This window comes from Benincasa hispida, unplaced genomic scaffold, assembly GCF_009727055.1.
Source record: "Benincasa hispida cultivar B227 unplaced genomic scaffold, ASM972705v1 Contig887, whole genome shotgun sequence".
Taxonomy (NCBI): Eukaryota; Viridiplantae; Streptophyta; class Magnoliopsida; order Cucurbitales; family Cucurbitaceae; genus Benincasa; species Benincasa hispida.
Window position 1 is genome coordinate 227,398 of NW_024065221.1, and position 67,239 is coordinate 294,636.

At 36.4% G+C, this 67,239-nt stretch overlaps 3 protein-coding genes and 1 pseudogene across 7 annotated transcripts; 3 read left to right on the forward strand and 1 right to left on the reverse strand.

Moving 5' to 3' along the window:
• Positions 1-6,481: 6,481 nt before the first annotated feature.
• On the forward strand, positions 6,482-44,642 carry LOC120070074 (phospholipase ABHD3). 4 transcript variants are annotated; one of them, XM_039021917.1, is made up of 14 exons: positions 6,494-6,852; positions 6,932-7,021; positions 7,618-7,679; positions 11,643-11,743; positions 12,490-12,579; positions 13,439-13,561; positions 19,073-19,150; positions 19,929-20,014; positions 20,178-20,226; positions 40,450-40,506; positions 41,431-41,561; positions 42,503-42,586; positions 42,853-42,922; positions 44,006-44,642. In XM_039021917.1, exons 1-14 carry the CDS (start codon positions 6,596-6,598, stop codon positions 44,435-44,437), a joined length of 1,710 nt encoding a protein of 569 aa, XP_038877845.1. In that variant the 5' UTR covers positions 6,494-6,595; the 3' UTR covers positions 44,438-44,642. The 4 variants fall into 4 exon arrangements, with proteins under 4 accessions (XP_038877849.1, XP_038877846.1, XP_038877848.1 ...); XM_039021918.1 differs by lacking the exons at positions 19,929-20,014; positions 20,178-20,226 and having other exon boundaries at positions 6,493-6,852; XM_039021920.1 differs by lacking the exons at positions 19,073-19,150; positions 19,929-20,014; positions 20,178-20,226 and having other exon boundaries at positions 6,493-6,852.
• On the forward strand, positions 22,863-23,957 carry LOC120070075. Of its 2 annotated transcripts, none has more exons than XM_039021922.1 (2): positions 22,863-23,221; positions 23,347-23,957. In XM_039021922.1, the coding sequence occupies exons 1-2, from the start codon at positions 22,915-22,917 to the stop codon at positions 23,439-23,441; spliced, it is 402 nt and encodes a 133-aa protein (XP_038877850.1). In that variant the 5' UTR covers positions 22,863-22,914; the 3' UTR covers positions 23,442-23,957. The 2 variants fall into 2 exon arrangements, with proteins under 2 accessions (XP_038877850.1, XP_038877851.1); XM_039021923.1 differs by having other exon boundaries at positions 22,871-23,240.
• On the reverse strand, positions 30,116-33,509 carry LOC120070076 (annotated as a pseudogene).
• Positions 44,643-47,903: 3,261 nt separating the features above from the next.
• LOC120070085 (WEB family protein At1g75720) lies at positions 47,904-48,806 on the forward strand. Its single transcript, XM_039021936.1, has one exon. It carries the CDS (start codon positions 48,015-48,017, stop codon positions 48,693-48,695), a length of 681 nt encoding a protein of 226 aa, XP_038877864.1. The 5' UTR covers positions 47,904-48,014; the 3' UTR covers positions 48,696-48,806.
• Positions 48,807-67,239: the final 18,433 nt, after the last annotated feature.

The window sequence follows — 67,239 nt, forward strand, 5'->3', positions numbered from 1 at the left end:
GTGATAGGAGAGTCTTGGACTCAATCCCTTTTTCCTGCATTTTAAAAACAGAGCAAAGATTAGAGGCCTTATTTTTGTTTTTGTTATTAGAAAAAAATTTTAAATTAGAATTTTGAGTTGAAGGTTTTTTTTTTAAACAAACTTTTTTCTTTTTTTGAAAATTTGAATTTATTTCTAAAGTATCAACATTTTGGTAAAAATTGTTGGAGGAATTCAAATCATTATCTTTTGAAGAAGATTGATCATTTTTATAAATTTCCAGAGAAGAATTAGAAACATGCTTTTTGTTTGAATTATCATGATTGCAAAAATTAAGCGATGCATTGAAAATTATCATTTTTGGGAAATCAATCACATGCTAACACTAGCATTATAACTCATTCACAGTCAAAGATATAATCAGGCAACCAGTAATCATTATCCCAAAAGCTACACGTAGCATACATATTATATCATCAATCAATACAATCATCTATGGAAACCTTCCTATGACCCCAATTCCCACCAATGTGCACATCGACCATTTTATTATCCCTCTAATCATGCTTAGGTACTTGACTATATTTCCCGCCGGTCGTCACCGACTATTATTTCCCGTCGACCGAAGCCAACCATATTTTCCCACAGACTGAAGCCGACCATATTTTCCCGCCAAGCCCCTTTTTGTTAAGCATGCTAACTATATCCCGGGCATAATCTCAGTTCCCATAGTCATGCACAAACAATATCATGGCAATCATCATATCACCAAAAGCATATATTTTGCATTTACTTACGCCTATATTTCTATATCAAAGTATAGAGTTAAATAAATATTCATAATATGTCACACTGTATATATACTCAGAATCTTCTTTTTATATCAAGGCTATATAATATAATGTTCACAATATGCTTCACACATACCAAAGTTATAAATATTAAAACTATATCACATAGGCAGTACCTATTATGCATGTCTTTAATTAAACTTCACAGCACGTAGCAAAGTCACAATAACACCCTAATATGCATTCAATTACTAAGACCTCACAGTATGTCAAAGCCATAATAACATTCCTATCATGCATTTATATATATAAACATTCACAGTATGCCAAAACTGTAATAACAATCATGATACTTCAACGTTGTAACACTCACGATATATCAAAACTATAAAGCTATAACACTCACGATATATCGAAACTATAAAGCTATAACACTCACTGTTTTGCCAGTTTCCCCTTTCGTATTTTGTTCCCTGCCATTATCGTTGTTTGTAAGGAAAATTCCCAATTAATATTACTTCTTAAATATAATTAAAAATACTTCCTAAAGAACTACCAACTTACCCTACTCAGACCAAATTGGAATTTGAGCAGCACCTCCTTCGAATTTCCTTCCTTCTAGACCAACGACAGCCTATTCACTAAAAACTCACTCTCTCTATAGGATTTTTACTACTGGAATTTGTTTTGGAATGAGTTTAACTTTCAGACGGGGCCTCCTATTTATAGTTGTTCCCAGCTTTTTTCTGTGTGACAATTCACCATACAAATGGCTTCTTCTTAAGCTACCCACACTAACTTGGGCTAACCAAGCTTTGAGTTGTCTAATTCTGAGTTTGCCAACCAAAATTACCTTAATTTGCATGTAATCTTAGCCGTACACTACTTTCTTTAGTCTTCTTGCATGAAATCTCCCTTTGCCACATCAACCGCTTAATTTTCGAATTAATTATCCAAATTATTAATGAACGCGTCTAGCCCCTTTAAAATGTGTTTGTCTGTTCAATCTCGCTCTCTCCGACTTTCTCGCTGGTTCTGCTCTCGTGGCTCTCGCTCTCTCCCACTTTCTTGCTGGCAGATTTCGCTCTCTCCACTCTTGTTCTCTCATACTTTCTCACTCAAACTCTCGCTCTCTCCCATTTTCTTGCTCAAACCAATCTCGCTCTCTCCTATTCTCTCGCTCAAACCAATCTCACTCTCTCCCATTCTCTCGCTCAAACCAATCTTGCTCTCTCTCATTCTCTCGCTCAAACCAATCTCACTCTCTCCCATTCTCTCGCTGCCTCCACTCTCGCTGGTGTCGCTCTCTCCCATTTTCTCTTCACTCTCGCTTGGCATCATGCGTAGGACAATTGTTTAGTCCAACGTTTCCATCACTGCATGCCTTTCGCAGCACGTAAACAATACTTAAACCATTACGTTATTTCATAATTCATTTATTTTGGTTTTCCCGCGTCTAAATTCCTCATAATTTAATTATATTTCTTGTTTTTAATATCCTATTTCCTCATGCTTTCCAAATTAGGGTTAGGATATTACATGTATCATCTTCATCTCATCTTCATTACGCTTGTTAATCCTGCTTGGAATCAACGCATATCACCTACACTTAAAACCATTAATTCATAAACCTTTTTTCCTTCTGAATTTCTAACTCTTCTTGCATGCATGTCATTAGCTTAGTGCAAATAACCAACATTTCTCCAGTTAATTAGAAAACATCTATACTAGATCCAAAAACAAGGTTTGCGTTAGAAGCATTCTAGAGTCTCTGCTTTCGACCCTGGACTTACCAGGAAACTTGAGTTAGATTTATACTTGGGTCTGACTTGAGAGAATTTGTATGCATCCACAAGGTGTACACGCATTCACTACCAACACATCCTCTGATTCTTTTACCTAGAGAGAAATCACTATTTCATCCATCTTCATTCATCACTATTCTTCTCCATCATTTTAAGCATGTTTAGAATCAAAATCACGAGGCAAACAATTTAGTTTTAATTTTATTGGAAAATTTTTAATTTTATGAAGCAACCATATTCACCCTCCTCTGGTGTTGTCATACGATCCTACAATGCAAAGTATGATTTCCTGGTAGTTAGTTTATTTGATTAATTTTTTTTAACCTTCAATTGCACACATATTTTCCTAGAATTTTAAGACTCGGTTTAGATGTCAATTAAAACCTTCACATATATTTTACAAGTTTTTATATATAAATATTGTGTTTGAGGTAGACGTAATACTATCATTTCATACATACAACAAAATTACAATATACTTTTACGATAGTAAAATTATGAGTGTAATCGGCACAAAATAAAATTAAAAAAAAATTATTAAGGGGTTTAGGGCTTTTGTTATGACATCTTATGCCAATTTGTATGTTATGGTTTATCATGCATGTATGTTGGTATTAGAAATGCGATCAAAATCCCACATTAGCTAGATAATGGGATGATCATGATATATAAGAGAAGACAACTAAAATCCAATTGGATTTCCCAGGAAAATTTGTTTTCCAAAAAAACCATTTGCATTTAAACAATTTTTTTTTATATAAATTGGTCTTTTGAAGTTCCTGGTTTGAGAACCTGATTGAAGAAGACCTGCATTTTGGAATACACGTAGATCTGCGGATCCAGTGTTTGAAGTTAACTATTTAAAATAAAAATACAAACGTGTTTGATTACATTTTCTCAAGACTGTTTTTATACACAAGTTTATTTGGTTTGGCTATAACTCAGAATATTTTTGTTAATATTAATCTCTTTTATAAGATGACAATTAAACACAACGAATTGATATTTTCAATTTTATATTTAAAAACACTTTTTCACCGACCAAGTGTTTTTTTAGTATATAATGTTGGGTTTTATGTCATAAAACTCGCAGTTTGTAAAAGTTAAACATATTCTATAGTCAATAAACTTATTATTATATAAATTACATACGTAAAAGTCTAAATCCAATAAACTAAGATCCATGGCTATTACATAAATACTTGAACTTTATGTAGAGACATAGAGATGGATCAAGTTCGAGTAAATAGTCAAAACGGTCTATAGTACATGATTAAGGTTGGGTACCTTGTTCTGGTAATACTATTGGATATGGCCTACTCTACAGCTGTTACAAGTTGTTGTAAGGATACTAAAAACGAAGTGATCTAGATTCGTTCATGTATTGACATGATGAGTAGGGGCATCCTATGCAATGAGTTTGCATAAGATCAGACTAAGAAATTAGTCACTCTTACTTTATAACGCTGCTTACTATTTAAGACTGACTATTTCACTTAGATGACCTAGGTAACCCGATCTTAATCCTAAAGCTAACTATTAACTCCTGTTTATTCGAGATTATCCTTAGATTTGCATAGGTGAGGGTTGGCTCAATAGCATCGGCTTAATAAGCTTCCCATTTCAAGGGTAAGACTAGGTAGATAGTTAGGGACATAGGGTGCAAGACGAAATTCATGCCTACCCGATTTAGGGATAGGAGAAAGATTATTCTCTTAAGTACTGAATCCAGGTCTTGAACAAGGGGCCCCACCCTCTCACTGGCTCAAGAGGGATCCAGTTTAGTGATTGAATTATAAACCAATTGTTCATTAGAGGATCAGTTGGAACTTAAGGAACAAGACATAATATCGAGGGTAAAATAACACATTGACCTAGTCGGTATTACAAACAACTTGTGAAGGGTCGACTTACTAAATCACGTGGACACAAATATATGTACAGTGATGAGAGTGAAACTATTAAGCTATAGTGGTATGACTCAATAGTTAATGAATACTGATTAATTCGGTCTAAAGAGTTTAGTCAGTTAATCTCAGTCGTTGGAGCTCATGACTTGTAGGTCCTTAAGGTCCCTCTACTAACTCGTAAAACATGAACACCTCGAATTATTAAATTGAGTGAATTTGGAATGATATCAATTTGAACCGTTCAAAATGAATTTCAATTTGAAAATGTTTAAATTGAAATCAGGGTTTTGAGTTTGAATTAGTTCAAAATTAAATTAGGGGTTGCTTAATTATATTCGATATAATTAACGTTTAATTTGTTGAAATTAAACGAAATTGGAGAGTTAATATTTAAATGTTGATTTAAATACCAATTACATGAATAAGATTCATGTTTAAAATTAAGTGTGTGATTAATTTAATATTTGATATTAAATTAAATCAATTAATTAAATATGTTTAATTAGTTATAAAATCCAAATTAATTCCAATTTTGATTTGATTAAAGTATGAATTTATGAAATTAAATCAAGTCTTTAATTAATTTGGAATTAATTGAAATTGAAATTTGGAATTGGGTTTTTAAAACTAGTGATTTTTTCCCACATTCGGGAAGAATGAGGTGTAACCTCCATATAATCACATAAATCCCACCTTCAATTGTTGAGCAACTGCTGGCTTTGGAGTGTCCTGAGATAGTTTGCACGTTTGAGAGTGATAAAACACTATGAAATTGAAGAAGAAAGTAGTTAATAAGCTGGAAAAAAGTCTCTGCTTCATTGTTCTCATTCCTTACATAAAAACCCACAAAATTCACTTACCAAATTCACTCAAATCTGAATTCCACCACTCAAATCCAAGGTTGAGAATAGTAAAAAAGATTTCTTGGTGGTTCAGGATTGATTTGGAGCTGAATTGGAGTGAAGAACAACTTGGAATTTGAAGAATTCATCAAAAGGTATGTAACATGAAACCCATTTGTGATTTTTTGAAAATGCATGCTTTAAAACTCAAATTAAATGTAATCAAGGTGTTTATTGATTCTGTTTGCTTCCGGTGCAGAATGTATATCCTTTCGTATAATTGGTTGGGTTAGTCGTTAGAGTTAGTCACTGGAGATGATTGATGGAGTTGGTTACCAAAGGTGATCATTGAAGTTGCCTACCGGAGGTGGTAGTCATGCAGCGTTGGATGTTAGACATTAGAGATGGTCGCCATAGATGATTGCCAAAAGCATAATTCATCGGAAGGAGGTTGTCGTCGAGTTTGGTCCCCAGAGGTGGTTATATAAGCACGTCGTCAAAGTTAGACGACAGTAGTTGAGAGACGATCGTTGTTGCTCAAGTTGGGTGTTAGAAGTGATCGTTGGAGCATGTCACTTGAGTTAGTCATTGGTAGTGACTGGTGGGTGTAGTCATTTGAAACATTGGAGGAAGAGAGAACAAAAGATTGGAAGATGAGTTTTTTGATAAATGTGTTAATTTAATATTAAACCGTGTTGAATTAAGTTGGTGGAATTAGTTATTTAACATTGACTTGTGAAGTTGGTGGGACAAATACTAGTTTGTTCAATTTTAGTCATTGCATTTTCAAATGTCAAATTTTATCTATTGTACTCTCAATAAATCTTAAATTTAGTTATTGAAAGTTAATTTCTTTTTATCGAAATTAGTTAAATACTAATAATAGTTTTTATAAAAAAATTATATACAAATACATTTTCAAAAGTTATGGTGAAAATGCTAATAAAAAATAAAAAATAATAAAAATTCACAACAAACTAATAATAAAAAGTAAATTTAAGATTTATTAAAAGTATAAAACTTAAAATGAGAGATCTAAAACTATATAGACCAACATCGAACCAACTCCAGAATCGACAGAAAGTGATACGGCAAATTACATTTCTTCAAATTGGGACCATTTCAACGAATTAATTAATCAATTCCCCTTTTTCTTATCTACCTCGGGCCTCCCTCTCTTTATAGTTTATTTAACACCACCGATGAGCGTTGGGTAAAGTCAGATTTGGCAATTTCCCCTTGTGTTCCACGTCTCCACTTCTCCTCTCATGGATTCCTCCGGCTCCGACACCTCCGATCCAGTTTCTCCCTATCAACTTCTCTCCACAGCACTTTCTCTCATTCCTTTCTCTCACTTTTTCTCTGCGTTCCTCACCATCTTCCTCGTCTTCCTCTACAATTTCTTCGAGATTCATCTTCTTCACGACTTCATCCGTGCATTCAGAGGCGACCGCGTTTCCATCTCTGCATCGGACCCCGACTTCTACCAATCTGTTGTTTCCAAGTGTCGGATTCTTCATGGCAGGTTTCTTCCTGTTTCCTTACTTAATGCCATTGATTTGCTCAATTCCTTTACTTAATGCCATTGATTTGCTTCCGAGCAGGTACTCCTCAACTCCATGGCTTTGCAGTCCTCATTTGCAGACTATTTTCCTCAGCATTTTTGGGAGGTCTCCGCCTGTCTCCTATAAAAGGTCTGCCATTACTCTCCCCCTTTCATAATCCGTTCGCACTTATGATTTTGTTTCTGGATGCTATTCGGCGTTAACAGAAATTAAAAGTTAAAGAAAATGAACGAGAGAAGAATAACTGAAAACAAAAAGAAAAAGAGAACATATTGGTTTAGGCACAAGGGTGCTTTCAGGGATTACACTGTAGCTATATGTCATAATTATTTTGTAGGACATCTAACGTTCAACTGCTTAAACGTGACTATGAATGACATCAAGATAATGAGATGAATTCTATTTCCCTTTAGCACGTGTGCCGATTTTCCAGAAGATTGAATATAAATGGAAAAGAGTTCTCCTAGGGGAAACAGAAAAAACGCTCTCCTGCAAGAGGTTTTTAAATTATTTTGAACACTAGCATTAAATTTTCTGTTTTGTCTATTCCATGTATTAAATCTCGTCCACAAGGGATTAACAATCATATTGGATCATCTTGGCCTGATCTTGCAGTATTCATTATGGTATAATTGGAACCACCGTTATGTCTGCAAATTATTTTTCATTTTCTATTAATACTTCTCTTACATTTTTATAAAACGAGTCCTATGATTTTATCTCAGGCAGTTATTTCGTGTACCTGACGGTGGAACAATTGCTTTGGATTGGTTAAGGAGTTCTGATGGTAGGTTTCATTTATTCCCTCATCATTAAGAATGTTCTTACTTCCTCGACTATTTTGTCTCTGATCTTAGTAATGCCTTGTATCTTGATATTCGTCCATGAACAGATTCCCAAAAGTGTGTTAAAAGAGGTTTGCTTATCGTGACAATCTTGATATGCCAATCATTTTCTTAATTGGGAAGGGTCCATTTTATTTACCGTTAAATTCCAGTTTCTCTAGAACTCACAACTTTCTTTTCCTTCTAATTCTAATTCTAATTCTAATTCTAATTCTTTATTTGAAGAGATTCATTGATGAAAGAAATAACAGGACCTTAAAGGGCTCCCAACACCGAAAGGTGAATAACATAAAAGACTCAAATTGGAAATCAAAGAAGATAGACTATAATCATCACATGGATGTAAAGGTTTACAACAATACAAAGTATGAAAGAAAGTTAAATCCAGAAAGCTAACATGAATTGCGAAATTGTCCCTGAAAATCCTTGCATTCATTTCACCCAGAGATACCAAAAGAATACAGGGTTTATAGTGAATCAAAAAGTCTTTTTTCGCACCATGGGAGGGATGACCCACAAAAATTGAAGCTAGAATACCAGATATGTTGTTTGGAAAAATGATTGACCAACTAAAAGCTTCTAGCATTCTTTCTCAATATTGAGAAGCAAAGGTACGATGGACAAAAAGTTGACAAGGATGCTATAAGTGAGAAAATTCATTACACACCAAGATGGAGTGAGGGTGAGATGAGGCATTCTTCTCTGTAAGGAAACAACTATATTAATTCAAGGTCTTGGAAAGGTTGTAGCAATACCCCACAATTGTAATAGGAATCATACCCAAAAGATGTATTAGCCCCATTGATGAGACATCATCAAACATGGTTAGTCACAAATTCTATGATTGAACAAATAAAATGCTAAGGGCGTTTAAAAGATCCTCCCAAAATATGTTTTGGCCATAAACAATTGTTCACCGATTGATAGTATCTACTAACAATAATATTGCAACAAAGAGCACCGTGTTTGTGCAAAAGTCTCCAAATCCACTTAGCAAGAAAAGCCATATTTTGAAATTAAGAATGGTGAACACCCAGACTTCCCAAGAGTTTTGGAAACTGAGTTTTCTCCTGCTAGTGGAATAAATCTTATGGTTTCGCTCCCAAAAGATCTCCAATCAAATGATATTTATAATTCTCCGAACAAGCAACTTATACTAACTAGTAGTACAAGTGGAAAATCTGGGGTTGAACTACAGAGAACTGATTTAGATTTCTTAATTTCGAAACTTATAGGATGTAACCGGGTGGGTTGTGAAAATGATTAACGTAAATTGTGCAAAAATTAAAATGGTGGGGCAGTAAATTAAATGCATGGAGTGAATTGAGTGAATTTTTGTGTGGAAGTTATCAATCGAAACAAAACACCTAGGTTGGGTCGGCCTAGTTCATTCTATTCCCTTTCAATTCTATCATGGACTTAATCATAAGATCAATGTGAGATTTTCAAATTAAAACTTAGCCTATTTGTTTAGAATCCTAACCAGTAGTCCTTAAGATCGAATTAATTTAAAGAAATAGTGAGAATCCTCCATTGATCAATAAAACAACAAGCATTAAGATTAAGGGCAACTCTAAGCTGAATAATTGTTCGTCTAACCAATTATTCGAGAGAGATTTATCTAGATTAGAAAGTAATGCTTATCAAATGGAATCCCAATTTGACTTCACAAACTTAACCCTTGTTTCTAGGTGATTAACTACCTAACCATTACAAATTAGGGGTAATCAAAGCAATCAATCACACTAACATAGTTAATTTGTTAGATTATCCCATGCAAGATAGATTGAAGAACAATTCGAGATGAAATCTCATAAAATTCATAACAATCTCAGCAGAATTACAACCCCTCAAGCTAAGTACTTATCTCTTAGCCACAAATCATGCTTTAAAACCAACAATCAAGCTCTAAGATGAAGCTCTAAGATGCTAAAAATGGGAAGAGTTTACTGGAGAAGGAAAACGAGCCCAAAAATGGCAAAATGACATGATAACCTACCTTTTGGACAGAAAATGCGATATATAGCAGGTGTTGCAGCATTGCAACGCTGCGCAAACCAACGCGTGCCTCCGTCTGGCATTTGTAACGTTGCAACGCCATTCTGTTTCTACGCAAAATAAGTAGCTTCTGGCCCCAGCGTTGCGCAACGCTCCGACTGAGGGCAAACTTGTAATTCTTTGGCAATCTTTCCCATTTTGTGCAATTTAGCTCCCAACTTGGCCGATTTATCATCTTTTCGCCCCAAATGCTTCATTCGACCTCTTATACACTCAAGGCTTACAAAATCATCAATTAAACACATTAAATATCCTAACGATCACGAATTAAGGAGAGGGAACACATTTTTGGTGCTATTAAACACCCCCAACTTAGCTCTTGATCGTCCTCGAGCAAGGTAGAACAAGCAATCATACAAAAATAATCAGTTCACCAAGCTACAATGTTCCTCACTCAAGCTTCAACAGTCAACTCGAATCATACATACAATTGATTAGGCAATCAAAAAGCATTCAACCATTTTAAGACAAATTTGGAAATTCGTTTCAAGTTTTGTCATGCATGCATAAGCACAAAGTTATCTATTTTGAACATGAGCAGACCCGGAATAGCCTTATGAACCCTCAGTTTGTTTTCCCCCTACCTTGGCTCGAAAGACACGAAATTAGGTTTCCTAAGTTCAAAGTGGCAATGTCATTCAATCGGAGTGGTCAAAATCGATCTACTCATCATCCTTATTACATATTTCTTTTCTCTTCCTTCTTACTTTCTCTCTCTCTCTTTTTTCAAATGGAGAGGAAACTTCAGCAAGGAAGGTGGCTTTCGTCTTGGCTTGCCCACGCTAGTTACGTGAAAGACATCCAACTACGGGCCAACTTCCCCTCAAAAGTGTCTAAGCTTATTCATTCCTTTGAGGCACTTTAACTCAGAGGGAAACTACGGGTGTCATAATCGCCCCAGGTTAATCATACCCTTGAGGAAGAGGAGTAAACCCCTCCTTGTTCCTACTCCTTTCATTTTTTTTTTAGGGTGAATGGTGATGTCAGTTGACTACATCTCAAAACATGCATTACTAAATTGAACCTTGGAAGAACTAATATCCGTCACTAAGGCCTTTCGAAGTGACAACAAACCGATGGCCTCATAATTCAATTATAAGAAAGCAAGAGTCAAGATAGATATGCAAAAAGCTTGAAGATGCATGAAAAAAAATTGAGCAAAATTTTCAAAAGTGCCTAGAAAATCATGGATCCTTTCTTCCGACCTATTCTCATGCAAACACAATTCATACGAGTGCGTCATAGGTTGGTCATAGCAAGGAACAAAATAGCAAGACAAACTTAATCAAGCAAGCATGCCTGAGCCTGTCTCTTATACACATCTAGATGTGTATAAGAGACAGTTTATATATAATAAGGAACTCACTTATTATATATATATATATATATATAAATACTCCAAACCATAATTTTTCTTTAAAAAGTGTATATATATATATATATATATTTATTTATTTATTTCCTTTTTCCTCCTTAGGTTCTTCAACTTTCTCATATTAAATCTAAACATCTCCAACTTCCAAGTCCAACTAAAATGAATCTGAATTTCCCAAATATTTAAATCAGTTATGAATTAAACTGAATTGACTCAATCCAATACTTCTTTCTTTAAAATTCAAAATGTAACCCAGATAATTCAAGATAATTAAAATCAAATTACCTTAAAATTCGAGATGTTACAATTTTAGACCTTAGTTGTAATATCCTTAAAATTCAAGATGTTACCTTTAAAACCAACGTAATCCCTGCTGAATTCATGTATTGGATACTAAAAGCTGTCCACTATTTTTCAGTAATCAAGTGATACGTGTTATTGGATACTTCCCTAATTTTAACCTCCTGGGCAGTTGAATGTTATGGCTTTGGCGTGAATGTTACCACTCCTGACTATGAGAAAACACCAACTGTTATAGTCATTCCTGGATTAACCAGTGACTCATCTGCAGCTGTAAGTTATATTCATTTTTCCAACTTGTATGCTAATTTTATAATCTTATTTCCTGAATTTCCCAATCGATTTTCTAATTTTCTTCTGTTTGCACAGAGATGCCATATTATTATTGCCATTCATGGTTATTTTCTACAGTTCGTGCCAATTTATTATAGCCTTGACAGATAGCATATACTCCAATACGAAATATAAAAGGATATCAAACTATTACGTTTTTTTTTTTCGTTTGAAATGTCATGTTAATCTACATACCAGATTCTAGGAGTCAGGAAAATATATCATCATGTCAAAGGCTAGTGCTAGTAGTTGTATGTAGAAGGGGAGTTTCAATAACATCCTGATATGTTTGAACACGTTAATGATTGGACGACACATTCTTCTTCATAAAAAAAATCATTTAACAGATGAAAGTTACACGAATACGTGAGTATAAAAAGCCAAAATGAAACAAAGACATCTATTTTAACTATTAAATGTCTTGATGTAGAATTTTATATTTAGGAGAATGTGAAAAGAATTATTGAAACTATTACAATAATGCATAACAATTCCATTTTATTTTTTCATTTTACATTAACAATACTGACTCAATTTTGGAATGAGAAAATAAATGATGAATTCAGATATAAGTGCAAAACAGGGCGTACATGAAAATTTTTCACCGTTAACATTTGGCCAAAGCTTTTATATACATTCTTTAATGGTTGTTTTGTTGACCTCAAGGTGGTGTACTTTTTTTACAGTACATTAAGCATTTGGCATTCAGGATTGCAAAACGTGGATGGAATGTCGTTGTGAGCAATCATCGCGGTCTTGGCGGCATATCACTAACTGTAAGATTGTTATTAACTTTACACTGTAGGCATGGCTTTAACCTTAAAAGCTGGACATTATGCGAAATTCTACAACACACCTTCCTCTCAATCTTGATTTACTTATTTAAGAGATAATTGCAAAATATACCTCTGTGATTTTTGTTTTAAAAATGATTTTGAATACTTGTGTAGTTTGCAAATTTGCACATTATATCCTTTTATCATTTAGTTTTAACAGATTCCATACACATGAGTTGGAATTTCTTGGATAAGATCTTAAGGAAGAAAGACTTCAGTCTTCAGGTTTAAATGGAGATCTTGGATTTAATTGCATCTGGTCTTCGTAATGTACAATTTGTTTAATTTAGTTGTGTAGAAATTAGAGGAATAGAAATATTAATCTCCTCTTTTTCTTATTCAATATGTGTAGATTAGGTCTTCTTATATAGGAGAAAGACCTTTTACAAATATGGAAAGAATAAAGATAATAAAGGAAAAAATATTCATATACAAATATAGAAATTCCAACAAGTTGCATATTAATGACTAAATGTACATTACTGCTTTGACCTAAGGACATCTTCAGGGAATGGGTTGCATGAAGTTTCAATCAACTATTGATGATTTTTCATTAGTGCTTGGGGGGGTTCTCAACTATAGCCTTTCAATGATTTTTCATTAGCCCTTGGGTTGTTTTTGTTCTTTTTTGAACAAGTCTCTGTTTTTTAATAAAAAAAGATGAGGTTTCAATCAACTGTCTGGATGTACTATTTTTCGCACTGATTTTATTTTCCGGATGATTATATATATATATATATATTATGATTGTTTTCTTTATATGTGTGATTTATCTTGGTTCTCCTTGGTCTTTGGTCAGTCTGAACGTGTCTATAATGCTGCATGGACAGAGGATATAAGGAGAGTTGTTGGCCATATTCATAGTCAACATCCAGAAGCCCCTCTGTTTGTTGTTGGAACTAGTATTGGCGCAAATGTTCTGGTATAAGTATTTACCTTTGTAAACACATTATAAATTCATGTTTTCTCGACTGAATTGAATTTTATCATAAAACCAGCCAGCCGACGTAAAAAAGTAGGATAGCTCAAATTTGCCCTTAAATTCTTCTGGATTGGTAGGCTTATGAAGCTTATAACAGTTTAAGAAGGTGGAAAATGGTTATGGGATCAATGGGGAAAATTTTACTGTGGACTGTGTGTAAAAAATAAAAGAGTAGGGAAGAGAATAACAACACAGTTACGTGGAAACCCTAGTGTAGGGAGAAAAACCACGATAGACACTAATTTTTATTATTAATTCTGATACACAAAGTACAAGAGAATAGGCCAAATAAATAGACTAGTGGGAAGCCCTAGGGTACACATACTTACTAAAATGCCCCTAGGGTTACAAGCTGCTTTTTCGACACTTCCCCTCAAGTTGGGAGTAAATATCAATAAGACCCAACTTGCTGACACAGTAGTCAAAGCTTTGTCTCAGTAATCCTTTTGTGAGCACATTTGCAATTTGCTGATTTGAGGGAACATAAGGAATGCATATACTTCCGTTGTCAAGTCTTTCCTTGATGAAGTGCCGGTCGATCTCAACGTGTTTTGTTCTGTCATGCTGAACAGGATTATTTGCAATACTTATTGCTGCCTTATTGTCACAAAACAGTTTCAAGCTCATTGTCTTGATGAAGATCTGACAACACTTTCATCAACCTGATCTCTTCACTTATCCCTAAACTCATGGCCCGATACTCAGCTTCTGCACTACTCTTGGCCACAACTCCCTGTTTCTTGCTCCTCCAAGTCACAAGATTACCCCAAACAAATGTGCAACACCCTGATGTTGATTTTCTATCAACAACAGACCCTGCCCAATCAGAATCAGTGTAGGCTTCAATGCAGCGTTTATCAGACTTCTTGAACATTAACCCCTTACCTGGTGTACCTTTTAGATATCGAAGGATGCATTCAATTGCTATCATGTGTTCTTCACAAGGAGCCTGCATAAACTGACTAACGACACTCACTGCATATGAAATATCAAGTCTCGTATGAGATAAGTATATCAATTTCCCAACTAACTGCTGATACCTTTCTTTATTGACCGGAACACTGTTACTAGTATTGTTGAGCTTTGAATTATATTCAACTGGGGTGTCAGCAGGTTTGTACCCAGTCATTCCTGTTTCTGTTAGAAGATCAATCGTGTATTTCCATTGGGACACTGAGATTCCGTCCCTAGACCGGGCTACTTCCATTCCGAGAAAGTATCTTAACTTCCCAAGGTCTTTAATTTCAAACTCTTTGGCCATCTTTGCTTTGAGTTTCACAATTTCAACATCATCATCACCGGAGAGCACAATATCGTCAACGTACACAATGAGAACTGCTACCTTCCCTGAAGTTAACTTCTTTGTAAAATGTGTATGATCTGAATGCCCTTGGGTATACCCTTGTCCTTTGACAAATGTGGCAAATCTGTCAAACCAGGCTCTCGGAGACTGTTTCAACCCATATAGCGACTTTCTCAGTCGGTAGACTCGCTGTTTGAACCAATCTTCAAATCCGGGAGGAGGATTCATGTAGACTTCCTCCTCAAGTTCTCCATTGAGAAAGGCATTCTTTATATCCAATTGATGCAAGGGCCAATCTTTGTTAATTGCAACTGATAGCAATACTCGGATAGTATTGAGTTTAGCTACGGGAGAAAATGTCTCGGAGTAATCTACCCCAAAGGTTTGAGTAAACCCTTTGGCAACTAACCTGGCTTTGTATCGATCAACAATCCCATCTGACTTGTACTTTATAGTGAAAACCCATTTGCACCCAACCATCTTGTGCCCTTTAGGTAGATACCTGGTCCCACGTTCCATTTTTTCTCCAGAGCTCTCATCTCCTCTATAACAGCAGCTTTCCAAACTTCAGTTCCTATTGCTTCCTGTATGTTACTCGGTATCACCCTGCATCTAAACTAGTGGTAAGGCCCTAAATTCTGATGACAGGTTTACTATATGTCATGTAACTTATGCATGAGGTACCTTGTACATGACCGAATACCTTTCTTCAGAGCTATTGGAAGATCAAGAGAAGCATCATATTCCTTCAAACTGTCAAATTTCCATTGTGATCACTAGTCTCCTCTTCCTGTTTCTCATTTTCAGAAATCACACCTTTTTCACCATTATCTTTAGTATCACTCACATTTTCCTAGAGCTGTGTCTGAATCGTCATTCACTGTCGTCTTCCCATCTGCTATAGTGGTGCTATTACACCTTCCCTCCTTTTTCCTCTCTGCACTCGTTAGTACAAGTATAATCTCATTAATTTCAAGAATACATGTACCTGATGTCGGGTTTGACTCAGGACAGAGCCGGAGATGCAACAGGTGACGTTGTTTCCTTCTTGAGATTTTTCTATAGTATGTTATCCATTGGGACTTGATTGGTAGGAAGGATAGGACCAACATGTTCGGGAATAGGGGCAGGCTCCAAGGGAATTGTATATGTGGACCAGTTAGTCTCTTCACTAAAGGTCTCCCTTGAAGATGGCTAACAGGGAAGAAGGGTTGATCCTCAAGGAAGGTGATATCCATGGAAACAAAATATTTGCGAGAGATGGGTGGTAACATTTATACCCGCGCTGATGGAGTGGATACTCAACAAAGACGCACTTTTGAGCACGGGGGGTTAAATTTCGTGCGGTTTGGACCATGGGAGTGAACAAAGGTAACACAGCCAAAAACTCGAAGTGGTACATCGGAGACTAAACGAGTCGTAGGGTATGACTCTTTTAAACAGTCTAAGGGGTTTTGAAAATTGAGGACTCGGGAAGGCATTCGGTTGATTAAGTGAGTAGCATTAAGAATGACGTCACCCAATAGGTAAGACGGGAGTGATGTGGATAGCATTAAGGACCTAGCAACTTCTACCAAATGATGATTTTTCCTCTTTGCTACCCCATTTTGTTGGGGAGTGTAGGCGCACGAACTCTGGTGGATAATCCCTTTGGAAGTAAGAAACTCCTAGAAGGAAGCTTTAAAGAATTCCTGCCCATTGTCACTTCTCAAAATACCAATCCTGGCATTAAACTAGGTTTCCACAGTGGCATAAAATTGCTGGAATACAGATAACACCTCGGACTTATCAGTGAGAAGAAAGACCCAAGTAAGCCGAGTGTGGTCGTCTATAAAAGTGACAAACCAGCGTTTTCCTGTGGAGGTTGTGGTTGGTGAGGGACCCCAAAAATCACTGTGAACTAAGTTGAAGGGTTTGGATGGTTTATAGGGCTGGGAGTGAAAGGAGACACGACTCTGTTTGGCACGAATACACACTTCACACTTTAAAGAAGACACATTAATATTGCGAAATAAATGCGAAAATAAATGTTTCATGTACTGAAAGTTCGGATGCCCTAAGCGATAATGCCATAACAGATAATCATTCTCAGAGGTAGAAAATTTTAAGGAGACAAGGCTAGTCCTATAATCATTCCTAGAGAAAACATCATCAGTTAGAAAGTAGAGTCCCCCATCGTGCCGGGCAGTGCCAATCGTTGTCCTCGAGCTTAGATCCTGAAATAAAACAGAGTCAGGTGAAAAAACTGCATGACAATTCAAATCTCTTGTAATCTTACTGATGGATAACAAATTATATGAAATTTTAGGAACATGCAAAACGTCCCGCAAAACCAAACTCTCAAACGGAGATAAATCCCCTTTTCCGGCAACAGGTGCGAACAACCCATCTGCAATCCTAATTCGTTCGTTACTAGCACTTGGATAATATGAGAGAAACTGATCAGAGGTACCAGTAAGATGATCCGTCGCCCTTGAGTCAACAATCCAAGGTTTTTTACCGTTCACACTAATAAGACCAAAAGACTGTATATTGCCTGACTGGGCGATGGTACTGATTCCAACCGTACTCAGGCTGGTCGTATTGTCAACTGAGGGAAACACAGGTAGGATATTTGTAGTAGGTAAAATAAGGAAAGAATTTACCGGGCTTTCATCTGGGTATTGGGTCAAGCCACAACCGGTTGGAAATGGGGCAGCCACTAACAGTTGGAAGGAAATCGACGACTGGAAGGTAGTTGTCGGCTGGAGGCGGTTGTCGGTCTGTTGTTGGTCGAATGCGCCTAGGGCAGAATCGGAGAGGTCCTGTTCTCTTTGCCAGACGAGTGGGTTCGCCGGATCTGACGCAAAAACCCTAGGGTACGCCGGCGCAGTTGAGTTTTTGCAGGTCGAAGCCGAAGCCCTAGGCTCGATCGGAAGCTGTCGAAGGTCTGAAGCCCTAGGCGCGATCGGAAGCCCCACCCTGTTCGTCGATCGGAAGCTGCAGGTCAAAGGCGCGATCGGAAGAGACACTGTCTACCGAAGGGTTGCTGTGGATGCGGACGTCCCCGATCGGAGCCAGCTTTGGTCCGTCTTGCGATGGGTCTGAGGGGTTGTTGCGGCCGTACCTGATCGGAGCCGTACCTGAGGGATCAGTTGATGGCGGTGCGAGACAAGGCATATCGGCTCTGTTTGTGTATTCTTCAGATCTGTCCATGTGCGGCTCCCATTGATGGCGGCTTTCTGTTGACTGCAACTGGATGGCAGAAATTAATTCCGGTAAGGCAGCTTGAAAACACTCCTTTATCGTGGCTCAAATAGCAGTTTTCATATCAAAACTCGAAGATCCACCAGCTGAAGGCGACTGTGGATTGTTCTCTTCCATAATGGCTAGGGTTTCGTCCCCTTGCTCTGATACCATGTTAAAAATAAAAGAGTAGGAAAGAGAATAACAACACAGTTACGTGGAAACCCTAGTACAGGGAGAAAAACCACGATAGACACTGATTTTTATTATTTATTCTGATACACAAAGTACAAAAGAATAGGCCAAATAAATAGACTAGTGGGAAGTCCTAGGGTACATAATTACTAAAATGCTTCTAGGGTTATAAGCTGCTTTTTCGACACTGTGGAAGTTTTGTTGTTTTTCCTCTTATATTCTAACTTCGATTATTTTGTAATCTTGGTTATTAAGGAGTTATTTGGTGGCATCTATTTCCTGTTCGTTGTTTCTTGTTCTCAATGTTTATGAAACATAAACATCTGTGGTTATTGTTTCTATTTCTTGTTTCTCATATTTAAGAAACATTCCCAAATTTTATATATGAACTTGGAAATAACAAAATCCAATTTCTTGATCTTTTCATGGTTCAGGTTCTTTAAATTAGAAACAAAGCATTATTTTAGCATTTTGGACGTATAAAATACATGATATTTAAAAGTAAATATAACATAAGAACTTTGGATAAGTTTTTTCAAGAAATATTTAACTTTCATGTAAAATTTTGATTTTCTTAATTAAAATTCTCAGAGAACAAGAAATGGTTACCAAAATTTTTATTTTCAGCAAAAAAGAAAAAGAGAGAGAACTAGAAACAACAAATACGAAACATGAAATGAGAAATAATTTTGCTGTATTTCTTTACCAACATGTATTGCTTCCTCCAGGTAAAATACCTTGGAGAGGATGGTGCCAATGTCCCTGTTTCCGGCGCTGCTGCTATTTGCTCGCCTTGGGATCTTTTGGTTAGTATACAAATCGTGTTCTGAACAATCATTTTATGATCTAGTTGATGCATTATATTTCTATACGGAATGAAGATTTTTCAACTTAACACCATGCGGCAAGGGTCATTTGTTTTCCCAATATTCTTAAGGTAATCTAGTTATTTTGGTGGTTTATTTGAACCTATCTTATTTATTTTACTAGTCCGTTTTTTGGGCTTTCATTTTTTTCCCCTCTTAATTTCCTGAAAGCCCTGATTATCCTGAATTGTTTACTTTCGTACCATAGGAACTTCAAATTAGGTCAATGTTCTCTTCCCCTCGCTGTGATGCTTGTTCACATACCACGTGTGAATTGATCTCGAAGATCTTTTAATGTTCACACCATAAATTTATTCATAAATACTAGTAGTCCCCACATTAATATCAATGAACCTCACTTTATTTCTAAAAACATCATGATATGACACACAACAAATGGAGGGAGTATGGGAAAATTTCCATACTCGTGAAAGTTGTTCTTAGGTTTGTAGTAAAAGTGAGATCATTACCGTTTGGAAACCTGAGGGGCTGCTATCAATTTACTTTTTCTTTTCCTCGACATGTGAGACAGATGAAATATTAAAATCGTTCTATTCTTTTATAGCTACGAGTGTTTGTTGCTCAATACAAACGAAGTTCACTCATTTCTCTCAAGATTTGACGTGTGTGGAACTCGTCACAATGTCAGTGTCATTATAAGAACCAATCTTCTGTTTTTAATAGTCTAACACAAGTCATATGCCGTTCCCTTCTGTAGATATGTGACAGGTTCATTAATCGCAGGCTTGTTCAGAGTTTTTATAATAAAGCTTTGGCTAACGGCTTACAAGGTTTTGCATTATTGTACGTCTAAACGTTTTTGTATGACCTTAATATGATTTTTTTTCGTACCCATTGACATGAAAACTTAGAGTGCTTTATTGCTTTAACTATTAAACATAAGATAACATTGACATCTTTGCAACTTTGGTTTTCTTACGTGATGACCAAATTATATTTCCTGCAGGCATCAATCCAACTTGTCTCGACTTACAGAGTGGGAATCTATTAAAAAGGTCCTTAATTCCGTTTCATCGTACTTTGCATGATAATTTTTTAAGCTACGCATCTGAAACTTTGTGAGTTTTGATATGATTATGTCGAAAAAGCAGCTTGTAACCTTAGGAGCATTTTAGTAATTATGTGTACCCTAGGGCTTCCCATTAGTCTATTTATTTGGCCTATTCTCTTGTACTTTGGGTATCAGAATTAATAATAAAAATCAGTGTCTATCGTGGTTTTTCTCCCTGTACTAGGATTTCCATGTAACTGTGTTGTTATTCTCTCCCCAATTCTTTTATTTTTAAAGAGCAAGGGGACGAAACCCTAGCCATTATGGAAGAGAACCATCCACAGTCGCCTTTAGCTGGTGGATCTTCGAGTTTTGATATGAAAACTGCTATTCGAGTCGCGGTAAAGGAGTGTTTTCAAGCTGCCTTATCGGAATTAATTTCTGTCGTCCAGTTGCAGTCAACAGAAAGTCGCTGTCAATGGGAGCCGCATATGGACAGATCTGAAGAATACACAAACAGAGCCGATCTGCCTAGTCTCGCGCTGCCGTCGACTGATCCCTCAGGTACGGCCGCAACAACCCCTCAGACCCATCGCGAGGCGGACCAGATTTGGCTCCGATCGGGGANCCCTCAGGTACGGCCGCAACAACCCCTCAGACCCATCGCGAGGCGGACCAGATTTGGCTCCGATCGGGGATGTCCGCATCCATAGCAACCCATCGGCAGACAGAGTGTCTTCCGATCGCGCTTTTGACTTGCAGCTTCTGATCGACGAACAGGGTGGGCTTTCGATTGCGCCTAAGGCTTCAGACCTTCGACAGCTTTCGATCGTGCCTAGGGCTTCGGCTTCGACCTGCAAAAACTCAACTGCGCTGGCGTACCCTAGGGTTTTTGCGTCAGATCCGGCGAACCCACTCGTCCGACAAAGAGAACAGGACCTCTCCGATTCTGTCCTAGGCGCATTCGACCCACTCGTCCGACTACCTTCCAACCGTTAGTGGCTGCCCCGTTTCCAACTGGTTGTAGCTCGACCCAATACCCAGATGAAAGCCCGGTAAATTCTTTCCCTATTTTACCTACTACAAATATCCTGCCTGTATTTCCCTCAATTGACAGTACAACCAGCCTGAGTACGGTTGGAATCAGTACCATCGCCCAGTCAGGCAATTTACAGTCTTTTGGTCTTATTAGTGTGAACGGTAAAAAACCTTGGATTGTTGACTCAGGGGCGACAGATCATCTTACTGATACCTCTTATCAGTTTCTCTCATATTATCCAAGTGCTAGTAACGAACGAATTAGGATTGCAGATGGGTCGTTCGCACCTATTGCAGGAAAAGGGGATTTATCTCCGTTTGAGAGTTTGGTTTTGCGGGACGTTTTGCATGTTCCTAAAATTTCATATAATTTGTTATCCATCAGTAAGATTACAAGAGATTTGAATTGTCATGCAGTTTTTTCACCTGACTCTGTTTTATTTCAGGATCTAAGCTCGAGGACAACGATTGGCACTGCCCGGCACGATGGGGGACTCTACTTTCTAACTGATGATGTTTTCTCTAGGAATGATTATAGGACTAGCCTTGTCTCCTTAAAATTTTCTACCTCTGAGAATAATTATCTGTTATGGCATTATCGCTTAGGGCATCCGAACTTTCAGTACATGAAACACTTATTTTCGCATTTATTTCGCAATATTAATGTGTCTTCTTTAAAGTGTGAAGTGTGTATTCGTGCCAAACAGAGTCGTGTCTCCTTTCACTCCCAGCCCTATAAACCATCCAAACCCTTCAACTTAGTTCACAGTGATTTTTGGGGTCCCTCACCAACCACAACCTCCACAGGAAAACGCTGGTTTGTCACTTTTATAGACGACCACACTCGGCTTACTTGGGTCTTTCTTCTCACTGATAAGTCCGAGGTGTTATCTGTATTCCAGCAATTTTATGCCACTGTGGAAACCTAGTTTAATGCCAGGATTGGTATTTTGAGAAGTGACAATGGGCGGGAATTCTTTAACGCTTCCTTCCAAGAGTTTCTTCCTTCCAAAGGGATTATCCACCAGAGTTCATGTGCCTACACTCCCCAACAAAATGGGGTAGCAGAGAGGAAAAATCATCATTTGGTGGAAGTTGCTAGGTCCTTAATGCTATCCACATCACTCCCGTCTTACCTATGGGGTGATGCCATCCTTACTGCTGCTCACTTAATCAACCGAATGCCTTCCTGGGTCCTCAATTTTCAAAACCCCTTAGACTATTTAAAAGAGTCATACCCTACGACTCGTTTAGTCTCCGATGTACCACTTCGAGTTTTTGGCCGTGTTACCTTTGTTCACTTCCATGGTCCAAACCGCACGAAATTTACCCCCCGTGCTCAAAAGTGCGTCTTTGTTGAGTATCCACTCCATCAGCGCGGGTATAAATGTTACCACCCATCCTCTCGCAAATATTTTGTTTCCATGGATATCACCTTCCTTGAGGATCAACCCTTCTTCCCTGTTAGCCATCTTCAGGGGGAGACCTTCTAGTGAAGAGATAACTGGTTCACATATACAATTCCCTTGGAGCCTGCCCTATTCCCCGAACATGTTGGTCCTATCCTTCCTACCAATCAAGTCCCATGGATAACATACTATAGGAAAAATCTCAAGAAGGAAACAATGTCACCTGTTGCATCTCGGCTCGGTCCATGAGTCAAACCCGACATCAGGTACATGTATTCTTGAAATTAATGAGATTGATACTTACTAACGAGTGCAGAGAGGAAAAAGGAGGGAAAGGTGCTGATAGCACCACTATAGCAGATGGGAAGACGACAGTGAATGACGATTCAGACACAGCTTTGGAAAATGTTAGTGATACTAAAGATAATGGTGAAAAAGGTGTGATTTCTGAAGATGAGAAACAGGAAGAGGAGACTAGTTATCACAATGGAAATTTTGACAGTTTGAAGGAATATGATGCTTCTCTTGATCTTCCAATAGCTCTGAGGAAAGGTATTCGGTCATGTACAAGGTACCCCATGCATAGTTAAATAACATACAGTAACCTGTCATTAGAATTTAGGGCCTTTACCACATGATATACTTATCTCATACGAGACCTGATATTTCATATGCAGTGAGTGTCGTCAGTCAGTTTATGCAAGCTCCTTGTGAAGAACACATGATAGCAGTTGAACGCATCCTTCGATATCTTGAAAGGTACACCAGGTAAGGGGTTAATGTTCAAGAAGTCTGATAAATGCTACATTGAAGCCTACACTGATTCTGATTGGAAGGTCTGTTGTTGATAGAAAAATCAACATCAGCGTATTGCACATTTGTTTGGGTAATCTTGTGACTTGGAAGAGCAAGAAACAGAGAGTTGTGGCCAGAAGTAGTGCAGAGAAGCTAAGTATCAGGCCATGAGTTTAGGGATATGTGAAGAGATCTGGTTGATGAAAGTGTTGTCAGATCTTCATCAAGACAATGAGCTCCCAATGAAACTGTTTTGTGACAATAAGGTAGCAATAAGTATTGCAACTAATCCTGTTCAGCATGACAAAACAAAACACGTTGAGATCGATCGACACTTCATCAAGGAAAGACTTGACAACGGAAGTATATGCATTCCTTATGTTCCTTCAAATCAGCAAATTGCAGATGTGCTCACAAAAGGATTACTGAGACAAAGTTTTGACTACTATGTCAGCAAGTTGGGTCTTATTGATATTTACGCCCCAACTTGAGGGGGAGTATAGTTGTCAAAAACGCAGCTTGTAACCCTAGGGGCATTTTAGTAATTATGTGTACCCTAGGGTTTCCCACTAGTCTATTTATTTGGCCTATTCTCTTGTATTTTGGGTATCAGAATTAATAATAAAAATCAGTGTCTATCATGGTTTTTCTCCCTGTACTAGGGTTTCCACGTAACTGAGTTGTTATTCTCTTCCTTACTCTTTTATTTTTAACAGATTATATTTTGTTGGACACCCTCGTTGTTATCTCAACATAACCTTATCACTTCAATTTTTTTGTTTTTTTTTTTGGATAAGAAACATTCCATTGATGAATGAAATATTCAAAGAGTATGTTGATTATTTCCTTTATTGTGAAATTTTATATTGTACTTATTGTATTATATTTGCTGTATTTTATTCTTTTTTTATTTGTAATTATTTTGTTATTTCCTTATTTGTAATTGGGTATATCTTCTATTTAAGAAACGTTTTCTTCCTTAGATTAATAAGAGAACAAATAATTTTTTTTAGCATGGTATCAGAGCAACAAAATTTTTGAAACCTTAAAAACAAAAAAAAAAAAACTTTTTTTTTTCTTTTTGAAACCCTAGAAAAAAAACGTAGCCTTTTGTCGTCGTGATTTTGCAATCTGCCATCCGACCGGTTGCCGTTATCCATCAGCTATAATTTTCCTAGTTGCTAGTTTGTTTAAGCCTATGTGTTTTTTTTTTTTTTTTTCAAATCTACTGATTTTGTATTTTGGATTTCCTTTTTTTTAACGATATGTCGGACACTAAGGTACCCATCACTCGAGTTTGCGACAATCATGGCCATTTAGCCGGTCCTACTATCCAAATAACTACCATTCGACTCAATGAGGATAATTTTCTTCGTTGGTCCCAAAGTGTTCGGATGTATATTCGTGGACAAGGGAAGATTGGTTACATCACAGGAGAAAAAACCATTCCTAGTCCAGATGACCCTTCATTCGTTGGATGGGACGCTGAAAACTCCATGATTATGACTTGGCTTGTCAATTCCATGGTCATAGACATTGGTTGTAACTACATGTGTTACTCTATTGCCAAGGAATTAAGGGATAGTGTAACTCAGATGTATTCTGATTTGGGCAACCAGTCAAAAGTATTTAAGTTGAACTTAAAATTGGGTGATATACGACAAGGAACTAGCTCCATTACACAATACTTTCACTCATTAAAAAGGATTTGGCAAGACCTTAACCTCTTTGATACGTATGAGTGGAAGTCTACAGAGGACCAAAAGCACTATAGGAAAATTGTTGAAGATGGTCGTATTTACAAATTCCTTGCCGGCCTCAATATTGAGTTCGATGAAGTTAGAAGTAGAATACTTGGAAAACTTACTCTTTCAACTATTTGATGTTTTTTCTGAAGTTCGCAGGGAAGAAAGCCGCAGGAATGTTATGATTTGCGAAAAAACCTATTGACTCAGTTGAATGCTCTGCGTTGGTGATTGAAAATATTGCAATGAAGGCTTCTAATCAATCCAATAAGCCACATGAAAAGCCTCGTGTCTGGTGCGACCATTGCAATAAACGTTGACATACACGTGAAACTTGTTGGAAACTTCATGGAAAGCCTGAATTGGAAAAGTTCTAACCAACATACCTCTAATGCTAATGTTGTTGACTCCAACCCGTTTAATAAAGAGCAAATTGATCAGGCGGGCGAATTTTCCATCTCCAAGGAAAACCACCCTGATCCCCTATCAAAAAAATGCCCAATTCTCCTTTGGGGGCTTCGACTCTCACATAAAGTTCTTGTTTCGCCAATTCAAAAGTTGGCGAAGGTTTTTTAATAATGAATCGATAGTCAAAGTCATTCCATTCCGGAGACCTTCCTCGATCAAAAGATCGTATTTCTAAATTTTCATAAGGTCCCCCTGGAAATTTTGAAGCTGCTACAGACCAATTCATCATCTGGTAATCCTAGTGTTTCCTTGGCACAATCAGGTACTTGTCCTCAAGCTCTCTCTTGCCTTAATTCATCTCCATGGATTATAGACTCTGAAACTTCTGATCATATGACCAGTTCCTCTTGTTTATTTGAATCATATTCTCCTGTGTATTGCAATGAAAAAATTCACATTGTCGATGGCAGCTTCACCTCTATTGCAGAAAAAGGAACTATTATTCCTTTTGACTACAAAACTTATATTACGTTATGTCCTTCATGTTCAGAATTAGCTTGTAACTTGTTGTTTGTTAGTAAACTCTCTAAGGATGCTAACTGTCGTGTTATCTTTTGTGAAACTCATTGTATATTTCAGGATTAGAAATCGGGGGGACGATTGGACGTGCTAGGATGATTGATGGTCTCTATTACTTTGATGAAGTTTCTGCTAGTCATAAAATAGTTCAGGGCTTGAGTAGTGTTTATTCTCCTTCTGTTAAAGAAACTATCATGCTTTGGCATCGTAGATTAGGACATCCAAATTTCTTTTATTTATAGCTATGAATCACAGACACAGATACGGTTACATGATATGGATATGATCAGATACGGCGATTCGTCAATTTCTAAAAAATTAAGATACAGATACGTCATTTTTTTATATTTATTTTGAATATATATTTCTAAAAAAACGAGGATACTGATACATTGAAGATACATTTTCTTTTTCTTAAAAAAATCTAAGATATAGATAAATTTAGCATACAAGTTAATAACAATAGCACAAAATAGAATACAAACACTAAAATACAATACAAAAAAAGCAACATCTAAGATGTTGAAGTACAATAGTTAATAAAATGCAATAGGAAAATGACTCATATTATAAAGAAGAAGAAGATTAGAGGGAGAAGCATGAAGATGAACAAAAAACTTCTTAATTGAATTGTTGAAGATATCCAAATGGTTTATATTTTGGTGGACTTTGTGGGGACTCAAATATGAAGATGAAGATTAGATGATTCTAGGGTTTGGTCTTTTATTTATTTTTTTCTTTTTAGTTTTGGACTTGAGTAGTGAGCTTTTTAAATAGGTTGCCTAGTTTTAGATTGAGAAAAAATGAGTTGCTTGTCTTTTTTCGTTAAAAAAGGTACGCGTAGAAATAGATACGTCAAATCGCGTGTCAGATACGTATCTGGGAAGTATTGGTATCTGATATGTGTCTGATACGGGTTCTTTGCCTCACATGAAGTATCTGTGCTTCATAGATTTAAAGTATCTGTTCCCCGATTTATTTAAAGGATTTGATTGTTCAGGTTTTCAATGTGAAAGTTGCATTTTTGTCAAACATCATCGATCCACCTATTTGCCTAAACAATACAAGGCTTCATCACCTTTTTCCTTAATTCATACCGATGTTTGGGGTCCATCTAAAGTCTTAACTCATAGTGGTAAGCGTTGGTTTGTTACCTTTATAGATGACTGCACTCATTTAACTTGGCTTTATTTGTTAACAAAAAAGTCAGAGGTAAAAGAGGTTTTTGTTCGGTTTTACAATATGATAAAGACTCAATTTCAAACTAAAATTCGAATTCTTCACTCTGATAACAACATTGAATATTTCAATGAACAATTAACCAATTTTTTGCAAGAAAAGGGTATTTTTCATCAAGCTACGTGTCGTGACACGCCTCAGCAGAATGGCATTGCTGAGCGAAAGAATAGACACTTACTTGAAGTTGCTTGTGCCCTTATGTTCTCTATGAATGTTTCAAAATATTTATGGGGTGATGTCGTTCTTACAGCTGCATATCTGATCAATCGAATGTCGTCTAAGGTTTTGAATTTTAAAACTCCCCTTAATCATTTCAATGAGTTTTTTTCCTAATAATCAGCTGTCTTCTGATTTACCAATTAAATTGTTTGGGTGTACTGCTTATGTCCATACTTCTCCTCTTTCTTGAACTAAACTTGATCCTCGAGCCACTAAATGCATTTTTATAGGCTATGTTTCTCATAAGAAAGCTTACAAATGTTTTTGATCCTTTGACCCACAAGTATTTTGAGAGTATGGATGTGTCTTTTTTGGAAAATCAACCTTTTTTGGCCCAAATTTTCTTCAGGGGGTGATTCTAACCTTGAAGATAATTTTTGGGATACTTTATCTCCCCCAAACATCAGTGGTCCTGCAATTATGAGCTCTAGTCCTTCGATACCAAGTATGGAGAGTTCTTCTTCCAGGGGAGAAACACTACAAAATGACTTTACAAGTCGAAATCCTGAACTTCAGGTTTATACTAGAAGAAACTTGACTCAAAAAGTCCGAGATCAGACAATTGACTTATCACAGGACCAATCAAATACTCGGATGAATGATCTTGAAGATCCAGGTATTAGACACTCTACCCCTATTTCTCCTAGTTCTTCATCTCCTTCTAATCCTTTACCTTTTACCTGATGTCTCTGATCTTGATATTCCAATTGCCCATAGAAAAGGTACTCATAAATGCACCAAATATCCCATTGAAAACTATCTTTCTTATCATAGATTGTCCGACTGTCATAAAACCTTCACATCCAAAATAACCAACCTATTTGTTCCAAGGAATATATAGGAAGCCCTAAATGATTTGAATTGGAAATTAGCAGTGATGGAAGTGTTGAATGCACAGAAACAAAATTGCACATGGGACATAGTCGAACTACCAAAAGATAAGAAGACGGTGGGATGCAAATGGGTGTTCATTGTAAAATGTAAAGCTGATGGTAGTATTGAAAGGTATAAGGCCAAATTGGTGTCCAAGGGGTTCACTCAGACCTATGACATTGATTATCAAGAAACATTTGCTCTAGTAGCTAAAATTAATTCGATTAGAATCTTGTTGTCTGTGGCAGTTATTTTTTATTGGCCTCTTTATCAACTTGATGTGAAGAATGTCTTTCTCAATGAGGAACTTGAAGAAGAGGTTTTTATGGACTTGCCACCTGGTTTTGAGGTGGATCTCGGGATTAACAAAGTGTGCAAGTTAAAGAAATCATTATATGGGCTTAAACAATCTCCCAGAGCATGGTTTGAAGGGTTTGGAAAGGCAGTCACAATCAAAGTCAAGCTGATCATACTATGTTCTATAAACATACTGGAAGTGGTAAGCTGGTCGTTTTGATAATGTATGTTGATGATATCATTCTTACAAGTAATGATGAGATAGGATTGAATATCTTGAAGAAAAACCTTGCTAATGATTTTCAAATCAAGGACCTAGGAACCTTAAAGTATTTCCTAGGAATGGAGTTTGCCAGATCTAAAAATGGTATTCTTGTCAACTAGAGGAAGTATATTCTTGACTTACTGAATGAGATAGGTTTACTTGGTTGCAAAATAGCAGAAACTCCTATTGAGCAAAATTTAAAATTGGTTGCTGCAATTGAAAAAGAAGTAAAAGAAAAGGAAAAGTACCAGAGGCTTGTAAGGAGACTCATATACCTCTCTCACACACGTCCTGACATTGCTTTCACAGTTAGTGTAGTAAGTCAGTTCATGCATGCTCCCGGGTCAGTTCATTTTGAAGCAGTTTATAGAATTTTGAGATATTTGAAAGGTACTCCAGGAAAAGGTATATTATTCATGAAGCATGACCACCTAAACATTGAGGTTTACACTGATGTTGATTAGGTAGGAAGTACGACTGATAGAAGATCTACTTCGGGGTATTGCTCTTTTGTTGGAGGAAATCTGGTTACTTGGCGAAGTAAAAAACAAAGTGTGGTTGCAAGAAGTAGTGCACCCCTCCTGAACTCGGGTCGTTACATGCCCACCAACTTCCGCTTGGTTCGTCCCCGAACCACATCTTACTAGGAGAGGTTCCTCTTTGATACTATCTGTAACGCCCCAGGCCCAGGATTCGGAATCCGGATTTGACCCCTGATGGTCCCGGCATTCCCCTGCGTCCCCTGCGACCTGGGTATGTCATCCTCACTTGCCTTGATTACTTCTAGAAGTGAAAGTTGTCCCCACAAACCAACACGGGTCCCTTCAACATGCTTTGTCCATGTAACGACCCGAGTTCAGGAGGGATACATGAATGAACCGATATCACATCCGAATGAGAGGGATCCTGAGGACATGAAAGTATGGTTAAGAAAGGCTTAAAAGAATTGAAAGTTACTACCTATACCAACAAGGTGCATCTTCTTTTTCGGTGGCTCAATTATAAAAACTCCAAAGTTAAGCGTGCTTAGCTTAGAGCAATCCTATGTTGGGTGACTTCTTGGGAATTTTCCTAGGATGCATGTGAGTGAGGACAAAACATGTTGAAAGGACCCGTGTTGGTTTGTGGGGACAACTTTCACTTCTAGAAGCAATCAAGGCAAGTGAGGATGACATAGCCAGGACGCAGGAGAATGCCAGGGCCATCAGGGACCTCCTTCATGATAGGACTAAACATATTGAAGTTGATAAACACTTCATAAAGGAAAAGATTGATGCATGAATAATATGCATTCCCTTTCTCCCGATAGCAGAGCAAATTATAGATGTGTTAACCAAAGGTCTTCCAAAGTGGCAATTCAACAAGTTGATTGACAAGCTGGTTATGAATGATATCTTCAAACCAGTTTGAGGGGGAGTGTTGATTATTTCCTTTATTGTGAAATTTTATATTGTACTTATTGTATTATGTTTGTTGTATTTTATTCTTTCCTTATTTGTAATTGGGTATTTCTTCTATTTAAGAAATTCTAATTGGGTATTTCTTCTATTTAAGAAATTCTTTCCTTCTAAGATTAATAAGAGAAAAAATAATGTTTTTTTAGCTGAGTAACATGAAGAGACCACATATAGATACACAGAAGGCAATAAGAAATGAAGATAACAACCAAGGATAATACAGATGACGAAGAGATAAAGTAAAGAAGCCATAACAAATAGATCTGGAATTTATGCACAATCAAGATTTCCATCTATTCTGCTCTAGTTTTTTAAATGCAAACCGACCTCTTGAGCTGTACTTACGTGAGGAATACACGGCTATATGTTACGCTTAATTTCATAACAAATTGGACGATAGATTTAGAATAAAGCTTGATACATGCGGCACATATCTGTAGGTCTACATTATTTATCCACCCATTCAACGCAGTAGATCGGAGTAGTATTAAGGCCTTGTGAGGCTTTCTGAGATTCAGCTTCAGGATTTTTGCTCACTTCTTTGATGGTTTTAAAAAAATTAGGACAAACCTTTACAATCGTATCACAAAAATTCTGTTCTGTTTTGTTTGTTCTTGTTCTTGTTCTCGTGTTTTTTTCTTGGTGTCCAACCATAATTCATATTATACATGCATACATACATGTGTGTGTATATATTGTTGAAAATAGAGGGCTTTCATGTTTTAGCCCTAAGGGTATTTTAGTACTTTTACTTTGCCCAATTCTGTATAGGGTTTCCTACAAGTCTATTTATACCTGTGCCCTATCTTGTATTGGTGATAAGAAAAAGTATAATAAAAAGAGCTCTTCTATCGTGGTTTTTCTCTTGTTCTAGGGTTTTTCACGTAAATACTGTGTGTTTTCTTCTTCTTTCAATATGGTATCAAAGCATGGTGACGAAACCCTAGCTATCATTGACGAAAATCAACCATTGGTTCCTCAATCTTCACCAACAACAGTAGCCGACGACACCACTTCTGCTATAACCAGTGGCGCCGACGCCGTGCAGGCTGTTGTGGATCGATATCTCCAGACGGCTCTTCCACACCTGCTCAGGCTAACGACCACACAGCCACACCCTCCCACTATCGAATCTTGGCCAATGACTGATTCGATCGCAACAGGCTAGCCGAACACAGCCAACCTTCCGTTTTCGACCAGTCCGAGCAGTCGTGCTGCAGCCAACCTCTCGGTTTCGACCATTCCAAGCAACAATGCCACAACCGGTCTTCCGATGGCTTCGAGCGGCAGCATCGGTCTTCCTATTGCCAGTGTGTCGCAGTCGGTGGTCCTCACGTAAGCCCACCGATCGTCGGGTACCTAGATCGCGCGGGCAGTGACAATTAGAGGAGTGTTTTTGAGTTTGGGGAGTCTTCCTCTCATCACCTTGGATAGCAACTTGTCCAGTCAGCCACCACTAGCCATGTGCAATCTATTTCGGGAAGTCAGGGCATTATGGGTCCTATGAGTGTATCTCCAATGGAGGTCCAACAACAGTTAGGCCATCTTCAACAAGAGATTGTAGCTCTTAGGGCAGTTCTTGGGACAACCACAAACATCCAGTCAGCCCCTGTTCACTTAGATCTCTCTTCCAATCTACTGATGTATTCAGAGAATCTGGTAACTACTTTCCCTGCTTTACCCATAACAAATTTTTTGTCTGGATCAATGGGAAATTCTGTAGAATTTATTACAGGGGAAAAGTTGAATGGCTAGAACTATTTCTCGTGGTCTCAGTCTATCAAGATGGCCCTTGAGGGATATCACAAGTTTGAGTATTTAACTGGTGATATACTGAAACCTAGACCTGGGGATCCTCAAGAGCACATTTGAAAAGGAGAGGACTCTTTACTTCGGTCGTTGTTAGTTAACAACATGGAACCACAAATAGGAAAACCCTTATTCTATGTTGTGACTGCTCGGGATATCTGGGATGCAGTACAGAAGTTATATTCAAAGAGGCAGAACACATCTCGACTGCATACATTGCGTAGACAGGTCGATGAATGCAAACCAGTGTTTTCAAAGCGCAAAGCCAAGGCGACAAGTCCCTTGATCGCCTCAAGGCGAGAGGCGACGCCCGAGCGAAGCGAGGTGCAATGACTAAATAAATAAATATATAATATATGTAGAAGAAGAACATAAGTTTATATACAAATGTCAAAGCCTTAAAGATTAATAATAGTAATCTAGTAAATAAAAATGAACAAAACTCTAAAAGTAAAAGTTCAAAACATGATCAAACATCAAATTCAACATCATCCCCATCTAAATCTAAGGTTTCATCCATTGCTCCCCCTTGACCATCGTCCTCTTCAATGTCTAATTCCTCTTCATCGTGGTCCTCATCTTCATCATTAAACACTTGTATAGTTGGTGTTTGCTTTTGAACTTTAGAAGTGGAGGCAGAGGCAGTTTACTTTTCTTTTCATCTAGTGTACGTGATGGGTTCTCTAACGCCACTAGCATGAGCTACATCTCCCCATATGAGGTCGTTGTCATAAAAAACTAGCTCATTGTCAACTTTAGCTTCATTATTTTCTTCATCCAATGTTCCGACCAGCCATTCATTACTCTCGTCTATATGATCTAAGAAGATTGGATCAAGTTGATCCTTTAAATCAAAGTGCTCTTTAAGTACTTGATTATACTTTATATAAACGAGATCATTTAAGCGCTTCTGTTCCAACCTATTCCTCTTTTTTATATGAATCTACAAATTATTAACCAATCTGGAGTTAGAAGTTTATTTTAAATTTTAAATAAATAATGTAGAAAACAAAATGATCACTTACATGTTCGAAAACACTCCAATTGCGCTCACACCCAAAAGCGTTGCATGTCAGATTAAGGACTCTCATGACTAATTTTTGCAAAACTGAAGTACTACCACCATAAAGAGCCCACCATGATGTTGTTCACATATTTGACATGATTTAGAAATAACATACTTATATACACTATTAATGTAGTAGGGAATGTCCTTACCTGACGTCTTAACTTTCCTCGTGTTGATTGCTAAGTCAATGCCAAACATGCCTTTAGCTTCATAATATAACTCTAATTCTACCATGCATTGATTTTGATCACTAGTAGATGGTATCAATCTCTGCACAACTTTAAGAAGACCACTCATGACTTCAACATCTTGAGTAATTCTATTGTTGTGGTCGTAGAAAAGTGATGGATTCAAATAATATCCAGTAGTATGTAATGGTTGATGAAGTTGACAATCCTATTTTCTATCAATGATCTCCCAAATTGGCTTGTATTTCATCTTCATTATCATTAAACCCACTCTTAATAGCCTCTTTTGCCCTATCCATGGCCTCATAGATATATCCCATTGCAGGTTTATCACCATCGACAAATCTAAGTACTCGAACTAATGGTCTGGATGCCTTTAAAGTGTAGATCACTGAGTTCTAAAATGATGGCATCAAAACGGTGTTGGCTGCTCTTTTTCCCTTTGGATCTTTTGCCCATTTGGAAGTCGTCCATTTCTTATACATAAACATCTTTCTCAGGTTCGTTTTATTCCTGTGGATACTTGCTAGGGTAAAAAACAATGTTGCAAAACGTGTAACCGCTGATCTCACCAATTCATGTTGATTGGTGAACTCTCTCATCATGTTAAGTACGTAAAAGTGATTATAAATAAAACCACAACCCTTTTAAGACATCTTTTGATCTGATCAATCTTCCCCATGTCTTTTAATATCAAATCTAAATAGTTGGTAGCACATGGTGTCCAATATAAATGTGGCCGCTTTGCTTCTAAATATTTGCCAACTAAGACATAGTTCGAGGCATTATCAGTCATAACTTGGACAATATTCTCTTCTCCTATCTTTTCCACCATGCTATCCAAGAGTCCAAATATTTTTTCTATAGTTTTGATGCATGCAGATGCATCAATCGATTCCAAAAACAATGTCCTCGCAATAGAATGCACTAAAAAATTTATAAGGGTTCTATCTCTTCTACTAGTCCACCCATCAGACATCAAAGAACAACCATTTCTTTTCCATTCAACCTCATGGTTATTCATTAATTTTTTTGTATGTTCTACTTCCTTTTGTAAGCATGTCACTCTAGCCTCATGATAAGAAGGAGGTATCAACCCAGGTTCAAATTGTCCTATGGCTTCAATCATTATTTGAAAACTTTTTAATCAAATTGTATTCAAGGAAATACCTGCTTGATAAATCCAATGCATGATAAATTGAATTGTAGCATCTTTCCTTTCTTTGTTGTATTTCTCGGTGATGGTTGATTGCTTCAGCTTCTTTAATCTATTTCGATCATCAACGACCTTAGCTGGATTTGGATACGCAAATTTATCCATAGCTCCCTTAGTTTGTGGTGGATTTTCTTGTGATTGTGATTGAATTGCTCGTTTTTTAGATGTTCCGGTACTTGATCCACATCCACCCATTTCCATTTGAGGGCATTGCTTTCCTCCCTATTTGCTTTTGTCTTCCTTTGGTACTCCTTTAGTTCCTCTCTTACATTGGTTGGACACTTCAAGCATGCTTTAACATTTTGATTCCCACCAATACAGTGTTGTGTTGCCCAGCAAATGCCACCCTTTGTGATTTTTCTGCAAAACGTACATTTGCATGTGTTTGTATCATTTTCATTTTCTAATATCACATATTGCCAACTGGGATGTTTGCGTTTTTGTTCTCCTTCTCCCATCATATTATAAAAGAATAGAAACAACTCCTTAAAAATCACCCAGTGCTATTGTCTGCTATACTATAATCTTATTATTTTAAAACTTAGATTAGCTTACCCAAAAAAAAACAAAAAAACTCAATCTGTTTAAACTTTCAACTTTTTTTAAAATAAAATTTAAAAGTAAACCAAAAAACTTTAAAACTACAACCACAAACCAAAAAATTGGTTTTGATTTTTTTTAGATAAAAAATCCACTCAGAATCTAATCGGCCGAAAATCACTGCGCTAAAAAAAAAAAAATAAAAAACTAACCTTTCTAGAAAACAATTCACAGAAAGAAGAACAATGAAAGGGGGCAGAAAATGACTTATTTTTACTCAGATTTTGCCGAAAATCACTATACTACTAAAAAAAAAAACTAACCTTTTTAGAAAATAATTTGACAGAAATAAGAATAATGAAAGGGGGCAAGAACTGATTTTTACCAGAAAACCACAAGGCACAAACCAAAAAACTGATTTTGCCGAAAAGAAGAATAATGAAGGGGGAAAGAACTGATTTTTATGTTTTAAATGCATCCATCCACTCAGAAGAATTAGAACAGAATCTGCCACAGAGAAGAATAAATGAAAGGGAAGGAAAAAACACTAACCTTTTTCTGGAAATGTTTCCCTTAGAAGTGCAGCCAAGATTAAGAAGAACCGAAGAAGTTGAGTGCAGCCAAGATTAAGAACCGAAGAAGTTGAAGAACTGGAAAGTTTTTCCTTATTCTTGGAAGTCCCTCAGAAACTTAGATGAGAAGGAAGATTTAAAATTTCCAGAAAATAGCTAACGTAAATGAGGAGAATTGGAAGAGTCGCACGTTTTCCTTTTTTTAATTTTTGCATGATCACAGACAGCTGTATAATAGTAGATTACATGACTGGGCTTTTTTACGTGGGCTTTCGGTTATAACATTGTATTAGGTTAAAAAAAAAAGACACTAAATATCACTCACTCAGGCGCATGCCTTGGCCAAGGCGCAAGGCGCTGCAAGGCGCCACTGGGCGAGTGCCTTATTCAAATCGCTCGCCTCAGCTACGTACGAGGCGCACAGGCCCTTGGGCGCCTCACCTCTCGCCTTAGGCGCGCGCCCGAGGTCACCTCAAAAACACTAATACAAACAGGGAACGATGGACGTGACGTCCTATTTCAACAAGTTGTCTTTACTCTGACAGGAGATGAATCTGTGTCGTGAGATTGTCTAGGACTGTCCATGTGGTGGAGTACAGTATTCAAAGATTGAGGAAACTGATTGGGTTTATGACTTTCTTGCTGGTTTGAATTCTAAGTTTGATATTGTGCGTAGTCGGATACTGGGATAAAGACCAATACCTTCCCTCATGGAAATCTGCTTGGAGGTTCGTTTGGAGGAGGATAGATCGAGCACCATGAATAATCCTATTATCTCTTCAACAGATTCCACTGCATTTAGTGCAAAGTTATCTGGGCTTGATGGTGACAAGCAAAATGGTAGACCTCCTCCGGTATGTGAACATTGCAAGAAGCTTTGACATACTAAGGATCAGTGTTGGGAGTTACATGGTCATCCCCCGAATAGTAGACGGCGTCATTCAAACAATAAGTTAAATTTTGGACAAGCACTTGTGTGTGATTCAACAAATGGCACTTCTCAGTCTCAACCCCAGGTGAATAACTAGAATGACTTTGGTGCTATTGGAGTCAGCTATTGTTCAATCAGCTATGATTCATTCCTTCGGTCTTGTTAGTGTTAATGGTAAAAGTCGTGGATTCTCAATTCAGGAGCTACAAATCACTTGACCGGCCCATCCGATCAATTTTTTTCATATTGTCCGAGTGCTGGTAATGAAAGAATTAGGATTGTAGATGGGTCCTTCTCTCGTTATCGAAAAGGGTTATCTCTCTCCGTTTAAGGGTTTGACCTTACAGGATGTGTTACACGTCCCGAAAATATCATAGAACTTATTATCTATCAGTAAGATTACTAGATATTTGGGTTGTATTCTCACCTGATACTGTGTTCTTTTAGGGCCTGAGCTCGGGGATGACGATTGGCACTGTTTGGTACGATAGGGGCCTCTATTTCCTTAATGTTGATGTTTCCCCTAGGAACTGTTATAGGACTAGTTTAGTTTCTTCTTGTTATTCTACTTCTGAAAAAGATTATATGTTATGACATTTTCGCCTTGGCCACCTGAGTTTTCAATATATGAAATATTTATTTCCTCATTTGTTCCATAATTTTGATGTCTCGTCCTTGTCTTGTGATGTGTGTATTCGTGCTAAACAACATCGGGTCTCTTTTCAATGTCAGCCTTACAAACCATCTAAGTCTTCCACGCTTATCCATAGTGATGTTTGGGGTCCCTCAACCATTACTACTTCTACTGGGAAGCGTTGGTTCGTGACCTTTATTGATGATCACACTCGTCTCACTTGGATGTTCCTCCTCACTGATAAATCGGAAGTTTCATCGGTGTTCCGATACTTTTATACGACTATGGAGACTTAGTTTAACACAAAAATTGTCATCCTTCAGAATGACAACAGGCGCGAGTTTTTTAACGACGCCTTCCATGATTTTTTGGCATCTAAAGGAATTATTCATCAAAGCTCTTGTGTGTATACTCCTCAACAAAATGGGGTGGTTGAACGGAAAAATCGCCACCTGGTTGAGGTTGTTTGGTCCCTTATGTTATCTACTTCTTTTTCCCCATACTTGTGAGGGGACGTTGTTCTGACTGCAGCGCATCTGATCAATCGAATGCCTTTCCATGTTCTCCAATTTCATATCCCTCTTGAGTGTTTCAAAAAGTCATACCAAACCACATGCCTTATTCCTGATGTCCCTCTTCGGGTGTTTGGTTGCCTTTATCCATACTCATGGTCCTAATCGTACTAAATTTACCCCTCGGGCTCAGAAATGTGTCTTTGTCGGATATCCTCTTCATCAGTGAGGGTATTAGTGTTACCGTCCATCCTCACAAAAGTATTTTGTTTCGATAGATGTCACCTTTCTTGAGGACAAATCTTTCTTTTCCATTAGTCCTCTTCAGGGGGAGAGTCCTGGTGAAGAAACTAATTGGTCCACATCTTCAATTCCTACAGATTTACTTCCTGAACCTATCTTGAGTGTAAACGATACTGTCCTACCTACCAAACAGGTCCCTAGGATAACGTACTATAGGAAGAATCTCAGGAAGGAAATCGTGCCACCTGTCGCTATAGTGCCACTTGTCGCTTCTCCGGTTACGGTCCATGAGTTGGAAACAACACCAACTCAAGGTACTCCTATTTTTGATAATATTGATGTTTGTGTTGAGAGTGGTATATGTGATGTGGGTAAGAATGACAAAACTTCTGGTAATACGGATGCTTGTACTGAGGGAGCTATATGTGATGGAGATTCCTAAATGGAAGGCTCCAATCATGGAGGAGATGAGACCTCTTGAAAAGAATAATACTTGGGATCGTGTTGCTCTTCTTAAAGGGCATAAAACAGTTGGATGCAAATGGGTGTTCATTGTATAGTATAAGTCTGATGGAACTCTTGACGGGTACAAGGCCAGAATGGTTGCCTAAGGGTTTACTCAGATCTTTGGAATAGACTACTTAGACACTTTTTCTTTAGTAGTAAAGTTAAACACAGTTCGAGTTCTCTTTTCAATGGTAGTAAACAAAGACTGGTCTCTCCATCAACTTGATGTGAAAAATGCGTTTCTAAATGGTGAGTTTGAGGAAGAAGTCTATATGAGTCCTCCCCCTGGTTAGATCAGTTTGATAATCAGGTGTGTAAACTCTGGAAATCTCTATATGGTTTGAAACAGTCTCCGAGAGCTTGGTTTGACAAGTTCACTACCTTTGTTAAGTCCCAAGGTTATACTAAGGGGCACTCTGATCACACTCTGTTCACAAAAAGGTCAATATCGGGGAAGATTGTTGTTCTTATTGTGTACGTAGATGATATTGTTTTGTCAGGGGATAATGTTGCTGAGATTATCAAGCTAAAAAAGAAAATGGCTGAGTTCGAGATTAAAGACCTTAGAAAATTAAGGTATTTTCTAGGGTGGAAGTGGCACGGTCAAGAGAGGGGATTTCTGTTTCTCAACGGAAATATACAGTTGATTTATTGAAAGAAATAAGTATGACTGGATGTAAGCTTGTTGATACTCCTGTAGAATTTAATGCTAAGCTGGGTGATTCTGTTAATAGAGTTCCTGTCAATAAAGAAAGATACCAGCGTCTAGTGGAAAAATTGATTTATCTATCCCATAATAGACCAGATATATCCTATGTTGTCAGTGTAGTTAGTCAGTTTATGCAAGCACCTTATGAAGAGTATATGAAGGCTGTAAATCGCATCCTGAGATATTTGAAAACTACTCCAGTTAAGGGTTTGATGTTAAAAAAAACAAACAAACGATGTATTGAGGCTTACACCGACTCTGATTGGACAGGCTCTGTTGTAGACAGAAAATCTATGTCTGGGTATTGTACGTGGGGTAATCTTGTTACTTAGAGAAGTAAGAAACAAGGTGTGGTTGCTAGAAGTAGTGTTGAAGTGGAATACAGGGCTATGAGTTTGGGAATGTGTGAAGAAATCTGGTTGAAGAAAGTTATATCTGATATCCATTAAGATAGTGATCTTCCTATGAAGCTCTATTGTGACAACAAAGCAACGATAAGCATAGCGAATAATCCGATTCAACATGATAAAACAAAACACGTGGAAATCAATAGACACTCCATGACAGTGGCGGTATTTGTATTTCTTGCATTCCTTTTGGTCAACAGGTGGTTAATATTCTCACAAAAGGGTTACTTAGGCAAAGCTTTGATTTTTGTGTTAGCAAGTTGAGTCTTATTGATATCTATGCCCCAACTTGAGGGGGAGTGTTGAAAATAGAAGACTTTCATGTTTTAGCCCTAAGGGTATTTTAGTACTTTTACTTTGCCCTATTCTTTATTAGGGTTTCCTACAAGTCTATTTATATATGTGCCCTCTCTTGTATTGGTGATAAGAAAAAGTATAATAGAAGAGCTCTTCTATCGTGGTTTTTCTCCCGTTCTAGGATTTTCCACGTAAATATTATGTTTTATTCTTCTTTCAATATATACATATATATATATATATAATATTTTCTTCTTGTTCCATGGCAGTCACGTTCGGTTCGTGATTTTGACAACTATGCCACACGTGTCCTTGGAAATTTTGAGGTAAAACATTCACTGTGAATACTTCTTTTGACTGAATAAATTTAAATAAAAGAATCAACTTATACTCGCCAACTCGAGCAATATCTCAACTAGTCATATACCCTTGACCTCAATTTATATCCTTTCATAAGTTAATTAATTTAGATCGTTTGTTAAGATTCCATCTTAGCTCAGCTGATTAGAGCAAATTATTGAAAAGCAAAATTGTTAATGTATAATTTCCACATGTATAAGACTTCAGTATCACGGAGGTATATTGGAATCAATTGGATAGTAGCAAATTTTTATTAATGTGAGTGGTCTTTTATCTTCTCATTTTCCTCTAGTTTTCTTCATTTATCTAGGTAACAATTTTGTGATAGTTTTTCTTGCTACATTAGGAGAAAAAAAAATTTAATTAGTTAATTATGACTTGATTTTAAATGGAAATAATTATAATTCACTAACATAAGATCTATTTAAATTGATACAATAAATGATATAAGGTTTTAATTGACACAACTTCAAAATTTAGGCATATAAATTGTTTTTTTTTTTTTTTTTTTGCCAAATTTCATATTAAACAATTTTGGGGGGTAAAAAAGGCAAGCCCATCGATAATTAAAATAGTAAAATATTTAGTGTGTTTTTCAAGTTAACGGTTCATATATAATCATCAACTGTTTAGGCGTAATGTGATCCACGTGTGTTATATTTTTTAATTAATATATGGAAGAAATAAATGAAAAAATATGCACTAGTACCTTTTCATACAGTTCTTAAAATTAAATACAGTATGAAATCATTTTTAAAAAAATTATTTTAGGTTTTTTTTTTTTTTTTTTTCTCTTTCATTTCAGTTTTTTACCTTTTGTAAAATGTAACCCAAAAGGCCCTCATGTTTCCATAACTTTGTAAACGCTAATACATGTTTTCCTTTCCCAGACCGTGGATGCATATTACAGGCACGCCACTAGTTCTAACTATGTGGGAAATGTAGCAGTGCCACTTCTATGTATCAGTGCTTTGGATGATCCGTTGTGCACAAAAGAAGCCATTCCATGGGACGAGTGTAGGTAGGACATATTCCTAGTTCATGCTTGTATACACTTTTTTGACATTAATGCTATACTATTGCTGAAAATAATACCTTTTCTCTTATTCCATTTGAGAAGGAAGGGGTTTTGGTTTCTTAAATAAAAGAAACCCTCAATACAAATAAGGAAAATATAAAAACAGCTAAGATAATTAAAATAAATACAAAGAATATATTTAACAGGAAAGGAAATGATCAACAACTATTTCACCTTGTCATCGAATTTTTGCTAAGTGATTTTTTTCCCTTTTTCTTTTTTTCTTTGCCAGTATCTGATGTTAGATGTTTACCGTTAAATTTTCCAAACATCCCCTTCCTCAAATGTGAATGAGTTTCCCCACCTGTTCTTTGCAAAATAGCCCGTATGAACTCGGTCTGTTGTTATCTACTCAACTGACTATCAATATATTACACCATGCGATGTGTAATGATGAAAAAGGTTTCAATTTGTTTTTGCTTAAAAGTCCAAAATTTCATACTGTACTCAACAATAATGGCTATTTTGCTACATTCTGACATGGTGCGCACATTACTTTCCAACATAACTAGAATTCGGAACTATTTTGAAAACTGTTCCCTATCTTTGTTTCCAGAATTGTTTTTATAAATTGTGATTTATTTTACAAGTTATTCACATTCAGGAATTACTATTCACAAATCTGTGAATTTGTAAGGAATAACATTTTCATTTTTTCAGAAAATAAATCATTTGCGAGAAAATACCACATTACCTTTTAATATATAATTATTCAAACACATTTTAACCAAACGCTTCTTCTAAATAAAAGAAAATAGTTTCTAATCCTCTAAATTCCTTCTTTCCTCGCCTTTATAGCAGGTCCAGTACAATTCAGTGCTATGACTTGCCTAATCCTATCTTTCTTGGACTTTGGATAACTTTGATTGATTAACTATCTACAGGGCAAATAGGAACGTTGTTCTAGCAACGACACCACATGGAGGACATCTAGCATTCTATGAAGGGATAACTGCCAACACCCTGTGGTAATTTACATGTGCGCCCATTTGTTGCACTGGGAAAAAGGAATTTTTGTGTAATTCTCCAGATTATAGATTGTGGGTCATGGTAGTCGTACTTTGAGCATAATAATAATAATAATGATAATAATAATAATAATGATAATAATAATAATAAAATGAGTGAATTACTGATTACTTAGAAGTCTTTCAAGATCTTATCTTGCAGCTTAAATTTCATTAGCAAACATGGAATTGAAGTCATCTAATTGTGATTCATCATGTCAAATCAGGTGGGCGAGAGCTGTCGATGAATTCCTTGGCGTTCTGCATTCTAGCCCATACATTCGCATAATAAAGCAGGTGCAGTAACACGATCGTTATTAAATTTAAAGCTAAGCTCAGGCACATTGAAAGAGAAATCATGAATCATGATTGACCGGATTATCTAATATAATGAGAGCTGTAACATTGGAAAATGCGCTGGGCCTTTCTACCTCATGGGAAGATCAGCTTTTTATCCCCTACTTTGTTCCTAACACCTGAGACACCTCCATCGATGAAATTGATGAGATCCAAGCTAGCTAGCTGCCGTACTATTGGACAACCATCATTGTTAACTTTTTAACAATGTTCTGGCCTCCCGGATCATCTAAGAGAATCGATAGGAATAACTCTAACTAGTTTTCTATTACAATTAAGAATAGTTATAGATTTCCAAACTTTTGGGAGGTTTGGAGCCGCCCTCCCACTTCTGTAGAGCTTTTCATTGACAACTTAACTCTTTCTTCCTATATATCGTTACTAATATAGTAATATTGTCCACACTGCTAGATATTTCAACTCTTTCTGCTCGGTTCCTGTTTCCTACAAAAGTGAAGTGTATTGTTGGATTGGCTTTCATTTCAAAGAACTTGGCTTGTGTATGATGCCAATTCTCAAATAAATGCTGACCAAGCAAAGCACGTTGAACTGGACAACAGGGAGCTTGAAAACCTAATGTCATCAGTATGATCACCTTCCAGTTGTCCATGTTTCTAAGTTGGAGCATTTGCATCTCTGGTGCATGGCAGAAGAAAAAGTTTGATTAAAATTTTATCCTTGATATCAGCTGTGATATTGTTTTCCTCCAAGAACCGAAGCTCTTCTATTGATCGCTTCTCCATCCAGTCTTTTGATGTATTTTTCACCTCAAACAAGTGGAATGCTAGATCCATCCACTTTAGAAACTTTCCAGAATAAAGGATCCCTTTTGAACAATTTCCTGATGCCTTAGAAGTTGGAGCCTTTTCTTGGTTGCAATCCCTTCCATATTTAAAAATTTTTGGCTCTCCCATGCCTCCATCAATGTTATTAAAATAAATACTGGAATTAATTAATGTGTGATAATAAGGAGGCTTCTATTTTTATGTGATCTAGCCTCAAACAACGTATACTTTCTTGCAGGTGCAAAAGACAACAGTTCCTACTCCAAGCTTTTCCATCGATCAGGGTCCTTATGTGAGCATTTTGGAAGACGGAATGGTGACTGCTGTAGGTGACGAGCAAACCGATGATACTATGCAAGACACGCCAAACCAGGCAACGGCCAATGTTAGTACCAAGGATGAAGTCATTTTGGACAAAGTAGAGGCTGACCATGTTAGGAAGAATGACCAGCCAGAGCTCTACGAAGAAAAGGATCCAAATCCAACACAGGCCACAACTCTTGTAAGGAAATGCACAGATTGTGTTGCACGCCGGAGTGGTAAATCGTTTTGGCTGCTCGCTTACATTGCAATTGTCACAACATGGCCAATGGTGCGCCCAGCTCTCTCATTACTCCTTAAGAAGAGATATAGAAACCCCGCTCCTGGAGGAGGTTCACGTAAAAGATAGAATTTGTTGTTAGCAAGTATTAATAATATTAAAGTACCATTCAATTGAAATAAAATGGAGAAAAAGATAGAATTACATTTACTGTAGTTTATTAGGAAGAAATAAAATACCTGAAACTAGTAATGTAACTAATTGTTTGTCCAACTTTTCATGTATTATGTACTATTATTAAAGAAATAAAATTGATCCCTGTTTTTTCCATTCATTTTGATGTTTTTGCCATCTTAATCCAAAAATTTAAATTGATGAGTGAAGGTAAGTTTAGTATTATATCATTCAACACTTTCTTCCACTTGGGGGCTTGAAATATATAGAAGATCCAACAAGTGAAAAAATCAATATTAATTGAGAAGGAAATAACATGTAGGGTTTTAACAGACTCTGTTTTGATGTCATCTTAAATCACCAATGGATCAAAAAATTTAAGTTGATGGGTGAAGGTAAATTTAATATTATATCATCGATTCATCTTACTTTATAATTTTGTTCTAGCCAGCTTTAAATTGCACAAAATGAACTCACTCTATGAGGTTCCTTTAAACTAACCTCTGTTCCGTTCACTCAACATTTGTAGTTGGAGCATTAAGTGATGTGAAAGCCAAGTAAGAGAGAGAATTTAAGCTACAGTGGATATTCGACCTGCTGCACCAGAAAATCAAATATTTGGAGATTCAACTACAACTTACGCCATGGTCCACGTCCCCAAAAGCAGCTGCTTAATGAAAGAACTATAAATTGCAAAATTTTGCATGATAGCGTTGTAGATAAGGAGAGATAAGTAAGCATTTTAAGCTTTTCATCACTGGAGAATGTTGGTTATGTGTAGAGAAAGAATGCATGTTCAGCGACGTTAATTTGTTACTTGAGAAAAATACACTAGATTTTGAATTTAATTTATATTTAGATCCTGGTTTCAAATTGTTACAAAGTGTTTGGACCTGAGTTATTATAGTTTATGGGTTATAATATTATATGTTTGGGTATAAGTTATTTTAATCTGAGAATGAAAGGAAATGGATAAAAAGTAGTAAACACCTTAACAAAAAAAATTGTTTGAAATAGTAATACTAATTATAGGTTATGATAGTTGGAAACACCAATTATTATAAGTGTAGTCACTCCATCAACTTGAGGCCCAAATGGTCCAAAGTCTTGAAGTTATGGTTTCAATTTAGTTAATAGATTTCAAAATGTTATAATTTTATCTTGAGATTTGAGTTTTGTTTCAATTTGGTTCCTTGATTTTTAGACTTTTCACTAAATACTTGCTTTCAGTCATTGGCCTTAATGTTTATTAATTAATTTAAATTATGAAGTAAAATTTTAGATTTAATTTTAATAATGATGAAAAAAGTGGATTTTTTTTAAAATAATATTTTTTTAATATATAATGATAAAAATAGGGTTAGAGGGAAAGTGTTCCCAAAAATAGGTTTTTAAATTGTGTACCGGGTACACGATTAGCTCTAAATCGTGTATCGGGTATACGAGTCCCTGTCCATCTGGTATGCGCAGTCTGCCGTGATAGTCGTGCAGGGTTGACTGAGGTAATCATGTAGTCGGTACACGATTACCTTAAGTCGTGTACCGGGTACACGACTTTCTTTCCATTAAATCGCCGTCCACCCCTTCTTCTTCCTCACTGAGAGCTTTTGCCTTTCTTCTTCCTCACCGAGACCTTCGAACGATTTTGCTTTCTGCCTTCCGAAAATTTTGAAATCTTGCTTCTTTTGCTTGATTTTCATCACCGAGTCCTCGATTTTCCTCATCGAAATCTTCCAAAATTTCAATTTTGCTCGATTTTCCTCACCGAGTCCTCCATTTGTTTGTCCGTCCAAAATCTTCCGAATGCTTCTATGCCAAAATTCTTTCTCTAGTTGATTTTCAATATATAATCGTCTGAACTTAGATCTTATATATTTTTTTTATTTGTTTGGGCTGATTTAAACTTAGAAATATATGTATGTTAAACTTAGAAATATATGAATTTGTTGGGCTGATCTCATATGTATTTGTTGGGTTGATCTTATATATATATGTTTATAAATCTTAAATCTTAGATCTTATATATATTTTTTTATTTGTTTGGGCTGATTTAAACTTAGAAATATATGTATATTAAACTTAGAAATATATGAATTTGTTGGGTTGATCTTATATGTATATGTTTATAAATCTTAAATCTTAGATCTTATATTTTTTTTTATTTGTTTGGGTTGATTTAAACTTAGAAATATATGTATGTTAAACTTAGAAATATATGAATTCGATCACGAGGCGATTTATCACACCTGACGACGCTTACTATTACTGCATAGTAAGAGATTTAAAATCAAACATTTTCCATATATATGATATGAATATTGTTTAATATTTATTTATTTTATTGTACATAATAATTTTATTGGCGATGTTCAACAATATTCAGTTCAGAACAACTTACCAGAATTGGATTCAATGTGTCAGCAAACATTGGTCAACGTAGAAGATATTATTCAACAAACAAGATGACTCAATGTTGCTGACACCGATCGAAGACTATTCAACGACAATAGGGTGAACCTAATTTAGAGGGACACGAAAACAACCCCATGAGGGGTAAGGGCCAGGGGGAGTCGTTTTTAAATTTTATGTGAACTTTCATTTTCAAATTGTAAATTAAAGAACTAATTGTAAATATTCTTTAATACCATGATATATTTTTTTTAATATGAGTGTAAGATGTTTTCATTGTAGATTAAATATATAATTAAGTTTAATAATGAAGGAATTTGGGGACCAATTTCTAAAGTTTTAATATTGTTGTACATCTACAATTAAAAGAAAATAGTCAACAAACTTTAAAAAAAAAAAAAAAGCAAATCGTGGACCGGGTCCACGAGTTTGCGTCTGACCGGTCAACCAGTCAGCCGACGTGGTGCTAACTTGATTAAACGGTAGTGGTACTCGTGTACCAGATACACGAGTATGTCACATGGAAATCGTGTACCCGGTACATGATTCCATTACCCCATTTTTATCAATAGTTTCCCAAAATACCTATCCTTAGAAAATCTTTCCCTCCAATCCTATTTTTGTCATTATATTTTAAAAAAAATTAAAAAAAGTAAAACTTAATTAATTATAATTCTTTTAATTTTTTTTAAATTAATTAATAAACATCAATATTAGAGACAAAAAATGATCAAATTGAAACAAAACTTAAATCTCTAAGTAAACAGTAACATTTTCACTAAATTGTAACAAAACTAAAACTTAAAGACTAACTAAAATATATAAGATTTTGAGGATCAAATAGAAATTATATCCAAAATCCAAGGAATACAAAAGGATAAAGGATTTTAGCCGTTATATTATGTATAAGCTCCACCTCTCTATTTGTTGGGTAGTCATTTTCGACCATCTTTCCCACACAATATGATAGGATGATTTTTGTCTTAACCTTGAAACAACAGCCATCCCTTTCTCTCTCTCCCCCTTTACTTTTAAAGCTAAAGCAAAGAACTCAATTCTCCCACCAAACCAATCGTCAAATATACCATATCTTCCACATCCCAAACTCACTAACTCTCCAACCATGGAAGGCTCTGAAATGCCTAACCAAAGTTCTGGCTCCATCGTCGACACCTCCCGCCCCTTCCGCTCCGTCAAAGAAGCTGTTGCCGTGTTCGGCGAACGTCTTCTAGTCGGAGATGCATACTCATCGTTGCCGAAACCATCTGCTGATGTCCCATTGCCTGAACTAGGCACATGGGAGTCTTTACCAAGCTCTACAACAACAGCAAAAGAAGAGAAAGAACATGTTTTGGATAGCTTGAAGAAACTTGAGGCAGAGCTGGAAGAAACTAAGGAAGAGTTGAGGTTACTGAAGGAGAAGGAAGAAGATACAGAAGTGGCATTGGCATCACTGAATGCAGAGCTGCATAAGAACATGTCGAAGTTGGCTGAGGCTGAGGCGGCGGCGGCAGCAAAAGCTGTGGCGACGAGAAGAATTGCAATGGGATGTGAGAGTGAAAGGAAAGAAGAAGAAATGAAGAGGTCAGAGTTTAAGATGATGAGAATGGAGGAGACAGAGTCACCCACATTGGCTCAGATATTGAGCTTTGGAGACAAAATAGGGTATTTTGGAGGCAAAAAGGAAAAGAAAAAGATAAAGAAAAAACCAATTATTCCGTTGGTGGGAGATTTGTTGTTCATATTCAGGAAAAAAGGGTCTCCTGAGAATGCTCTTCCTTCATCTTTCAATTCCTTCAATTAAAAACCTTTTATTTGCCTTCTTCCTTTCTTCCCACTTGGATGTTTCTGTATCCAGTTGTGTCTACGTTGTGGATTGTAATTTAGTAATATATGTTTGGGAATGGTTTTGAAATGGTTAGAATAATTTTTGTCATGTTAAAAATGAAAATTCATCTTTAACCACTCAAATCAATTCGAAATTTTACACTTTTAAACTGTTTTCATAATTTTGAATTATTAAAACCATTTCAAAATGATTTTAACCATTTTTAAATCATTATCAAATAGGTTAGTAATATCCCATTGTTTTTTCTTTCCTCTTCTTTTTTTTTGTCGTGTGGAATATGCTTCTTCTCAAACAAGAAAAAGAACGATGGAATGAAATTATATTTGAAAATATCAATGAATAGAATTTGGAGTTGGAATAAACGCTACAAACCAATTTAATAAGTTAATTGTACATATGCTTTAAGCGAGTATTAATTGTTTTGTGTCTTTGTCAAGATAGAGCTTTAAAAAAATTGAATAAGGTAGGCAAGAAGTTAACTTATTTATAATATAAAAATCTAAATTTTTTATGTTATATTATTTAATTCAATCATGTGCATGAAAGTTCATGTTTTATGAAAACTGAAATATGTTCGTGTTAGCTTAAATTATTTGTACTTTCAAGCATAACAAAAGATTTACCTTTTTCAATGTTTTATAAAAAACTAAAATTTCAAGGTAGTTAACATTGAGCTTAGATAGTCACTTTTATAAATAATAATAGGATCGTTAAAATATCATTTTGGTTTTTATACTTTAAAGTTTGTTCAATTTTAGTGAACTTTCAATAAATCTAATTTTACTCCATGTATTTTCAATAATTTGAAATACAATATGTAAATATGTTTTCAAAATTTATAGAATACTAATAGATAACAAAAAAAAAAAAAAAAACATCAACAATAAACTCGACATGGAGACTAAATTTAAGATTTATTGAAAGTATATAAATTAAAATTGAACAATTAAAACTACTAGAAACAAATTTCAATAAACGGGAGTATGCAAATTTTTTCTATATTGTGTCACAGCATGTTTTAGAAATAAAGTGGATCCACATACATTAGCACAAAAGGTCTACTAGTATTTATGAAGACAAATGTATGATGTAAAGTGTAAATAAATAGATTTAATATTCTATGGATTTTCTTCACTCAAATATTATTGCTTGTTAGATCAGGCAGGTTGTCCTAGGTGCGCATAAGCTGGGCTGAACACTCATATATATATATATATATATATATATAACTATTACATAAAATACCCCTAAATTTTGTACTTTGTGTCAAAAATACCTCTTGAACTTTCAAAAGTTTCAAAAGTAGCCTTAAACTTCTAAAATGAGTTCAAAAATACTTTTCCTTAGTTTTGGATGAAACCATTAGTATTTTGTATCAAAAATACCCCTGAACTTTCAAACATTTCAAAAACACCCTTAAACTTAAAAAAAATGTTCAAAAATACTCTTACTGTTATTTGAATAGAAATCTTATTTCTCTATTTTCCATCTTTTTCTCAGATTCCTTATTCAATACGTTCTTACTCCATTTTTTTGTTAATCGTTTGACATTTATTTGTCTAAAATAAGTAAATAAACGAAATTACACACTTTAGTTAAGGTATATGGACTATAATAAAAAGAAAGAAAATAAAAGAAGTATTAAGAGATTTTAGGACTTAAATCTTTTAACAAAGTTGTACGTTAATAGTTGAGTGTGTGTTAATAGTCAAATACATTTTTTGTCTGACTATTTATCGTTTTGATATGTTTTAAGGTGGAGATTTTGATTTTGAAATTTTTGGAGATTTCATGGATTAAGAGAAATTTGAAAGTATTTATACAAAAAAAAAAAAAAAAAAAGATATCTATATAATTGTTTTAAAATTGGTTATTTTCGAATTTAACAAAACTTCAAACAAATTAATCAACATATCAAACATACGAGCATTTTTAAATTCTAAAGTTACTTTTACAATGAGGTATTTATGGTTTTTGTTCATATATTAACGGTGAATGTATTTTTTTATTTTTTTTAAGTTAAGAGTATTTTTGAAACTTTTGAAAGTTTAAAAGTATTTTTTAAATAAACTTTTAATGGTTTCCATCCAAAACTATCGGTAACCATCTTTGAACTCTTTTTTAAAGGTATTTTTGAAACGGGTATATTTTTTATACAAAATGCAAAGTTTTCAAATATTTTTTTAATATATAATTTAGCAAAAAAAAAAAAAAGAAAAAAAGAAAAAGTACTATGAAAATTGAGGAGCACAACGAGAATACGGATATGAAAAATCTAATATAATAATAAATAAAAACTAAAATTATAAAATAAAATAACTAAAACATAAAATAAGCCAATGTCATGAAATTGGATAATATAAAAATTGGTGGCAGTGGAATTCTAGGTGTGTTCTTAAGATCCACCAAATGCCACTATTTATAGCAAAGTGGCAAGTAGGATATGAACTTACATGGACACCAAGCATGAATAACTACATGACACATGGACAACATAAATGGTGACACGCGACCTTTGGGACACTAAGCAATGGACATCTATTTTCTATTATAATATTCATAATACTCCCCCTTAGATGCCCATATATATATGAAATACGTCTCATTAAAACCTTACTAGGAAAAACCCTAGTGAAGGAAAAAAGTACATATTTCATATAATACATACTCCTAAAAAAATACAATATATTTACTCCCCTCATGAAAACATTACTTAAAATCTCCGAGTCGCCGCATTCCAATATTGTGCACCAATGTTTCAAAAGTTGCAGTTGGTAATACCTTTGTAAATAAGTCTGCCAGGTTATTCTTCGAACAAATTTGTTGTATAGTGATGTCGCCATTTTCTTCAAGATCATGAGTATAGAAAAGCTTCGATGAAATATGCTTTGTTCTATCTCCTTTAATATACCATCCTTTGATTTGGGCTATATAAGTTGTGTTGTCTTCGTATAATATTGTTAGATGGTTTTTATTAGAAGACAAGTCACACATTTCACGAATGTGTTGAGTCATTACCCTTAGCCATACACATTCTCGACTAGCCTCGTGAATTGCAAGAATTTAAGTATGATCTGAGGAAGTGGCTGTTATAGTCTGTTTCATCGATCGCTATGATATAGCAGTTCCTCCACATGTGAACTGATAACCTGTTTGAGATATAGCTTTGTATGGATCAAATGAATATCAAGAATCTGCATTAGATATAAAGAATAATGAATATCATTATATCAAGAATCTGCAAGACCAGATATTGCATTCTCAGTAAAGTTTTCTTCATTATCTTCTCGAGGTCGAAATATATCTTTCTTTATATCTAATGAACGGACTTCCATTGGAATATTTAATGGATGTGCTTTGTCCATATAAAATCTTTTCAAAAATTTTCCTATATAAGTTGACTGATAAATAAATGTTCCATCTGCTAAATCCTCAATTTGCAAACCAAGGCAAAATTTTATTTTTCTGAGATCTTTCATCTCTAATTCTTTCTTGAGATATTCTATTGCCTTTGAAAGCTTTTCTGGAGTTCCAATTATATTCAAGTCATCAACATATACAGTTATAATAGCAAATCCTGATTATGATTTCTTTATAAAAACACATGGACATATTGGATTATTTTGATATCGTTCTTTCAATAGATATCCACTCAGGCGATTGTACCACATCCGTCCTGATTGTTTCAATCCATATAGTGATCTCTGTAACTTTATTGAATACCATTCCCGGGAATTTGATGTATATGTTTCAGGTACTTTAAATCCTTATGAGATTCTCGTATAAATATCATTATCAAGAGATCCGTATAAATATGCTGTGACTACATCCATAAGATGCATATTCAGACTTTTATCTATAAGATCCATAAGATGTATATTCAGGCATATTCAATAGTGTTGGCTCAATAGCCTCCCATTTCTGGGTAAGACTGGATAGATAGCTGGGGACATAGGGTGCAAGATAGAATTCACTCCTACCCAATTTTAGGTATAGTGGAGAGGTTGTTCCCTTAAGTGCTGATTCTGGGTCTTGAACAAGGGACCCTACCCTCTCATTAGCCCGAGAGGGACTCGATTTTGTTGATTGGATCACAAAAAAATTGTTCATTAGGGGATCAGTGGGACTTAAGGAACATGAGGTAGTTTTAGGGGTAAAACAGAGATTCGACCCAACCGTTATTACAAACAACCTGTGAAGGGTTGACTTACTAATCATGGTTATATTGAGTGGACATAATATATCAACAGTGAGGGGCATTCAACTATGGGCTTTAGTGGAGTGACCTATTAGTTAACGAATAGGGGTTAGATCGGTCTAATGAGTTTAGTCGATTAATCTCGGATCATTGAAGCCCATGATCTATAGGTCCACGAGGTCCCCCTACTAGCTCGAAAATGGATTAGCTCTAGAGTAGCGTGATAAATTAATTTGATATGTTCAAATTAGAATCAGACAAAAATAGAGAATATATATTTAAATATGATTTAAATATATGAAGATGAATTTTTGTGTAAAATTAATTTAATATTGGATATTAAATAAATTAATTAGAATTACTTAAATTGTTTAAATAATTATTTATTAATTTTATTACAAAATTAATTTATGAAATTAATTTGTAAAATTAATAAATTTTGATTTATAAATCAAATATGATTTTTAAATCATTTTTGGATTTTGGAAATAGAAAAAATTACACAAATGGAAAAATTGGATTTTTCCATCTCTATCTTCAAAGTAGCTCACAAAGAACCCACCATCTTCGAGTTTCATTTACTCCAAGCATGAGTTGCATCCCATGCAGCAAATCTCTTTGCATGATGGTATGCAATATATTGAAGAGATTGGAGTGATTTTGGAGTATTGCAACGGATAGAATTTTAGCTGAAAATTCGGGTAGAAGAAGGTGTTCTTCATTGGATTGCTGCTATAAGCATTCTCCACGTTTCCTTTGATTCTGGCTTATTTTGAGTCTCACAACTCAATCTAGAGCATCAAGAGAATAGTAGGAAAGATCTTCTGGTGGTCTACACAAAGATTTGGAGGAATTTGCAGCTGAAAATTGAGATTTCAAAGGTTCTTCAAAGGTATGTCTTGAAACCCATTAAATTCTACTTAAACATGCTTTCGTTTCTACCAAAATTAATCAATTAGAGTGCTTATCAATCCTCGTCACTTCCGCTGCGTGCTGCTACCATCCAATAGAAACATGTATTACCTTTGAAGATTCCTCCACGAAATCAGCTGAAAAACACCAAGATAAAGCTTGAATCACTGAGAGAACTACCACTGAGATCTTCTCTATTATGCTCAAGCTAGAATGTGTGGTGGAAACACTTGAACAAGTTGAATTGATGAAGAACGAGAGTAGGGTTTTCAGGTTATCAATTTAGAAAAATATATTTCAACATTCTCTTTGATCTTCATGCATGGAGCTTCAATATATAGGTAAATAACATGCAAATTGTATAGGGTTGCATGGTAGGCAGCTCCAGAGGGTTGCATGGTAGGTAGCTCTAGCTTGAAGATCATCACCAAAATCAATTGGAATTTGATAATATTCCATCAAACATGTTAGTGGATTTTTCCTAAAATTGGAAATACCCATTATCCTAAAATGATTTCAAAAAATCATTTTATTTAAATTAATTAAAAATAATTAATTTATATAAAACCAATTTTTAAATGATTTTTAATTAGACTTTTTAATTAAAATCATATTAATTTATATCTAAATATTAAATTAATAAAATATCAATATCACCAATAAATCAATTTTATATTTAAATCATAATTTAAATATTAATTGATTTTCCAATTTCATTTAATTTCAATTAAATTAAACGTTTATAATTGTATCATATACAATTAATCGAAAACCCTACAAATTGAATTTGAACATTTTAAATACATAACCCTAATTTCATACATCAAATACTTAATTTGTTATTCCAATTTAATGAGCTAGTAGAGGGACCTAATGGACCTACAGATCATGATCTCTAACGATCTGTAATTAATTCATTTAAAACTCTTTAATCGAATTAATTACTATTCGTTAACTATCAAGACACACCACTATAGCTCGACAGTTGCACTCTCCTCACTGTAGATATATTTCTATTCATATAATCATAATCAGTAAGTCGATCCTTCACAGGTCGTTTGTAATTACAACTGGGTCAAAATTACCGTTTTACCTCTGTAAATACATCTCGTTCCTTAAGTTCCCACTGACCCTCTAATGAACAATTTGATTCATAATACTACTTAATCATGTCCTTTCTCTATCACGAGAAGGTGCGGCCCCGATTGTTCAAGACCTGAAATCAATACTTAAGAGAACAACCTATCTTCTAACCCTAAAATGAGTAGGAGTGAATTCATCTTGCAGGGCTATGTCCCCAACTATTCATCCGGTCTTATCCCCAAAATGGAAGGCTTATTGAGCAGTGTTTTTGGACTACTCTCACCCATGCAGATCAAAGGATAATCCCAACTAAACAGGAGTTCATAGCTAACTCAAGATTAAGATCGAGTTATCCTAGGTTACTTAAGTATGAAATAGTCAGTTTTAATAGTAAACGGTCGTTATAAAGAAAATTGACTATTTCGTGGTCCAGTTTATATGCAAACTCATTGCATAGGATGCCCCAACTCACATATCTCTACATAAATGATCTGTGGATCATATCATTTGTATTACCTATACAAAATGAGTCGCATCCAATAGTGTTACCAGAATGAGATGCCCAATTTCATCCATATACTTATAGATCATTTAGGCTATATACTATTAACTTGATTCTGTTTATGTCACTACATAAAGTTAAAGTATTCATACTATAGCCATGGATATATTTATTGGATTTTCATAATAGAGTGCAAAATCAGCAATTTTATTAAATAAAATACTCAATAATATTTTATTGTTAAATAGAATGTTTAACATAAAATTTACGAACTGCGAGTTCTAGGACATTCCCAACAATCTCCCACTTGGACTAAAACTTCAGTGAGAACAAATATATACAATACAATGTTGAGAAACATAAAGGAAAATACAATAAACTAGGGCATTCTTTAATACCATAGATATTCTCCCACTTGCCCAAGATTATGTTGCTCGGAGTCCTAGTCCAACCAGGTGGCCCTCGAACACTTTAGCTGAAAGGGCCTTCGTAAATGGATCAGCAAGGTTGTCTTCAGAGGCTATCTTCATAACGATCACGTCTCCTCGATGTACTATCTCTCTTATGAGATGGTACTTTCTTTCAATATGTTTTCTACGTTTATGACTCCTTGGTTCTTTTGAGTTGGGAACAACACCACTATTGTCACAATATAGTGTGATAGTTAGGTGCATATTTGGAACTATTTCCAAGTCAGCCAAGAATTTGCGTAGCCATACTGTTTCTTTAGCGGCTTCACATGTGGCTACGTATTTTGCATCCATTTTGGAGTCAGTGATACAACTTTGCTTAATGCTTCTCTAAACTATAGCTCCTCCATTGAGAGTGAAAACTGATCCTGAAGTAGATTTCCTAGAATCTACATCAGTCTAGAAATCATAATCAGTGTATCCGGTAAGGATCAAATCCTTAGGTCCATACACAAGCATATAGTCCCTCGTTCACCTTAGATACTTGAGGATGTTTTTTACAGCAGTCCAATGACTGTGTCCTGGATTGGATTGAAACCTGCTGATGATTCCAACTGCAAAGCATATGTCAGGACGCATACATAGCATTACGTACATCAAACTCCCAACTGCAGATGCATATGGAATTCTTGTCATTTTCTCAATGTCTTGGGGTGTCTTAGGACATTGTTCCTTTGACAAATGAATTCCATGTCTAAAAGATAACATACCTCTTTTGGAATTTTGCATATTATATTTCGACAACATCTTGTCAATAAAAGATGCATGAGATAGTGCTAGAGTTCTATTCTTTCATTTCCGAAAGATCTGTATTCCTAGAACGTATTGAGCATCACTAAATCTTTCATTTGGAATTTTGTTGCTAATCATCTCTTTACGTCAACAAGGAAGCTTTTTCATTTCCAATGAGCAAGATATCATCGACATAAAGAACTAAGAATGCTACAGTCTTGTTGACTATCTTCTTGTATACACAAGGTTCGTCAATATTCTATTCAAAGCCATAAGATTTGATTGCAATATCAAACCTTATATTCCAGGATCTTGAAGCTTGTTTTAACCCATAAATGGATCGTTTAAGCTTACAGACTTTCTGTTTTTGTTCTTGTTCGATGAACCCTTCTGGCTGAGACATAAAAATACTTTCAACAAGATGATCGTTCAGAAAAGCTATCTTGACATCCATTGCCATATTTCATAGTCATAATATGTGGCAATGGATAGAAGTATTCTAATTGATTTTATCATGGTAATGGGAGAAAAAGTTTCTTCATAATCAACCCCTTCTCTTTGGGTAAAACCTTTTTCCACGAGTCTGGCTTTATAGGTTTGCATCTTGCCAGTTTGGTCTCGTTTTCTCTTGTAGATCCATTTGTAACCTATAGGTTTAACCCCATGTGGTTGATCTACAAGTTCCGAGATAGAGTTGAAATACATAGACTCCATTTCAACGTCCATGCTTTTATCCACTGTTCTCTATCAACATCTTCCATTGCCTTTTTAAAGGTTAATGGATCCTCTAATCCATCATCATGTATGATATTTTGAGTTTCTATTAGACCCATATAGCATTCAGGTTGTTGAATAACCCTCCCACTATGTCGAGGCATGCTCAACTCTTAAGATAGACGTGACGGGACAACAACAGTTGTTGATGGACCAACTTGATCAACAAATCTTGTTGATGTTTCTATAGTATCTTTGGTCATTTCTTGCAATATTAGTTTACTGCAAGGTAGATGATCTTTTATATGATCTTCTTCCAAGAATGTAGCATTTGTTGACAAATACTTTGTCTTATTAGGGATCATAGAACAATTCTCCTTTATTTCTTTGGGGTATCCTACAAAAAGGCATAATTTCGAACGTGTGTCCAGTTTCTTAGGATTTTGTACCAACACATGTGCTGGAAAACCCCAGATACGGAAATGACGTAAACTTGTTTTGCGTCCTTTTCATAATTCATACAGTATTTTTGAAACACTTTTTGAAGAAACAACGTTTAAAATATATACAGCAGACTGTACTGTAAACCCCCAAAAGGATTTATAACTAAACATAACTCATCATTGATCGGACCATGTCTAACAAGGTTCGATTTCTTCTTTCTGCAATACCATTTTGTTGTGGTGTTCCAGGTGCTGTGAGTTGGGATTGAATTCTATGATCTACTAGATAGTTCTGGAATTGTAAATCCATTTACGCACCACCTCGATCAGATCAAAATGTTTTAATTCTCTTACTTAACAAATTTTCTGTCTCGATCTTAAATTCTTTGAACTTTTCAAGAGTTTCAGACTTATGACTGATTAAGTAAATGTAGCCATATCTTGAGTAATCATCAACAAAATTTTCGAAATACAGACAACCTCCTCTACATACAATACTAAGAAGACTACTGAAGCGTTGATGATCTTCTTGTAGACACAAGGTTCATCAAAGTTTTGGCTAAAGCCATACGACTTGATCGTAGTATCAAACCGTATGTTCCAAGATCGAGACGCCTGTTTCAGCCCATAAATGGATTGATTCAGCTTGTAAACCTTTTACTCTTGACCTTAGGCTATGAATCCCTCGGGTTGCACCATGTAAATGGTCTCCTCAAGATTGCCATTCAGAAAGGTCGTCTTGACGTCCATTTGCCAAATCTCATAATTATAACAAGCTGCAACGGACAAGAGGATACGGATCAAATTTAACATGGCAACAGGCAAGAAAGTCTCCTCATAATCGACTCCCTCTACCTGGGTATAACCATTTGCCACAAGTTGAGCCTTGAAGGTTTGTACCTTCCCATCAGCACCCGTTTGCACTTGTAGATCCATTTACAACCTATAGGTCTTACCCCATCAGGCTGATCTACAAGCTTCCATACTGAGTTGAAGTATACCGACTCCATCTAGAGATCCATGGCTTTGACCCATTCATTCCGGTCAACATCCTCCATTGCCTTCTGATAAGACAACGAATCCTCAACGTCATCATCTGCTAGCCAAAATAGCATAGGATTTTTACTGAAACCTAGATAGCGAACGGGTGGGTCGTAACCCTCCCACTACGTCGAGGTTTCCCTCCAACTCTTGAGGTGGAATCGACCTACTAGATGAACTTCCCATCAAAAACTCTTCTGATGTAGCAGGCTCTTCAACAACTCTTGTTGAATGTCATAGTATTTCATTGGAAAGCTCACGCAACATGACTTTACTTCGTGACTGTGCTCCTTTATGATCCTCGTCAGGAAAGTAGCGTTCATTGAAACAACACCCTATTTCCATCGGATCATAAAAATAACCCTCATGCGCTTTGGGGTAGCCTACAAAAGAGGCATAACCTTAACGCTGGTTCCAACTTCTTAGGGATTGGCCTCAAGCACCCGTGGCAGGCTGTTGGGAATTGGTGTGCCAAATTCTCCCGGAGTCTCGTTGTTTTGTAAGATACACATTGTTCAATGAATAAAATAAGTGTTATTTTAATTCTAGCATTTAGTCATATCCAATAAACAAGCTCTTGTTATCTTATGTAAACTTAAGCATGTATATGTGATATACAAGTGAATCGTGCCTTAAGTGATAAGCTAATAGGTCCTGTAGTATAGGATTAAGATGGGATACCTGATCCTGGTGACACTACGGATATGGCCCGCTATGTAGAAGTTTGCAAGTGTTGTACAACTACTACAGATGGTAGATCCTAACCATTCATGTGGAGACGCGGAGGCGTGGACGTGTCTCATATATTAAAGAGTTTGTATAAGACCTTGGACACGAGATGACATAGACCCTGATATAACGCCATTTGATACTAGAGACTTTGCAGTCACACCTAAAGACCATAGATGAGCATGACCTCAATCTTCGAGTGCAATTTTGCGTGGAACTCATTGCCGATTTAGAGGGCGGATCCGTTTGACTTGATTAGTATGGGATGAACGATGGTAGAAAAGGCAGATGTCCAAGTTGCGTACCGATGATACTTTCTGACTGTATATGGGACTCTGATTCATGTGGGAAGCTGGTGAGCTCATACTCAATCAAAGATGGAATCTCACGTTTTTCCTCGCATAGAGCAGGGCATACTAGTTAGAGAGATTGCTCTTCATTAAGGGCACTAATTCTACGTGATGGTCTTGATAAACTGTGGCCCCACAGCTTCTCTTTTGGAGAGGAAAGACCTACAGTTCAATAATAGTCTATGACCATTTATATATTCATCTAGAACGGAATCTGAAAGGTGGTACTTAAGGAGACAGATGTTTAAGCACATCGAGAGATAACGGTTTTGTGGCCACCAACACTGTGGTGAACTTGTACACGTAGCACATGTGCTGAAAGCGCGCTAATTTCGATTGCACCGGCTCGCAGTTGGTTAAAGATGGACGACATAATATACTCACTGTGGTAACGGAGACATGTGCAGCCTTGTCCGATTCATTTAGTGGTTAGTGACGCGTGTTGAGTTCAGTTTAACTGGGATATGGAATCCTGTAGCTAAGAATTTAAGTCAGTTTGATTCAATACTGATGCGCTTCGAAGCGTACGAGAGTACAGTGTGCGAAGCCCTTAGTAGCTTCAATGGATCAGTTTAGGAATGGTTCCTTGGTGTTGATTTTGAAAATGTTCAACATTGACAAGAGCGGTATTTTTGTTTTATTGATATAAATTGGGCGCGTCATGAGCGCTATAGTGATTCGCCACTAGTGGGAATGATGTATATGGAATGTTATAGCATTATTATCATAGTGACGTGTACGTTACAATGAGAGATTCTATAATACGCTAGGATCGCAGCACATGTTATCGCATTTTATTATAGTTACCATGGAATCAAAAAAGTAACTATGATTTAATATGTTTCATGCAGATGATAAATATTTAAAAGAAATCTCTATTACGGACTTATTAAATAGTAGTATGATGAAAGTATGATGTTATGATGTTGATGGGCTATAATAATACGTTAATTATTGGGAATATTAATTCCTTTATTTCCTTTTGCTTAAGATTAACTCATAAGTTGTCATTTTTTGGTTCGTTAATGTAGGGATTAGATGATAAGGGGTGAGTTAAAGGAATATGGCTTTTCTATATTTGACAAAACGAAGTTTTTAAAAAAGATTGTGAAATTTGTTTTTTGAGATATTCTGCTCGGGCGTAAAGCAAACTCACGCCACGGGTAGTCCGTCAAAGTAAATAACAGTTTAACTGAAACACCACGGGCCTTGCGGTGAGCTAAACGATCGTGTAGTGGCAAGCTAAACGATCGTGCAATATTTACTAAACGATTGCATAGCTTTGCTAGACGATCGCTTGCCCGAAGTAGACGATCGTGTAGAGTCTGTAGACGACAGACGGAGCTAAACGATTGCATAGCTTTTGCTAGACGATCGCTTAGATTTATCTAAACGATTGGGCATCGACCTATACGATAGATCTCCGCCATCTCTCACTTGCCTAGTTGTGTACGCGATCGGTGTTTCCTCCTTCGTCTGCCTCATACCAAGTCCGAACAGAGCCCACCCTTTGGATTCTCACACCGATAATACCAAGGTATCCTTGTTGGTGGTGTCAGACTCAACTCGACATCGTCGAGGTTTTCTGGAGGTCGTTCATGGTGCTATGGAGACCGTTCGCAGTTGCGGAGGACATCGTTGAGGACGAGCGCGAAGTGTTCGTCCTGTGTTCGTTTTGGTGTTGCGATCGCATAGATTAAGCGTTCGTGGTTGCTGTTGTTCGAGTGATCAGAGTGCACAACGAAGCGTGGAGACGCTTCTGCCATTGTGCGTAGAGTTTTCTCTTTATGCATTTATATTTTTCATGCTGTAATTTCTGCATTTGATTTGTATAACCGCTTGTTTAAAGTTGATTGTAAATTTTATGTTCATTCATGATTGTGATTTGGAATAATCTTGTTCAGCTGCTAATGGAAATCTCGCTTCTGATTTCCTTCAATTAGTATCAGAGCCAGGTTCTCTGATATTCCAAATTACAAATCTGAATTGAATGCATTTTTCAGTCGCGGTGGGTTTCTGCATTTGTGGTTAACCATTTTCTGCATTTGTGGATGAATATGATGAACGTTTCGGGTTTAAATTGCCTTTTTGTTAAAGCTTTCGGTATTACAAACTGATAATTGTAAGGGCCCTTGTGTTTTTGGGCGAAATTAACATCGCAATCGAGTCTATAATTCAAAACATTTGAGTTCGTCGAGTTGTTCGTGATGAAGCTTCAACGCATGGCGATGCAGTTCTCAACGAAGAAGAAGACCAAGCATTGGTCGGATCGTGTAGCCTCAGGTAAACGATCGTTGGGATTTAACTAAGCGATTGTTTAGATTTTTTTTTCTAGACGACCATGTAGTATTTTCTAAACGATCGTTTAGCTAATGCTAAGTGATGGGGTAAATCGTTTACCATATCGCATAGGGTTGGTTGCGCGATCACGTAGCCATTAGAGATAGATGATCGTAAAGGGAGCATGCAATGCTCGTCATTTAGTAGAAAGCGTGTGCTGGACAATCGTGTAGTTAGCAAGCTCTATCGCTTCGTTACTACTTATGCAATCGTGCATATGCGATACGGAGGCGTTGGCTAAGCGATCGCTTAGGCGATGGTCCTTCACAGCATCATAGTCGCTTAGACGATCGCGGAAGGCGGGCGTTGTGCGGAGCGCGCTAAGCGATCGTGTACTTCAGGCTTCATCGCTTAATAAAGGTACATGATCGTATAGTAATAGCTAAACGATCATTTGAACTTTTCTAGACGATCGTATAGTATATACTAAACGATTATTTAACTCTGATAGTGCTGGTAAGCGATAGAGCAAAGAGTTTGTTTTATCGTGTAGACGATCGCGGGGTGCTTAGTACACGATGGATAGTTGGAGAAGCGATGCTTTGCCGAGCGGTTCAAGACCTGGTTTTCCTATTTGAATCAGAGACTCTTGTCTTTGTAATAGTTAGGTTTCCTTTTGTGTTTTTAAGGCAATTTTACCCGGTTCATCAACTTTTATTGCTTATACATGTGATATATGGTGCAAGTATTTGTCATATAGTTAAAAACCCACCTTAGGTTGTGCAATTGTTCATGCATCATGTATTATAAATGTTATAATCTAACATGAAGAAATTACTTGAAAGTATGCGCATGCATCATGAAATATAAGAGTTATATTTTGCATGCAGTAAGCATTTTCATGCATCATCCTTTTATTATAAATGTTATAGTCTAAGGGTGAATGGAAGCATGTTTTGTTTGTTTCATTATTGTTTTGTATAAGAAGTAGCAATGAATGGACAATGCATTGAGCATGACACTTAGGCTGTTTATAAGCATTATGAGTGCCTTGCATGTGTTAGCTTAGCATTGTGGTTGTCTCCGTTTATAAGTTATATAAAGGAAATTAGACCTAAAATCAATAATTCAGAGTTGCATGCGGACTTAGGGTGAACTCAAGTTTTTTTAAAAGGTTTTAAAATTGGAATGAGATAAACCTAAGTTCAAGTAGTTCTAAAGAGTTTAGTAACCTAGATTAATCTTTTAAAATCGGTTTAATAGGATTAAATTGGTTGAATAAAATATTAAATTTGTTGTAAACCTATCTATAAGGGACCTTTTGTCTAAGGCGGGTTCTGGTTAGGCTGGGGTTCTTAAGCTGTCTCTTATACACATCTAGATGTGTATAAGAGACAGGTTCACACCGTGAGATCATTCTGTATGCCCTCGTGTCTCCTTCGGAGCGTCCCCCTTTAGATGGGTTTTGTGCAGTTGGTCAATATCAAGGTGAACTCCATAAATGGATAGGGTCGCTTTAGGTTTTGTCCCAATCAGATTTTTTCCCTTCAGATTGGCCTTTTCGGACGAACCTCTAGGGCTTAAAATGGCGGGTCACACTTACGGGAGATTGTTAAGTAAGTTAATGATCTCTTGGCCAAATCAATAATGGTTAGTCGTTATAGGAGCAAGAGTTGTTCTGGTATTAATGACTGGTTGAGAACTTCTCAATTCAGATGAAGGATAACTGACCTCCCTTTGGCAGTTTTTGTCCTAAACCTTTGAAGCGTCATTGCGAAACTAGATGTTACACGAGGTTCATGTTAGTTTTGCTAAACCCTTATAGGATGTTGTTTTGTTTTAAAACGGGTATTTTCTTAAAACCTAACGTAGGTCATTGTTTTTTTCTTTTCACCAACTCGTTAGTATTTCTGTCTAAATCTTTTAAAAATGACTGATTACTTACGATGGAAAGAATCGTATGAAACGAATTTCGTGGTAAACGACCTCAATCCCACTACACTTCAAAAGAAGAGACAAGACAGTAAATATGATTTATTAGTCTTGCTGACATGTCTGGTAGAGAATGATGATTCTGCCTGGATCCTCAATTCAGGTGCTACCAATCATGTCAGTTCCTCTTACCAAGGATTCAGTTCCTGGCAAACATTGCCACAGGGAGTGATGACTCTTTGAGTCGGTACTGGTGAGGTTGTTTCAGCTTTTACTATAGGCAGGCTGAAGTTATTTGTTGATAAGAAATGTTATCTGTTACTGGATAATATTTTTGTAGTTCCCCATATTAAGAGGAACTTAATTTCGTTTTCTTGTCTTATTGAACAAGGGTACACCATCTTCTTTTCTGAGAATAAAGTGATTATTTTCAAGAATGGAATAGAGATTGGTTATGGTTCAATGGAAAATAACTTATATGTACTAAGGCCATTAGTCATAAAAGCCTTGTTTAACATTGAAATGTTCAGTACGGTAACAACAGCTAAAAGACCAAAGATTTCTCCAAAAGAAAACGCTCATCTTTGGCATCTTAGGTTAGGTCACATCAACCTCAATAGGTTTGAAAAGTTGGTGAAAAGTGGACTTCTGAAGAGTTTAGAAGAAAACTCATTGTCGGTATGTGAATCATGCCTCGAAGGCAAGATGACCAAACAACCTTTTACTGGAAAAGATTACAGAGCCAAGGAAGCCTTGGAGCTTGTACATTCAGACCTCTGTGGTCCGATGAATATTAGAGCTCGAGGTGGGTATGAATATTTCATCTCTTTCATAGATGATTATTCAAGGTTTGGGTATCTCTTCCTAATGCAACGTAAGTATGAAACCCTTGACAAGTTCAAGGAGTATAAGGCTGAAGTTGAAAATTTGTAAGGTAAGAAGATAAGAACACTGTGATCTGATCGTGGTGGGGAGTATATGGACCTCCAATTCCAGAATTATATGATAGAACATGGGATTGCGTCCCAACTCTTGGCCCTTGGTACACCTCAGCAGAATGGTGTATCATAAAGAAGAAACAGGACCTTGTTGGACATGATTCGGTCTATGATGAGTTATGCTCATCTTCCAGACTCGTTTTGGGGTTATGCAGTGCAGACTGCATGTTATATCCTGAACAACGTTCCCTTGAAAAGTGTTTCTGAAACACCTTTTGAGTTATGGAGAGGCTGTAAAGGTAGTTTATGCCACTTCAGGATTTGGGGTTGTCCGACACATGTGCTAGCGACTAACCCAAAGAAGTTGGAACCGCGTTCGAAGGTTTGCCTCTTTGTGGGCTACCCCAAGAAAACGAGAGGAGGATACTTCTATGATCCGAGTGAGAACAAAGTGTTTGTTTCTACTAATGCTATCTTCTTGGAAGAAGATCACATGAGGGATCATAAGCCACGAAGCAAGCTCATTTTACGTGAGATCTCTAGTGAGACTAAGACTGCTGAGGGTTCAACAAGAGTTCTTGAATAGGTCGACAAATCAACAAGAGTTGTTGAGGTTGGGACATCTAGTCAACCAGCTTAAGAGTTGAGACTGCCTCGATGTTCCGAAATGGCAAATGGCTGGGGAGAGGAAAGGTTTGTTTTTACTACGAATTATTTTCCTTGGTTAACAACAGTTGAACCAGGAAATGGAGTCTATGTACTTCAATAACGTCTGGGAGTTTGTTGATCCACCTGATGGGGTAAGACCTATTGGATGTAAGTGGATCTATAAGCGAAAAAGAGGTGTAGATGGAAAGGTGCAAACCTTTAAGGCTAGACTCGTGGCAAAGGGTTATACCCAGGTTGAGGGAGTTGACTATGAGGAAACTTTCTCATCTATCGTCATGTTGAAATCTATCTGGATTCTCCTGTCCATAGTCACATTTTATGATTATGAAATATGGCAAATGGATGTCAAGACTGCCTTTCTTAATGGTAATCTTGAGGAGACCATCTATATGACTCGATCAGAGGGATTCATAGTTCCAGATCAAGAGCAAAAAGTTTGCAAGCTTAATAGGTCCATTTATGGGCTGAAACAAGCATCTCGATCTTGGAACATCAATTTGATTCTACTGTCAAATCGTTTGGCTTTGACCAAAACATTAATGAGCCTTGTGTTTACAAGAAGATCATCAACAGCTTAGTAGCTTTCCTGGTACTTTATGTGGATGATATCCTATTCATTGGGAATGATGTAAAGTATCTGGCTGACATTAAGAGTTGGCTAGCTGCCCAGTTCCAAATGAAATATTTGGGTGAGACACAATATGTTCTCGGGATCCATATTATTCGGGATCGCAAGAATAAATGCTTAGCCCTGCCTCAAGCATTGTACATTGATAAAATGTTGATCAGGTACACGATGCAGGATTCCAAGAGGGGTTTGTTACCCTTCAGGCATGGAATCGTTATGTCTAAGGATCAATGTCCTAAGAAACCTTAAGAGGTAGAGAAGATGAGACGGATTCCCTATACTTCTGCTGTAGGAAGCTTGATGTATGCAATGTTGTGTACCAGACCCGATATTTGCTATGCAGTAGGAATTGTCAATCGATATCAGTCTAATCCAGGATTTGATCACTAAACGGTGGTCAAGACGATCCTTAAGTATCTTTGGAGAACGAGGGACTACATGCTTATGTGGAGATAAGGATCTAATCCTTATAGGATACACAGACTCTGACTTTCAGACCAATCGAGATTCTCGCAAATCGACATCAGGGTCAGTGTTTACTTTGAATGGAGGGGCTGTAGTCTGGCAAAGCATCAAGGAAGGATGCATCGCGGACTCCACTATGAAAGCCGAATATGTAGCGGCTTGTGAAGCAGCTAAGAAGGCTGTTTGGCTGAGGAAGTTCCTTTCAGATTTGGAAGTTGTTCCAAATATGGATTTGCCTATCACTCTTTATTGTGATAACAACGGGGCTATGGCAAATTCGAAGGAGCCTTGGAGTCATCATCGGGGTAAAAACATGGAACGAAAATATCACCTGATCAGGGAGATTTTGCATCACGGTGATGTGATAGTCATGAAGATCGCATCGGAGCACAACGTTGTTGATCCCTTTACAA

Bases quoted from the DNA above. Each gene is read 5' to 3' on its own strand.
- LOC120070075 (XM_039021922.1), top strand. From the start codon at position 22,915: ATGAGTCAAACCCGACATCAGGTACATGTATTCTTGAAATTAATGAGA. The intron at 23,222-23,346 runs GTATTCGGTCAT...TTTCATATGCAG, and splicing joins TCCAATAGCTCTGAGGAAAG to TGAGTGTCGTCAGTCAGTTT.
- LOC120070085 (XM_039021936.1), top strand. From the start codon at position 48,015: ATGGAAGGCTCTGAAATGCCTAACCAAAGTTCTGGCTCCATCGTCGAC.
- LOC120070074 (XM_039021917.1), top strand. From the start codon at position 6,596: ATGGATTCCTCCGGCTCCGACACCTCCGATCCAGTTTCTCCCTATCAA. The intron at 20,015-20,177 runs GTACGTCTAAAC...TATTTCCTGCAG, and splicing joins TTACAAGGTTTTGCATTATT to GCATCAATCCAACTTGTCTC. The intron at 40,507-41,430 runs GTAAAACATTCA...TTCCTTTCCCAG, and splicing joins GTGTCCTTGGAAATTTTGAG to ACCGTGGATGCATATTACAG.